Source organism: Helianthus annuus, chromosome 2 (genome assembly GCF_002127325.2).
Source record: "Helianthus annuus cultivar XRQ/B chromosome 2, HanXRQr2.0-SUNRISE, whole genome shotgun sequence".
In the NCBI taxonomy this organism is placed as follows: domain Eukaryota; kingdom Viridiplantae; phylum Streptophyta; class Magnoliopsida; order Asterales; family Asteraceae; genus Helianthus; species Helianthus annuus.
This window is the reverse complement of record NC_035434.2, coordinates 126,536,805-126,608,893: the sequence shown is the minus strand read 5'-3', so window position 1 is coordinate 126,608,893 and position 72,089 is coordinate 126,536,805. Positions and strand designations below refer to the sequence as shown.

The 72,089-nt window shown below is 37.2% G+C and overlaps 2 long non-coding RNA genes and 1 other non-coding gene across 3 annotated transcripts; 1 reads left to right on the top strand and 2 right to left on the bottom strand.

The window, feature by feature from the left end:
- Positions 1-27,203: 27,203 nt before the first annotated feature.
- Positions 27,204-30,413, bottom strand: LOC118486678. The gene is made up of 3 exons (XR_004879466.1): positions 28,528-30,413; positions 28,038-28,455; positions 27,204-27,956 (listed from the first exon to the last, which is right to left on the bottom strand). It is a non-coding gene; the product is annotated as an uncharacterized LOC118486678 (long non-coding RNA).
- A 3,866-nt stretch (positions 30,414-34,279) lies between these two features.
- On the top strand, positions 34,280-37,298 carry LOC110920026. The gene is made up of 4 exons (XR_004879465.1): positions 34,280-34,973; positions 35,112-35,964; positions 36,271-36,807; positions 36,896-37,298. It is a non-coding gene; the product is annotated as an uncharacterized LOC110920026 (long non-coding RNA).
- Positions 37,299-48,943: 11,645 nt separating this feature from the next.
- LOC118489866 lies at positions 48,944-49,050 on the bottom strand. Its single transcript, XR_004887879.1, has one exon. It is a non-coding gene; the product is annotated as a small nucleolar RNA R71 (small nucleolar RNA).
- Positions 49,051-72,089: the final 23,039 nt, after the last annotated feature.

Here is a 72,089-nt window from a genome sequence, read left to right as displayed (position 1 = left end):
TTGTCTTACTTTAGGCTTTGGGGGGTTATTGACCGTGTCCCGGATATCCTTGGCATTATCTTACGAGATGGCCACGACCAGAGCACGGGGTGTAGGCGTACACTCGGCGTGTATAACTCTTTAATGTGGTGTGTCATTTAATTCTTAGCCCGGACAGCAGATCCCGGGCCACCAAAGATACGAGTGCATGTAAATCGTTCACAAGTTTATATTATATAATTATCCCAAGTTAAAAAAAAAATATTTATGCCTTGTGCATTTAAATCAATTTTCAATCATTTTCAAAATGAGTCAGTCGATTTGTATTTACCAGTGTAAACTGACGTATTTTTCCCAAAAGGTTAAGTGCAGGTACTATACGAAAATAGGCTGGCTGTTTCCTAAGAGCGTCCACTATAGTCTCGCAAGCTCGGACGACAAATATCTGTTGAACAATATTTTATCTTATTTGTATTTGATCCGCCTGTGGATCCGTTTCAACTACTGTGATATTTATTATTGCAATTTATTTAAAAGTTGAAATGTATCTATTCTGCTTCCGCTGTGCATTATTATATTGTGTTGATTGTCTATGACGATGCCAACTACGTCACTGTACCCCACACCGGGCCCACCGGTGACACGTGGAGATCGGGGTGTGACAACTTGGCATAGACAATCAGAACTCCCCCTTTCAACAAACTATTTTCTCATTATGATTTCAAAACACTGTTTGTTTAATCAAAATGATTTTTCCGGAAAATAAGTTTGTTTTTACCACTTGTAGGTCTGATAGAAAACCACTTGTAGGGATTGGTTCATCATCTTGTCCATTCAATCACTTGTATAAGGATTACATCAAGTCCAAACTAATGACCTTGAGTTAATCACTTTATCAGAATCAACTTCTTACCACTTGTAAGTATTTTCAAAACATTTAACCACATGTAGGAATAAACATCTACACAAATACATGTTACCAATCAAGATGCCGATTCCTACTTCACGCTTACTTACCTGGAAGCTCCGGCAATTCACAACCTGTAAAATTTAACACTTTTAAGATTCTTTTACTCAAACAGATTTTAAGAAAGATGTCGATTCCTGATCCACGATTACAAACTTGGGATCTCCGGCAAGTCCACAATCTGTAAAATTTAACAAACTTTAAGATTCATTTACACAATCAACTTTTTAAGAAAGATGCCGATTCCTGATCCACGATTACAAACTTGGGATCTCCGGCAAGTCAGGTGTTTACTCAAAGAAAATGTCCACCCAAGCCTGACCAGCCTTGGGTGAAATCAATTTAGATTCAGTTGGGGTGTAAGTTGCTTTCTTTGTAGCGTAAAAATCTTTTACCCCTTTAACCTTCCTATCGACCATTTTTTCAAAAAATTTCTTTACATTTCCATTAAAAGCCTTCTCAACATCAAATTCATCCTTTTTAGGAAAAAATTGATTCGAGATCTCAACTTTCCCAATCTTTTGTTTAAAATTCTCAGTCCTCAATGATGGAAAGTTCACCTCATCCATTGGAGGAACTGAGTTTTCACTCTTTTTAACATCAACTTGTGGCTCCTCTGATTTTGTGGAATCAGATTCATCGCCAGATTTTACTTCAGATTTCTTAACAACCCATTTTTGGTTGTCAAGTTTCACACTTCGCCTGTAAAATCTTTTCGAACATTCACCAACTTCATATGTAGAGTTTTTAAACACTTTAAACTTCTCAGTTGGTGGTTCGGTTTTATCAACAACAACTTCTTTCAATTTTCCAGAAACTCCTTGTTTTGTGTTGGTTGTTTTAGGACAGTTCCATGCAATGTGACCAACTTCATTGCATCTAAAACAGGTTCTGGTTTCTTTTTTCTGAACTTCATTCTTCTTTTTCTCAGCAAGAAATTCTTGATTTGATTGTCTCCAGAATGAGCTCTTCTTTTCCTCTTCAGTAGACGGACCTGAAACAAATTTTGTATTTGTTTTAGAAAATTTTTTATTTTTATAATTTTCAGGTGGAATAAAACCTAAACCTTTCTTTTTGAAATTACGGTTATGGTTTGGTTTCTTTTGAAAACCACAACCAGAACTGTAACTCTTTTTCTTGTTTAACCGTTGTAGAACTCTAGAAGTGTACCTTTTAGGTTTTTCAATAAGATTTAAATCTTTTATTTCAGAAATATTAATTTCTGTCATTTTGAAAACCTTTTTGATTATTTCAAAACGAACACTTCTTATTGGAAACTCTTTGTCAAAATATAATTTGTTAGAATCATTCAAAGTATACACAACTTCAAATGTTTCATCATTCAAATTAGATTTTGACAGCAAAAACTCTGTACTATAAACCCGTTTTCCCGATGTTTTCGAACTCCTGACAGATGAACTCGAACTCCCGATGGACTAACACGAACTTTCGGACTCGGATTTTAACTCTGACTCCTCATCCTTATCCAACACCTGATCGACCATTCTTTTTATTGATTCGGACTCATGATCTGTGTCGGACGCTATGAACGTGACATCAATGTTATCTGGCAATACATCGGTTAACTCGGACTCTAACTTTAGATTAACTGCCTTTTCGACTTGTTCCTCATTCGGTTTTCTAGGCGAATACCCTTCCCAAATCGGAGGCGGACACCTATTATAACAGACACTCTGTTTCTTACCAGTATCCGTTTTCTTCTTTGACTTCTTGTCTTTATCTTCATCTTTAAACGCCTCGAAACCTGCAACAGTAGGGTAAATTCTATCAATTAAGTAATCAGAACTTGTATAACTTCTCAGTAAACGTCTGATTCTTTCATTTTCAACTTTTTCACCATCCAACTCTTGCTTCCATTTCGCACATTCTTCCAAACATGTGAGACATGGTTTTGTGACTTCAACAATCTTCTCGACCTCCACAATCTTCTCTACTTCAACTACCTTTTCAAATTCCACTATCTTCTCAACAACTTTGACCTCTTTCAGTTCTTTTGCAGCTATTCTCTCTTTGAGTTTCTTCAATTTTTCTGCAAAATAAAATTCAAATCTGTCAGAAGATAAATGCGTTTTTCCAAGATTTATCTGTTCAAGCTCTTCATCATCACCACTGCTTTCCGAAGAAATAGATTTTCCATCTTGACTCTCTTCATTATCTGACATCACAGCCATCCACTCCTTCATTAACTCTGGTTTTTGAACAATCTGAGCAATGAAAGCTTTAACATTAGGATCAGCTGGAATATACTTGTCCCAGCTAAAACCATCAGCCAATTTCTCATCATCTTGATCAACGATGCCATAGTAAGCTTTCTTGTTTGCATCCTCGATCATTTTTCTATGTGCAGTTTGAGATTCCTTGTGTTGATGCGGTTGATAAGTGATTTGTTGATATATAGATTTTTTATAGTAATCATCTTTTCCAAAAGGATCCTTTGCTCCTCTCGGCTCCTGATTCTTGCACTCTCTTTTGAAATGACCTTTTTCCCTGCATTTAAAACAAGTAACTTTAGATTTATCAAAACCTAAAGATGAAAGATGAGCATCTAAAAAGTCATTTCGTCTTGTTATCATTTTAAACTTCTCAGCTCTTCTCAAGACACTAGCTAGACACCATTAGATGTCCATGAGCTCCAATTCTTCTGCATCTATTTGGTCATAATCTTCCTTTGTTAGCATCGGATTTCCGATCTTTCCAGCAATCAATCCTTCATAAGATTCCAATGCAGTAACTAGTAAACCCATATGACTCTTCACAATTTCTTCAGAAAAATTTTGTCCATTTTGAAGATGTAAAGCTACATTGCACTGAATCATATGCCCATTTCCAACACTTACACTTTGAACACTTGGAGGATTAACGTTTGAAAACCCACTAGTGTTGACTGAACTTTGACTGCCTGATCCAGATGAATTTCCTGCAGTAAACGCGGTTTGGATCTTTGGACTTGCTTCAGTCTTCTCAACATTTCCTTTGTAATATAGCTGGATGTCTTGTTGAGCATTTGAACTATTCATTCTTGCATTTTTTTGCGGTTCTAGATCTTGACCTTCAAGCTTCTCAATGAATTGTGCAATTGATAATCTACTAAACACTCCTGTATTCTTTAGAATCATGAGATATGTACCCCATTCTTTCTGAGGTAAAGCATCAGCTAACTTCTCGACCCACTCTGCTGGAGTTTTAGTGATTTTCAACAAAGACATGGTACGCACAAGATGGCAATATCTTTCTATGATACTCTTCGTAGTCTCCCATGGCATACTCGTGAACAATTCAAATTCTTTTTTCAACAAAGAAGCTTTGCTCTGTAACATCTCGGTACTTCCTTCAAACTTTTTCTTAAGTGCTTCCCAGGTTGAAAACGCAGTTCCATTATGCTGAAGCAAAACAAATATATCTTCTTTGACAGCTTGTTACAACAGACTTATCATCATTTTCTCTCCTTTATAGCTTTCTCTCTCTTGGTCTGTGAATTCTGAAATGATTTTATCAACTCTCATAGCGTTTTGTGGTCTAACATATTCAGTTTCAATGCTTTCCCAAGCTTTCAAATGGTTCGCCTGAACCCAGTTTTCAAATCTTTCTTTCCAGCTATGGTATTCTTCAATATTCATAAGTTTTGGGGGGGTTTTGGCAACGTTTCGGTTTCATATTCCATGTTCATCTTTTGAACCACAGCAGCTGGAGTAGTCGGAGTAGCAAACGCATTGTAGAATTCAGAATCCATGTTTCGGTATCGAAGAAGTTTTCAAACAAGCTTTCAAACTAACTGGTTCACCTCATAAAACACCGTCTTGTATATCCTATAGACACACAAACAAACAAAACACAATCAGTTTAACGACTTATCAATTAACAGAATAAGACTTGTACTCGAACTGGTGATTATTCTGTGCGAACTGAAGATTAACAAATTGTGCGGACTGCTATGACCCGGATCAAAATCAAACGACCTTTTCTAATGACCTGGCTAAACCACACGACCTTGAACGAGTTTGAAATCAAACGGACTGAACCACCTCTTCTTTGATTTTATTGGACCTCACAACAAATGATCTGATTGGGCCGCTCAAACTGATTGGGCCTCTAAAATGCACTTATCCTACAATAATGATTGGGCCGCAAATGAAACTCATGTGGGCTGATAAACTTTTAACTCTTTAATGGGTCGGTGCCATGTTTAGAGAACAAAGTAAAATGATTAGGCCATTTGACTGAGTGAATGTGATTGGACCGATGTTTTATGTATACCCACCAAACCGACAAAACTCACTTGTAGGATCTGATTGTAAATCCACTAAATGCTTTAATGGGCTGACATAGTTACACAACTATTGGACCTCTTTTTAAATGTGGGCGGCACATGCAATTACTAAACACACAAATCTTTTTGAGCCGACAACAACTTTTCAATGTGATTGGGCCTGTAAACCCACTGAACCGACAAGTATTAATTTTGTATGAAACTAATTGGGCCTATTCAATTCACATGTGATCGCTGGCAGCCGACAACATAATTGTTTAGATAATTCTGATTGGGCCGATAAACATTAATCACATTTGACCGACATTATTCCTCAACAATCGGACCTATTAATCCACTAACCGTCAAACAATAAATGGTCAATTAAACTTATTGGGCCATTAATATCGGTTGTAATTCATTGTGATAGGGCTAATGTTATTTTCAGGCGGAATCTCAACATATATTCAAGCGGAATCAAGATGTAATTGTTGGAGCGAAATCAAGATAATACTTGGAGCGGGATCACGATACGAGCGGAATCAACAAATTTTTTGAGCAGAACCTCAATTCGAGCAGAATTAAATGGAAACTTCGAGCGGAACCTCACTTACAAACGGAATTAACCGAGATTTTGAGCGGAATCAAGCATTACAACATGATTTCAAGCGAAATCAGACATAGAATGTTGCTGACGTCATCATTCAATCGAACACTTTCAAGCGGAATCACGAAAAATGCATGTTTTAGATTGAATTTAAAGCTGAAATTTTTAAGGCTTTGTTAATACATGTTTACGCACAACATATCCAAAAATCAGCCGATTTGGACCGTAAAAACCCGTTCGATTTTGTAAAAATCAGAAAAAAAGGTGAAAGAATGAGTAGAAATCAGAATTTTTCAGCTGAATTCGACAGAACTCCTCCTCCTGAGCTCTGATACCACTTATAGGATCATTTGTTGACCCGAACGAGTCGTTCAGAGGAGTTTTAATCAGTTTCAGGTGCGGAAAACAAGAAACTGATGTAGAAACAGCAGACAATTCACTTAAATCACTGATTTGATTGATATTACAGTTTGTACCTTCAAGAATCAAACCGGCAGCACCTCGATATGATTTTCTGATTCCCCACCAAATGACAATGTCACAAGCCTATTTATAGTATTTCTGATTCCCCACGAAATGACTAGTTTCTGATTCCCCACAAAAGTGTAATTTTCTAATTCCCCACGAAATGACATGTCCATTTCGTGGGAAATCACCATTTCCTGGGAAATCAACTCTACAACTCTATTTTCCTGTACAATGTGCCCTGAACTAACAAATCTAGTACTAGACTCGATACAAAACGAAGTCGACAGATGTATGCACCAACACATACCGAACGCATATATGCATAACGGGTAACCGGATGAGACATGTACAAGTTCTATAAGTTATTATGCTTCAAATGTGTTATGCCCAAATAGATTTTTATACCAAATTAAGTCCCGTAAGGGCATTTTGGTCATTTTAAAATTTATAAAAGAGGTTTAATAATAAGCTAAGGTTCTGGTCTATAATATTCAGTAAAAATATTTATTTTATAAAGTTATAACAGTAGGATATCATACATATGGGTGGTTTACCATTTATGGCCAAACTATGCACAGTAGGGACTTTTTGGTTATTTCACATATGCTTTTAAGGTCAAATTTGGAAGTCTGAGTTCATGACTTATACCTACTGTAAAGAAAATTAAAATTTATTTACAAATCTAGTAGGTAACAAGTCTTGGGTGCTAAATATGGTTTTAAACCATACTATGCACCTAATTAGCGTAAAAATCGGTAATTGACGATATTTGAGATGTTTATGAAATCCTGAGATTTTGACCAGTCTTGAATGTTTTAAATATTTTATTTTTCATATAAAATCAGTAGGAAAAGGTTTGGCATCTTAATCATATGTTAATCTCATTTTATTAACAAAAAGGGTATTATCGTCATTTATCGAATTATACAAGAACTCAATGATATGGTCAGTTTATAATCTGACCCAATATTCCAAAATTCCCTAAAAATATTATCATAACAGTAGGTAATGAGTTTAGTGCCAAAATTTAGGTTTAAATATGTTTTATACGCTAAAGCGTAATTTAATTAATAAAAAGTTAAGTTTTACGATATCGTGCCTAACTTTAGTTTGAGACCAGAAAATGATTAATTTGACATGCTTATATATCAGTAAAAAAGCTATTGGTACACTCATATATCTACAAATCTCGTTTTTACATTATAAGGGCATAATAGTCAAAGTTAAGCATAATAACGGAACATGTGCAAAAACTCAGATTTCTAATATGATCGTGTAATATAACCTTATAGGGTTATGCTCTATTAAATTACGATCATAAAGGAATCTAAAACCAGTAGCAAACTAATCTAATTCGGTTCATAATCGAAAGTCAATGCAGAAGTCAAACTCCGTGACTTTCGGTTGCGAACCGACCCTAAAACTAGAATTGACGAGCCGAACATCTTTACACACGTTCTAATAATTATTACCAAGTTGTTTAAGTGACAAAACGTATTTTAGAATATTTCTAGACTCATATCGCAATTATTTCAAAAACTGACCCGTTGACTTTTAAAACAATATTACGTTGACTCGTCAATTGACCAAGCAAGCGTGATTCTTAGGAGGTGCCCTTTTGAGGGTTTAACACCTACCTAATTACGATCACGTAACCATGTTCGTTGCGAACAATGGCTTTAACTAAAAGTCAAAGCGTTTATCATAAACGCTTGACTTTTCGGCTTTTAAAACCAAATAAAATAAACTAGTCATGAAAGGACTTACATATGGTCCTATGGACTGAATAGAACTCAAGGGAGGTTGCAAAATGTTCAGGATCCTCCAGAATTGAGAGAAAGGGCAAGAATGGAATGAGATACAAGTTTAAAAGTGAGAAATCCTCACCTATTTATAGTTTTCAAGGACTCCTATCATCACAGGTGTAGTACAGGTTTTAAAATCAGTTGGCAAGTCCATAGTTTTATAAAAATGGTTTGTGGTTATTAGTATTAATAAAACAACCACCAAGAACATGTTGTTGCTACTGCTGTTTGTCGTTGGCGGCCCGCGAAGGCAGCAGGCCCAGCGGTCGCGGCCCGCGAGCTAACCCAGCCCAGCTCAAAATGTTTGGCAGTTGACTGTTTTGGTCCCTGTTTCTTATATATGTATTGTTTAAGGATTGGAGATCATGAGAAGTAAACAAACAATAACAATACTGTTTTGTTATTGTTGTTTGCAGCTTGGTGGCCCGCGAGAGCAGGCTCAGACTTGGGTCACAACCCATAAAAAGGGTCAGTCCAGCCAATACGAAATCAGCTTTAGCTGATTGGCAGCTTTAGTCCCTGAATTGTTTTACTTGCTTTAGTTAGGAACGATAATCGAGTATTAAGCGAACCAACGATTTAAAGGCAATTTGTTGCTGCTGATATGCAACCTGGCAGCCCACGAAGACAGGCTTGGTTAGGTACCAGTTTCATCTTTTGTCAAAAACAGCACCTTATTTCTTTTGGGCTTCTTTTATATTATTATATTGACACTTTTGGCGCGTAATTCCTAAACTCTCATAATATCTTAATAGAAGGTACAAAACCTCTAACGGTCAACCTTCGGCATACTTAGGGGTGCGGTCGAGCGTTGCGGAGTTCTCGGTTTGTTCAAAAGGCATCTCAAAGGCGCAGTTTTGCTTGTTGTCGCTTTTAACCCCTTAATTGCGAACTTACGCTCATTAACACGAAATGGCATAAAAACCTTATATGGCCAGTATTAGACACTTCCCGAAAGTATGACCGAATATTACAACGCTCCAGTTTGCTTAAATGATCGTTCTAAGGTGTAGTTTTAGACGTTAACGCTTTTGGTCCCTCTAACGCGCAAATTTGCGCGTATTATCAATGTTATTGCGTCAAAGCCCTATGTTATCCATATTAGGCATTCTCAAGAGTATGATTGCACTTCATAATACTTCCGGGTCGTTAAAAGGTCATTCAGAGGTATAATTAAACATATTGACGATTTTAACCCCTTTAACTTGCAAAGTTGCGCGTACCATCACTTACAGGCATAAAAGCCTTAGATGGCCAATATTGGGTATTCGCGAGAGTATAATCACACATCATGAAGCTCTCGGTTTGTTAAAAGGTCACTAAGAGGTAAAATTTTGTAATATATATAAAAAAATTAAAATTTTGTATGGGCTCGTTTAGGCTCGCGAGCCTAAACAAGCTTTGTATTTCAGGCTCGAGCTCGTGCTCGATAACAAAACGAGCTCTATTTCAGGCTCAAGCTCGGGATCGGGCTCGTTAAGGCTCGGCTCATTCGAGCTTTTAACCGAGCTGATCACGAGTAGCTCTCGAGGCTCTGAGCTTGTTTACACTCCTACTCAGAGGTAAGAATTAACATGTTGACGCTTTTGACCATTCGATGCGCATACTTTCAAATAATTATGCAAACGGCCCCTCTCGACCAACGAGTGGCTTAATTCTAATATGAATACCGTGTATTGTTATTGTGAGGCTTAGTTTAAGCATGTTAACACTTTTAGTCCTTCTACATTCAAAGTTTTTGATTTTTTTTTTTTTTTTGCAAAATTTGTTCTTTAAAGTCAATTTTTGACTTCATTAGGGTTTAGTACACGTGTCAACTCATCATTGGTCGTGATTTACGAGGTGTTACAAATATCATGTGCATACTTTTATGTTGAGAAAGGAAGAGATCATTACCCTCATGTGTGACAAAAATACCCAAGAAGTAACTTAATGGGCCAAGATCCTTCATAGAAAATTTCCGTTGCAAGCCAAGACATAAATGTTTATGTTGGGTATCAGATGAAGTTGTGAGTATGATATCATCGAGGTATACAAAAAGGCACCCCATGTTTGTGCCATGTTTGAAAATGAGCAAAGAGTGGTCACATTCACTGTTAGAAAAATAAAATAAAATAAATAGCCACGTTTGTAAAGTGTTGATACCATGCATGTATGGCTTGTGTTAAACAATAAAGCGATCTCTTTAGCAAGCATACATGATCCGGATATCAAGAGTCATGGAAGCCCACTGGTTGGTGCATGTAAGTGGTTTATGTTATGCTATCGTGTAGAAACACATTTTTAACCTCTAGTTGAATTGAATTGGCGATGCATGAGATAGAGCAATGTTGATTATGGTTCGTATGGTAGTTGGTTTGACCACCACACTTAATGTTTCACCATAGTCCACCATGACTTGCCGAGACCTATTCTCGTAAACAAAATGCGTCTTATAACGCTTAAAGACCCATCAAAATCAAGTTCATGTCTAAAAATCCACATGCATTGTATTATGCTAAAAAATGTGATAGTCGTGGTACCAACTTCCACTTATTATTATTATGGTCATCGTCATCGTCATCGTCATCGTCATCGTCATCCATAAAGACATTATATCCGTCGGTCATGGCGTGTTTTCAAACCGGGTTAGATAGAGCATCAGTAAAACCACGTGAATGGGGTTCGATGGGAGAGTGACGTAGGTTGATGAAGCATAGTTTTGTGATCGTAACTAACACATTAACTATTTGTAAAAAAAACAAAATAAAACAATAAAAGATGTGTGCTACTTATTTCACCGTTATCCAATCAACCAAAAGTGAATTATTAAAAATTTATGTGCAAAGAAAAATTGATGGTGTACAAATCACCTCTTATTCCATCATCCTCGTCAAAAGAATGTAATTGCTCCATAAAGATGCCGATTAAAATTTTTAATCGGCATCTTTATGGAGCAATTACATTCTTTTGACGAGGATGATGGAATAAGAGGTGATTTGTACCATGTTGTAGAAATGTCATTTCTACAACATGGTGCATGCTTATATGACTAAAGGGCTGTTTGGCAATTTCTAAATGAGTAAGTGCTGAACTGGTAAAATGTCTGAACCTTTAAGAGTCATGAGTATAATCTTAATTGTTCAGAGGCAAATGTCTGACTAATTCATCTAAGAGGTCTTAACCATTCAGACTCAGTATAATGCTTAACTATTCAGAGACAAATTAATTTCTAAATCATTCAGACATCTGCTTGCGAAACAAATAATTTGAACCATTAAGTGCTAATAAGAGAAGAGAGGAGAGGTCTGAACCATTAAGAGATTCATTAACGCTGTGTTCCCGAGTTAAGTTAAGGGGAGAAAAGAAATGATTCTCTCATTTTCTTAATTTTCTCTTCTCTCCGTTTCTTTCCAAATTGGAAAGATTAAATTTAGGCAAAAACCTCTCATTTTCTCTTCTCTTCTCTCCTTTAATTAAACTCTGGAACACAACTAAAAATTATTTCCTTCCAAATCTTTTCTTTTCTCTCATTTAATGAAACTCGGAAACATAGTGTAAGAGCTAAACAAACAGCCTCTAAAAGTTTCAAAAACCGTCAAAAAGGTTTTATAGTACCATTACTCTTCCTATGTGCTTCACTCGAAGCTAAAACCGAAGTTTTTACGGAATTATTACGTCCTCTTCCTTATTATGAAGGTAGATGATCTGATAAGATAATATCATCATCCATGATCAAAGTTTTCTCCAAAACCTCCGAAGATTCAGGTTTTGAAAAAAAGTGAACAACAGATTACAGATAGATTCCATGAAAATAAGATTCAAGCTTTGGTTTTCTTCTTTATGGTGAAAGCAAGTGGGATGACACCCCTGTTAAATACCTCCACATACATGCCAATACCACATGCCACCCCCCAGCAACAAGCAACTCATGTAAAAAGGTTTACTTTTAATTAACTAAATCAACCACCAAATGGTATTAATAATTCAAGACTTGTATTTCCCACTTCCCTTTCCATGGCATACATCAGAAAGCACTCGCCTTTTAAAGTCGCGTCTATGCAGTTTATAATTGTTTAAGTCATTGTTTATGGCGTAATCGGAGTGCAGTCAATAGATTCATCGTCATCATGTTGTGTTCTTGACTCAGAGGTGTGTAATACCAACCAACCTAGGAGATTATGTAAGGGATTCCATGTCATGTTCTTACAAAAACGATTTAAAAAGAAAAAGGAGATGACTAACAAGAACAGACCACAAACGAAAAAAACAAAATAGCATGGTCTTTTTGTGAGATCCAATAAAAAATTATTTAAAAGGTGGCTTGTAAATGTTTAAATTGAACTGTACTATTGATATTGTAAGCAACCTAAATTACAAAATAGCTCAACTCTTTTTGGTGTGGTGATTTAAATATACAAACTTTCTAAATCTGTAGTGCATGTTGTGTAGGTAAACGTATATTTTTTTTGAACGGTGAGAATCTTTAACTTGTTGTGAGAGATATCTCACACCCTTCTAAACAGAGGGCCCTAGCCCTACTCTGGTCAGACTATGTTGTCTTAACCGAGTCCACGCTGGCGTCAGAGTTTGGCTAACGGCGTTCCCCGGGAAACCATACCACCCACTGCCAGTGGCAGGGGCTTGCGCCACCACAAGAGAGAGAATCTCTTTGGCGTAACGCACGGTGGACTAAAACCCGGAGTGGCTCGGGTTCAAACTTTTGACCTAGGGTCTGGGAGAACTAGCATTCATTGCGTTGATCCATCAAATATGACACTAGTGGGGATTGAACTTAGGTCTTCAAGAAGAACTCAAGTCTTTCCAACCACTAAACAACAATTTTTTTATGGATAGGTAAACGTGTATAATATATAAGCCATTCGACCCACAAGTGACATCTTTCATTCACCTAACACATTATGTAAAAGGACCCACAAAATGGAAATGATGAACAATCGAAATGATTAAAAACAACCTCAATCAAAGATCCTTTTTGCTGTTATAGACATGATCCTTAAATGCTACAAAATGTCCACAGGTCAAGATAAAATATTTTGTGTAATATAAAAACGCACTTTGAGAATTTTTACTCGCTCTAGCCTTCCTTTTTTACTATTTTTCTAACTTTACATGTTTGACTCGTTAGCAATTAAGCATATAACATTGACCCATTACATGAGTCGAAGTTGTCACCTATACAACTTTTATGTTTTATTTAGTTTATTGGGTCAAAACAATTAAAACAATGTGTATGGTAGGAATGTGGCTGCACAAGTGTGTATGACGCATAGAATGAAACGACGGCAATAGTTAAATGGTTTCTTAACTGATTCATGAACCGTCGCGCTGTTTCATCTACCTTATGGTGGATGGTATGGTAGCGGGGAACTCATCGGGGTGGGGTTTTACCGCATGGGGAACCATTGCCAGGGATATAATCGGCGAGTGGGGATTGTATAATCGGTGTATACTCACCGAGTGTTTGAAGAGGAGAGAGGTGGGAGAGAGAGGGGGTTGTTGATGGGTCCCTATTAACCAACCAATCATATTTTTTTTTTAAATTGAGTGGGTGTTTGACAATTGCTAGTGTTTGAGTGAAAAAATGAGGGGTGGAGTGGGGACTTGACATGACATGAGATTATTGGGTAGTGAAAATGGAGAGTGATTGACCGCTCCCTCCACCCTTACACAGTGTCAAAGTGTGGAAAAATATTATGTAACTAGGTTATAGACTCGCGTATTACACGAGTTTGTACAATATAAACGATATATTTATATAACCTTAAAAAATTATATAACTAACTGCCTATGTTAATTAGTAACGAAACTTTATATAAACAAATTGTTATTACCATATATATGATAGTTCACACAACTAATTTGAATTTATCACAAAAACTGGTCCATCTTAATTAGTAACACTGAAAATACCACAATACTCGTGTATTACAAAGGTTGAATACTGAAAAACATGTACTACTCAAATTTATATATTATTAATATGGTGGAGGGTTTAAATGAGAAGAAATTCTTTTTAAGAAGAAAAAAGAAGAAGTTTCAACTAATAAGAATGTTTCATTTTACCTTATTCAATATTTGTATTTAATTAGGAGTGAATTGCAAGAATTGTCATTTATCTTTATGGCTCTTTACAGGCAGTGTCCTTTATGTTTAAAATTGACGAGTTTTGTCTTTTATGTTTAAAAATCAAGCACGTTTTACCCTTTGCGCCTAACCTAGTTTGTTTTCTCAGTTAAATGTGACCACGTGCAGGTCACATGAGGGTAGTTGTGTCATTTAATGTACACATTAACACATGCAGACGTTTTCCCCCAAATAAAAACCCTAGTTGTTGTCTATTCCACCACTTTGATCCTCCAGTTTTCTCTGATTCATCTTCCTCACCCTTTAGGTTTCGAAAATTTAGGGTTTAGCCACAAAGATGTGTGATGAAAAAGGTTGGTACATCCGATCAAGAGCGCTGGAAGGCTTCGAAGTTCTTGAATTTTATGGTAAGGTTTATGTGATTGTAAACCCTAATTTCTTGTTCATATCTGTTGATTAACACTGATAATGTTGAAATCGTGCAGATGCTCTATGTATTCATCATGGTGGTCGATTAACACAATCTCCAGGTTATATGTATGTTGGAGGTAAGATCAATAACGTGGACTTGATTGACATCGACAAGTTCTCTGTACATGAGGTTGATCTCATGCTTGATAAATTGGGGTATAATGCTTTAGAACCAATGTGTTGCATGTTTTTACGTCCTGAAAAAATTTTAGACAATGGTCTTGAACACTTGAGTTGTGATCAAGATTGCTTTAACTTGGGTACACATGTGGAAGAGCACAAGATGATCGATGTCTACATATTATATGGGTTGAAAAACATTAAAGAGCTTTTTTCACTAGTTAAATCTAATCGACCTGTTACCGTAGAGGAGATTGATGAACCTGGACCATTTTCAATTGTTCCTTTTAAGATAAACTTTGATGTTTGGCATGAGGTTGGTCATGACACCATAGGTTTAGATGTTGGCCAAGGTAGTGGGCTTAGGCAGGAGGTTAATCATGACACTGCCGGTTTAGATGTTGGCCAAGGTAGTGGGCTTAGGCAGACACTGCAGGTTTAGATGTTGGCCAAGGTAGTGGGCTTAGGCAGGATGATTTGGAATTAGATGATCAGGAAAATGGCATACATATCACAAATGCTGAAAATGATGAGGATATTGTAGAAAATGATGATAATGAGGTGGATCAGGCTAATGAGGTAGATGATTCAAGTGAGGATGACCGTGAATATATTGCTAATGAGGAAAAAAAATATGACACTGTGAAGTTAACATGTCTGATTATAGGATGCATGTGGATTTAGATGTTGAGGACAATATGAATGATCACCCTATTGTTCATCCAGATTTGCAAGGGGGTATGTTAGATAATGAGTTGTTTGTTAGTGGGTCAGAGTCTGTCTGATGAATATGATACCAGCACAAGGACACAACATTTACACACACTTAGGAGGGAAATGAAAACATGGGTAACTTCCACCTAGGGTAGTTATTTGGAAGTAAACAGGAAGCCAAGAAGTTGATAAAGAAGCATGCTGTTCAACTAGAAGAGTGATAAAAATAGTCAAAGATGATCATTCAAGGCTACGTGCAGTTTGCCAAAGTTGCAGGCCTGATTTTGAAGTGGATGACAATGGTGTACATGTTGATAACCAACCCAAAGCTAAAGGAGCAAAACCTAAGGGTAAAGGGGCAGTTTTAGAAAAGAGGTAAGGGTAAAGGGGCAGTTATCGAAAAAGGTAAGGGTAAAGGGGCAGTTTTGGAAAAATGTAAATCTACCGGGGCTGATAAGTCAAAGGGCAAAGAAAAGAAATCTAGTGAAAAAGCAGGGAACAAAAATGTGGGTGGGAGGGGCAAAAGGACAAACCTCCATCAATATCAATGTCCTTGGGTAATTTTAGTATCTAAAGTTCAAGATGCCGAAACCTGATTGGGAAAGAGATTTAAACACCAACTGTACTTGCATTCAAAGTAGGAAACTTTATGCATGTACATCTACTTTTCTTTCTCAAGAGATGTTAGAAAAGATCGGTGAGAACCCAGATGTCCCTGTGAGAGCAGTTCAGGAGTAGTTTGAAAGGAAGTATTCAATTGGGATCTCAAGAATGAAGGCATACAGGGCTAAAGTCTTAGCTAAGAAACAAGCTGAAGGGGACTACAAAGAACAGTATTCCTTGCTCAGGGATTATGCCAATGAATCGCTAGATAAGAATCCAGGAAGCACTGTTAATTTTTTTTGGAAACTGGTAATCCAAGGAGTCCAACAAGACAGTTTAAAAGACTGTATGTGTGTTTAGCAGCAGTAAAACAGGGTTTCAAGGCAATGGGCAGAGATTTCTTAGGGGCTGGATGGGGCTTTTATGAAAGGCCCATTCCCAGGGCAAATCCTAACTACAGTTGGGGTAGACTGTAACAATGGGCTCTATCCTGTTTGTTATGCAATTGTTGAGTCAGAAAGCCTTAGTTCATGGACTTGGTTTTTGGAAGTCCTGGCTGATGAGATTGATCTTCATAGTAACTCAAACTTTATCTTCATCAGTAATAGACAAAAGGTATGCTAATATTTGTCATATGTTCCTTTAATCACATCATTACACATTAAATATGCTACTATTTTGTCATATGACCAGCTATCACAAAGTTGTTTCCATGTGCTGAGCACAGACACTATCTCAAGTACATTCCTGAAATATGAAGCTGCAGTTTAAACGAAAGCTATACAAGGATAAATTATGGAAGTGTCCATCAGCCATAACTATTCCAGAATTTACAACTGCAATGGACAAACTAAAGGCATTCAACAAGAAAGCCCTCTTATGGTTGTCAAAGATCCCACCTTTACACTGGTCCATATCACATTTCTATAGTATGTGCACTTAACAGTTTATAACTTATCATATTTCATTGGTTTAATGTCTAACTAGTGAGTGGGGTATTTTATTACAGATAGGGCAGTTTTTGATATGTTGCTGAAAAATATGTGTGAGGTGTACAATGCAAAGATAGTGGAAGGAACAGACGGACCCATCATATCTGCCTTGGAGTATATAAGAGAATACTCAATGAGAAGGATTGTCACTGTGCTGAATGTAATTGACAAAAGTGAAGGATTGTTGACACCTTGGGCAACTAAGCAGTTTGAGAAAATCAAGAAGTAAGCAACATTTTACCATATAGTAGAATGGAGGGGAATTTTATGAGGTTAGTGGTAAACCTAATCATGCACGTCTGGTGAATTTGGATAAGAGGACTTGTAGTTGCAGGAGGTGGGAAATAACAAGTATACAATCTACAATTTGTTTTAGTTACTGGAAATTTGTTTTAAGTGTTTGTTATGATTAACAAATTTGTATAATGGTCTACAGGTATGCCCTGCAGACATGCAGTGGCTGCATTGTGGGAAATGGGAGCTACTGGTGGAAGGGTGGGGGCTTTGGAGAGTTGGGTGCATCCGGTGTACACAATGGAAATGTGGATGTTGGTTTACGCACACAAGATTAACCCAATCAATGGAAGAACTATGTAGGCTAAAGTTCAATTTCCCATAACCATCACACCACCCAAGCGCGACACCCGAGTTGGCAGACCCAAGAAGTCAAGGAAGAGGTCAGCCGTTGAAATGGAGGACTTGGCACTTACTGGAAGGCTGACAAAGAAAAACACAAAAGGGAAATGTACCAAGTATGGGGCCAAGGGGCATAGTATCAGGACATGCAAGGGTGAGAATAGTGGAAGGGATGCATAAGCTTAGTAAGATGATGGTTAGGTTCAGGTTTTATGTATGTAAGCTAGTTTAAAAACTATGTTGTCTTTTGCTACTTAGGTTATGATATTTTGTAATTTGCACTTTGTATTAGCAGCATATGTACTGCTTTTTGGCCAAATGTTAGCAATGGGAAGTTTATTTTATGTCTAAATGGGTCAGTTTTATGCATATGTCTAAATGGGTCAGGTTTTCTGATTAGGTTTTAAGCAGGTTTTGTGGTCAGTTTTTTTTACTTATTGTAATGGGTCAAATAGCCAGGTTTTATTCAGGTCTTAATGTAGTTAAGTGGCCAGGCTTTGTGCGGGTCTTAATGTGGTCAAATGGCCAGGTTTTGTGCAGGTCTCAAGTCGGAACCATGGTCTCGAGTACTGAATTTTATGAGATCTCGACTCCATAATGAGGTCTCGAGTCGCAACGATGGTCTCAAGTTGTGAAGATTTAAAACCCTTAGTAGAAACCTCAGTGGTCTCGACTCAAAACCTTATAGTCTCGAGTCGAAACCTTATGGTCTCGAGTTATAAAGATTTGAGAACCCTTATGATTTCGAGTCGAGACCTTGTGGTCTCGAGTCGAGATCTTGGTCTTGGGTCGTTAAAAGTGATCTCGAAACTCCTGTTAACAGCTGTTATTGTGAAAATAACTAAAAATTCGAATTCTTAGAGATTTTGAGATGTACTTTCCTATTTTAGTGCTGATCTAATTTTATCAAATATTTCGAAAATTTTTATCTGTTGATGTAATAACAGTTTTCGAAAATTGTAAGAGTTAAAACAGATCAAAACATGGAAAAAACACTCAATAATCCAAATCATATTCCTAAACATAAAGGAATTTCGAATTTTCTAAGAACACATGATGAACCCAAAAAAATAAAAACATGATTCTGGAACCCGAAACCTGAAAATTAATGTTTTTATACAGATTTCAGAGATAAAAAATTAACCCATTTGATTTCGGGTCACATGATTAACCTAGTCTTTCAAAATAGTGATTTCGCCAACATTAAAGGGACTCGAAACCGGCTTTTATGGTTTATTAAGTTTTCAAAACTCTGTTTTCCAGATTTCAATCCTAGAATAATGGATAGGAAGACAGAACTGATTAATCAACATATGCTCTGATACCACATGTTGATCAGTTCTTTTTAGACATAATGGAAAACATGAAAACATACATTTGATTGCATCAGTATAGGCCAGCAGAGAATCCAGATGGAGACGTAGCAATAATGTTTGACATGATTGTCACCTTGATCTGGTTCCTCCTCAGGGTGCAATCTTATGATGGTGATGAAGAAACCGAATAGGGTGTTCGGTTGGGAGAAAGAGAGAGGCGATTTGATGTTATGAGAGTAATTAGGTTATGTGTCTAACCCTAGAACCTCTACATAAGTCTCCTTATATATGCACCCAACAGTAAACCCTAATTAGTTAATAAGGGTAATAAGGCCCATCAACAATTACCAATTAATTGTTTAATAGATTGTTATATATTTTGATCCATATAATGTAAATGATTATAATGGCTACTAGATTAAATATAACATAAAATATATTTAATCTTATAGTTTGATTTCTTAGTGTAATTTTTCTATTAAATCATTCGAATCGGAATTACTTACTTCCTTATTGATTATATCTTCGTTGTTTCAATTTGAGTACACAACATTGGTGCTTTCATTGATCCTTAGCATCGATGGCTTTGGAAGATCTCGAACCACAACTACCTCGTTTCACTGGCTCTGATCCTAACTCCTGGCTCTCTCAATCCGAGCTATACTTTCAATTTTACTCAATCTTTGGTGATGAACGATTCTCATACGTTATTGAAGTATTTGAGGATGGACCATTCTACTGGTTAAATTCCTGGTTTCAGAGGGATGACCTCACATGGAGCGATTTCACTACTGCAATGCTTCATCGATTTCGTTCTTCGTCCTCAACACCTACTGTTGATACCGTTGTCAATTTGTCCCCACCATTCTCCGCCCTCAAGGTGTTTGGTGAAATGCCTGATGGTATTTCAAATGCAATTGACTATGCATATGCTAAAACCGTTGATGACATGGTCTTAGATATTCAAACTGCATCACTGGTTGATGTTAATGAGCCTTTTGGAGTATTAAATGCTAAAATGGGTGTGAATGCTTCAATACCTACTACCTCCATTGCATGGACACCAGGTTTTCTTGTGAATCCTGTTCAGAGAAACTTTGGTTTTGATCCCGATCATCAATGTCACTTTGCTCCTACGTTGTTTGTTTTAGAGGCTGATCCGGAACCACCCGATCCTCACACAACCTGTACCACAACCACAGAGACAACCGAGGTTGTGCACTTTGCTTCTGAGTTTCAGAGGGTTAATGCTCCAGCTTCGGCATCCAGCAAGATTGTGGCTCCTTCGTTTATTAGTGTTGCTCCGAATCATGTTCAGGTATCACGTAGATATCCACAAATCGATACTATTTTTTATCAACGGTTTTATTCAATTGATCGTCCTGCTAAAACATTGGATAGTGCCTCTAATCAGGGGCTGAGTATATATGCTCTTTCTAATCAATTGTTTTTCAACCTAACTTCTGTTTTTCCTGCTCAAGCATGGCAGAAGATTCAACTTTTTAATCTGGCGTTATGTGCTACACAACTTGTCACTATCGTTCAAGCAAAGGACACGAAAAATCGTGTACAAAGTGTTATAGGGGTTAATAAATCTAGAGCTGATAACATAGTGCTTGACCTTCAAATAGGGGATAACCGCCTTTGTTGGAATGGCGGAACAATGATGATTCTTAGTGATTATACGATGTGGCTGTGGATTGGGTCTCCGCCTCCGAAGTTTGCTCTTAAAATCAACACAAACAGTAATATTACTTCTAGTAATGAGGACACTCTAACTGCTGCAACTGGAGCAGTTGTACCATTTCACCACACGGTTGTATTTGAGGGCGGAGTTAGTGATGTAATTCTATGTTATGCGTACTGTGGAATTGTTGCAGCTGTTCGATGGTTTGCCATGCTGGCAACACCAATCTTTTAAAAGGATTTCAACGTCCTTCTGATTTTAAGCTACATATAGTTGGACACTCTTTAGGTGGTAGAACTGTTGCACTCTTAACTTATGTGTTGTAGGGGCAGAAAGTATTATCTAGCACTACTTGTGTTCCATGTCCTCTCGATGCTGGTATGACTTGGGAGTTGGCGGATTCGGGAAATGAATTTGTTACACCTGTTACCTGTTCTGATTCGACTTTGCAATTCGTTCTTCTTTCAATTCAACTTTCTTTTCATCGTATGGTTATGCTACTTTCCCTACTTCATGAGTATTCTCTTGAGTTTAGTATACTAATTTTGGTTCATCTCGGCATATGCCCTTCGCGGTGGTATTTTTTAGATGATGATTCAAAACCACCTGACCCTTGTACCACTCTTATTTCAGCTCTTATTCACTCTGAGGCCAACTTGCACATATTAGCTTTGGGTGTTATTAATGGTCCAATCTCTGTTGTGACTTCTTTGCTCCACAATGTGTACAAATGGTTGTTATATACAAATTCACTAGAGATTCCATACTTTGATTGGAAGCCGGGTTTGCAATATGGTTTAGTTGGAAACTTATGGGCCGGCCCTAAACCGCACCTTCTATTAGTGACTGCCCTTATGACCACGTTTTACTCGCTTCCAGGTGTCCTTGCTCCAATAAAGCAGACTTTCAACACCCTTACTTGGGTATTTCGGGCTGCACATCTTGTTGATGTTGCTCGCTGTACGGTGATAACTGTCAAATGGGTAGATAGATTACATGGTATGCCATATACCTTCACATATAGTGTTCAGCATTGCACTTGACATGCTACACGTTTTTGCTCCTCTTGAAACACTTCTGGAAAGGTACCAAATTAAGTTTTCACTTGAGCATTTGTACTTCATGTCCACACAACCTCCAGCTTATGATAAAGCACCTTCCAGCATCCATGAATTTGTAGTTAAACCAAAAAGACCTTTTTGTAATGCACATCTGATTGTGATTGCACCTGCTATAGCAGAGCTGGCTGTTCTCCAAAGCAATCTGGTTCCATCAAAGCAACTAGACTCCACCCGAATGCATTTTTTTGATATATGGCTTGCATTTGTGAACTTATGTTATGTGGAACAGGAAGCATTTAGAAGGGATTTGACGGGGCATAGCTTGTTATGCCACATTACTATATGCTCAATCGCTGATTTCACCAGTAATGGATTTGTTGATCTAAATTTTGAAAAGTTTGTGACTCTTTTACCTCTAAAAGAAACAATTTCAGATTTCCCTTCGAGAGGTCTTCAAACAATTCATTTTAGTCCGGTGTTTGACTTTGCAAGGGTCCTTATCATCTTCAAACACATCCAAGAACTGTTAATTGGAGAAAACGAGATGCAATATAGGTCGATTGGATGGTCCATGGGTGCGACTCTTGGTTATGCTAAATCGACTAAAGACAACCGTGTGATCGCTTGTATTGATGATGGTAGTTTCCTGGTAACAATACAAGATATTTTAACTATGGCATGTGTGGTGAGTTTATCGGTTCTAAATCACCTATTCAGTCATTCTCAACTTATAGTGCCACTGCATGTGCATGATATGCATGACGGGTTGACTCCTCTTTGTAGTTACTTGATGGACTTAACAAGCAGTGAAACGCCGCACCCATACATGACATATGGAAACCACACGCTTCCACTATTTCAGATTTCATTAGACTCACAAGCTCAGGAAGTTATTGTTTCTGATTGGGAACAGGCTATTTTTCGTCAACTGATTTCTTATAGTTTGATTTCTTAGTGTAATTGTTCTATTAAATCATTCGAATCGGAATTACTTACTTCCTTATTGATTATATATTCGTTGTGTCAATTTGAGTACACAACATCAAGTGTTGATTTATTATTTCTAATTGTGATTAGTGTACTGTTCTTTTAGCAGGTTTAATGGTGGCGTGTTTGTGCTGGTTCGACAAAGCCAGAAAGCGGAGGCGACGGCTAGGGTTTCGATTAGTGATCTCGGTTCGATGTTTTTCACGATAGAGATCCACTCGAGATGGTAAAGATGGAATTCCAGCATTGCTTGGGGATACAGGTGTGCTTGATTTGGTGGGGTTGAAGTTGAACGTTTACTTGAGTCCGTTATGTATTTTTCATTTTTACTAATTGCGACTAATTTTTGTCTTATGGTATTGCAGGGATCCGCGTTTGAGCATCGTTGGCAACTTGACTCCAATTTTTAGAATGACCCGGTGAAATTTTAACATTGTCTTCAATATAAATAAAAATATAAGAAATCTAATATATTACACGTTCATGGGAATGCAGAAGGATCACATTAGAAGGAGACTGGATACACATCAATTTGACTCTAATGGAAGTACTGGTATGGCTCTTTTACTTCTTATTTGTGTCATTAATGAAAGGAACAAATTGATGATTGATTGGGGTAACAGGCGGTTGCTTAGCTTGGCAAGTCGGCTTTTCAGTCTGTTTGACATTTATATATTTCGGTTTTGGGGTTAAAAATTTTATTTATGGTTCGGCCGGTTTGGAATCTGGAATCAACCGAGTAAACTGAACTGGCGGTTAAACATTTTTATTTATCACTTTTGGAATATGCAATTATGTTATGGGTATATGAACTATATTTATGAACCCTGTGAATAATTTTCAAGGTTTTAGTCAAAACTCATGATTTTGAAGAAAAAAACTGAATATTGTAAAAACGGCTAGCCTAGGTCGGTTCGCCAACCCACCCACCTTGTCAAATTTTGGTAATGGGGATTTTATGTGAACTCTTGTAGTGTCGTTGCATTAAGTCGGTCTATTTTAGAAATTAACAGCACAACATAATCGATTTAATTTAAAAACTTAAACTGTTATATTTGCTTATTTAATATATTGTTTTCTTACAGTGGGGACTATGAAGATACAATGAACTGGAATTCTTAAAACGTTTTATGTAAACGAGTTGGTTTGGTTAATTTCAGGCTATTTCGGGTCGGTTTATGTTCTAATCTGTTTAATTTTTTTTTTTTTGACAATTTAGATAATTTGCATACAATGGGTTAATGCAGATTATGCAAGTCAAATGGGTTGAAACTCTTCTAAAATCCATGAAATCAAATGTAGCACATTAGTTATTTATAAATTTGTCTAAATTTGCAAAAAATGCATTTTGTGGGGTGACCCAACCTGGCGCAACCCTTTTTGAGCGGGACTAAACGTTACCCATTTTGACCCGTTACCCAACTTGTTTGATGTATTCTTTTGCATCCATCAAATGATTTTTATATTTTTGGAAATTCTTACAGTGATAAGACTAAGAGATGGGACTATTCGGGTGTATGATCACAAGGATGCGGGCTAAAACAGAAAGTGTTATGGGCAACTCACACCACCAGCTTACAACATAACGAACATTCTGAAGATCGTTTCACTATTCCTTAGCCATGGGGTTGTAGATTCCCTTTCTAATGTCAAGGATGTGAATCATTTGTTAAGAACACTTAAACATTTGTGGAAAGCATTATTGTGTGGAACATGTTATTGTAGGGATTTTTAATAGCAAATTAACATACTCCTAATATTTTTCTAACGACAAATTAACAGATGAGTTAAATTTTCCTAACAGCAAATTAACATACTCCTACTATTTTTCTACGACAACTTAACATACTCCTAATATCATACTCATAAGTCTTAATATATTTTTCTAAAAGTTTAATGCAATTGTGTTAAACTTTTTCCATCCAACAAAATTTTGTTGAAGACATATATAGTTGTATATATAGAGTACTTTTTTTAGTAGCATGGGCTATACGAGTGCCAATAAAGTGATGAACCTAACGGATTCCAAACGAACAATAACAATATGGGTACCGGTGGTATATATGGTGATATCATTTTGCATATGTAAGGGCTTTTATTTTTTGAATAATCTGTCTTGGTTCCAATAACAGGTGCCAATACTTAACAAACCAAACCGATATTGATCTAATTCCCACCACGTAGAGCGAGGGATCTCACTATAATATTTTAGTTGTAAGTACATTTCTAATCTTTTATTTACAGCTACCATTGCATTTACGTTTTTATTTATTATTTTTTTGAAAAATGGCACGCCCGCCGCAAAGCGTAGGTAAACCCACTCGAGAATTGATAAACTAATAGAAAATGAGTACTGCATTATTTATTGTCGCCGCCGCTGCATAGCGCGGGTATCGTGCTAGTATATATATAATTAATTAATACATAAAAATAATTAAGATAAAAAATGTAAATTATTAAAACCCTTACCATACACATACCTTCCCATTTCCTACGAGGCACTCCATTGGGCGGATATTTGCATTGTATCTCAAAATTGTATCCGTCATCGGGAATATATTCCCTCTCCTTTAAAGCTTTCTCCTTTAAAGCTTTCTTTTTAGAACTTTTCCTCATATCGCTCATTATGCCTTTAAATCGATCCATGAGCACACAAATAAACGAATGACGTATTTTGGATCCCATCTATACATAATCTACAAAAACAAAAATAAAAATGCAATAAATAATACATATAATCATAACATATACAAATAAATAATTGATAAATTACCCGGAAGCGGTCAAACATGCGCGTCTTTACGTTTTGGGGGATTGTTTTAAACGTGACCCAATCTCCATCAAGACATTGTTCAAGTATTTCCTTTACACGTCTATGTACCTTTGGGTCTACAAACCTAAAATATTGAAAAGATATTTGAGAATCAGTCTAGTATACATGCTAAAACATGCAAAACAGATCATAGTTTACTCGCATGAATCTAAGTAAATATAGTATACTATATGAGGCTTCCTAGTAGACCTTAAAATTAATGCACAATTTGTCCAAAGCTGGCTGTTTTGATGCAAAATCTATCCAAAGCTGAAAGCTTTGACATTCAGTTTTGCGAACAGTTTTTCGGGGCTCAAATGGTATTGAAAAGTTACGAAACTTTTTGGGTGAATAATCCGCTCAAAGTACTACATTTTAGGCTAAAACCCGCTCAAAAAGGTTTCGAAATGACCAAGATATGACCTCTTAAAGTCGGTTTTAAATTCTGCAACATTGTTTCAAAACCTTGTGTCCTCTTTTGCCTTGATCTTTCAATAGAATTCGTGGATTTTAGTGAGAACGACACACACCAAACATAAGGCATTTAGTTATATGTTTTGAATGGTTTGATTGTTTTTACTTACTTGTTAATTTTGTGATTTAATTGACAATAGGTTCTGACAAGAACCGTTTACACCAGAACCGTTTAACCCGGTTCCGAACCGAACCGGTTTTTAAATGATCCAGTTCTTATATTTAGCGTGTAACGGTTCCCGGTTCGGTCCGGTTCAGAACTGTTGCACAACCCTACTACCAATACTAGTTTATAACATCAATAAACAATATAAATTAAAATATTAAAACTAGGAACATACTTTTTCCCATTTCTTTGTACGAATTGCCTCCCGTCACCGTCACCACCACCCTCGAAGTCGTCACCACCACCCTCAGAGTCGTCACCGTCACCCTCAAAGTTGTCATCGTCGCTGACACCATCACCATCGTCACCATTGTAACCATCATCACCAATGTCATCACCATCGTCACCAGCATCATCATCTAAAAAGTTAAAAATAATAATTAATAAAATGATAACTAATAAAAAAATTAGTAATTTATATTGATTACCATTGTCGCAATCATCAAGGATATAACGTGACAAATCTTGTAACGTTGTACCGTCCCTATCATCAAGAATATCTGGTGATAAACTATTTAACGTCCCAGCTAAATCAGCCATTGGATCACCCTCACCCATACGATGATAACTGCCCCTTACACCTCTGCGGTATGAAATTGAAGGACCTTTTGGAGGTCGTACCATCAAATACGACCCTTTAGTCCATATAGTAGGTTTCTCAACAATTGCCTTCCCATTGGGATGTTTTGGATCCAACTTTTGGGATCTTTGTCTTCCAAAAGCAGCATCACCATCACCTCTACTAAGATCAGGCACCGGAATAACATTGCCACAATCAATGCGTTTCCTTGAAACTTGCTTTGTCTTTCCTCCACGCAGACCACTACCAACACCACTACCACTACCACCACCACGACTTGTATTATCTTTACCAACATTCATATTGTATCTAGCCTGCATTTAATAGAACATATTTGGTTAGATAATATATATAAGATTGACAAACTCTATGATAGGAAAAAATATACAATGCACATACCATATGATAAATCTCAAATAATAACAAGTATACAACAACAAACAATTTATGTTCCTAACAATCATGTTCATCTTCATCTAAAGAGTAGTCAGAATAAACGTTTGCATCATCGTTATCACAACCATCACCATCACCACCATCATCATCATGAAATGTAACCAGGTCTAAGGGATCACTCCTAGTTACCGCATTCGGTAACTCAAGCCGTTCATCAATTTGAAGAAAATCATGTGATGTCGTGTTACCATCATTGGTGATATCAGTTTCAGGTGTAGTGAGATCATAAATGTGACGGGATTTTGTCTTTACAACCGGCCATAGATCTTTTGTATCACGTGTTACGGCAGGGTATGAAGTGTAAAACACTTGTTCTGCCTGTGATGCCAAGATGAACTTGTCGTCACCTGGAAGATGAAACTTGTGTTTAACATCAACAAGCTTATTTTTGTTAACTATTACACCCAGGTTGTTATCAAACCATGTACATTTAAACACTACCACAATTTGAGGTTCCTTGCTATTATACTTAAGTTCTAATATCTCGTCCACTAATCCGTGCTAGTCAGACTCTTCCGCGTCATACGTTTCCCCTCTCACGCATACACCACAGTTTGAGGTCACAAGTCCCTTACCATACTTCTAGATGTGAAACTTATAACCATTTACAAAGTACCCATTGTGTGATTGAGCGTACATTGATGGTTGTCTTGCTAAATTTCCAAATGTCGAGTGCTTCCATCAATTAAATTGTTCATTACCTACAATGAAAAACATACACGGAACATGTTGGTTAACAACGCACTAACATCAATCATAAAGAGTTAATTGGCTTTACTTACGTGATTTTCAAACCATTTAGCAAAAAGGTAATCTCTAACAAGGAATTCTGGTTCGTCCGGATATAGTTGTGGTGCCACTTCATCAAATTTGTTGATATAAGGGTAAAATTCTACACAATTTAGAAGAACATATGTGTGCACCTTTTAAAGTTCTTCATTACTCATATGCCTTCGTGTTCCACCCTTTTGATGTAATCGTCTCGATAGATCGACAAATACGCTTAGTTTAGAGCCTCCACTCAAAGAGCTGAGATGTTGCGGTGCGAAATTTCGTGGCTCTCGATTATGGCGTGTCTCAATCGTTGAGTCAAAGTATAGAGAACAATAGGTGGCAATTTCATTCACTAGATGTTCCTTCACAATTGAACCCTCAACCTTTGGTTTGTTTCTAATTCTTCTTTTCATTAAGCCAAGCTTCCTATATTTAGAAATTATTGAGAAATGTGTTAAGAAATTATTGAGAAATGTGTTAAGAAATATGAACAAATACCTATATCAGTTCCGATAATCTTGATACCACTCCCGATAATGTTGATACTAGTAAGGATGTTATCAATCAGTAAAGCTTTGATTCGTTATGGCATCGGTACTCTTAGTAATTTATGTTATAAGAGAAAGATCACAATGGTTTCATTACAAAAAAATATTGTCTTATGTAACCCAAAAAATTAACTTATATTTTATAGCGCTTGAAAGCTATGAACAGGGATGTCGACATAGGTTCCAATAATACTAATACTACTGATACAAGTCCCCATAATACTTGAACTGATACTGATTTTGTTCAGTTTGTAGTTTGTAATGGCGCCAATATGGTATGGTACTTGATATAGCTTATGAGATAAAGAATGTACTCTATTTGAACTAAACTGTGTTTTCAAAAAAAAAAAAAAACTTATACCTGAATTTTCATATAAAAATATATACACAATGGTGTATTAGTTTTATAAAAGTTAACTAGCAAAAGTTAACTAACAAAAGTTAACATAGTGAAATCAAGATAGTGTAAATTACAAAAATCATCCTTTATGTTGACACCAGATTGCAAAGTGAGTCATTTGTCTTTTAAAAGTACAAAAAACGTACTCGATGTTTGCAAACCCTTGCACGTTATATCCTTTAGCCCTAACTCAGTTGGCTTTCATGGTTAAGTCTGACCAAGTGAGTCCCACATGAGGGTATTTTGGTCATTTTACCCAAAACACTTAAATAAATAATAAAAAACACCTCTATCCCCATCTCTCCCAAAACTCACTCTCCTTCCTCTACTCTCTCTCTCTCTCTAGAATTCCGCCATGGCACAACCACTGTCATCACATCACCAACGCCCAAAGCTCCTTCGCCATCGCACCACCACTTGCATCGCACCACCGCCATCACATCACCACCGCCCATAGCTCCTCCACCACAGCACCACCACTGCCATTGCACCACCACCGCCACAGTACCACCACCATCACATCACCAACTCGTCGTCATTACATAGCTCCGTCGTCGTCAAAACCCTAAAAGTCGTCGTCATCGTCGAAACCCTAAAATCCGTCGTTCCACACTGCCGGATCTGATTTGTCGAAACTCCATTTTCCCATTGCTACCCATTATGGTTGTCGTTCACTGCTGTTATATAACCACTGACAAGTTTTGTGAAGAAGATGAGGAGTGGGGTTGTTCCAGATATAATTTCTTCATTTCTGATTTTGTTTTATGTTGAAATTGTTAGTGTTTTTTGAGTGTACGGATTGATCTGCATGTTTTTGTTGATCTGAATGGTTTCGATTCAATTTGATGATCTTGTTTGTGCTAATATGTTGTGTTTTTAGAGGATTTTATAAATTGAGTGGGGGTTGTGGTGGTCATGGTGAGTAGGTGGTGGCTGATGGTGGAGGTTAAAAGAGATGGTATGTGTATGTGTTATAGAGAGAGATATGTATTAAGTTTTTTATATGTTAATGTTTATGTTTATTTATTTGTGTAAATAATGTAAAATGACTAAAATACCTTCATGCGGGGTTCAGTTGGTCAAATTTAACCATAAACCTAACTGAGTTCGGGCTAAAGCACATAACGTTCAAGGGATTGCAAACATCGAGTACACTTTTGTACTTTTTGAAGACAAAGGACACACTTTGCAATCTGCTATCAACATAAACGACGATTTTTGTAATATTAAAAGTGTATATTATATATAGTATAAAAATCAAATTAAAGTTTTAAATTATAGAAAGGAAATTGGTAGCACATAGGGTATTAATGTTTGTATAATATAACTTTCACCATCATCAACAACCACCCACCACCACCATCAACAACCACTACCACCGTCATCCGCCACCATCACCATCAACAATCACCACTGTCAGCCACCACCACCACCCCACCATCAACAACCACCACCACCAGCTGCCATGGTGGTGATTGTTGATGGTGGTGGTGGTGGCTGATGGTGGTGGATGTCAGTGGTGGGTGATGGTGGTGGAAGTGGTGGACTAATGGTGGTGGTGGTGGTGAAAGTTAGGATTATTAAAATCAAAATAATGTTTTGTGGAAAAATTGTCGCAAGTTGCGACAACTTTGCCGCGATTTTAGATTTTTAGTCTGTAAAATTGTTTCTTATATTATATATTATATGAACAATTAACAAGAGTTATCAAATAAAAAGATAATGTTTTGTGGGGGAAAATGTGGCAAGTTGCGACAACTTTGCCACATATTTTGATATTTTAGTTTTTAAAAATGTCTATTTTTATCGTACTAACAATTAACATTCAAAGAGCCTTTGGCCTAGTTGTATCAAAGTGTTGGATAAGAGTTTGCCTTCTCATATGAAAGAGGGTTCGAATCCCATTGATAAAAATTAAGCCGTTCAAAAAAAATAGTTAACAAAAATTGATAAATAATATAGAAAAAGTGTAACGTACAATACGGCTTATCGTTCGCTCGTACGCGATTGTGAAATCGCATGTTAGAAAAAAGCACGTTGGAAATCGCATGTTGGTTTTTTTGTACCAATTTCGCATGTTGGTAAATATGATGAAATCACATTTGGGTATATAAAGCAATTTCGCATGTTGGTTTTTTCAGCACAAATCGCATGTTCATGAGTGAATTCACATCAGATCGTACGGCTGGGATGATCGCGCACATTTTGTATGATAAGAGCCATTGTACGTTAACCTGCCTCAAATAATATAATTAAATTTCGCGGGAAAATCATTGGAAGTTGCTACAAATTTGCCACTGTTTTGAATTTTATTTTTTTAGTTTTATAAATTGCACTAACTAATAATAAAAGTTAATAAATGAAAAAGAAACAAAGTTTTGTGGGAACCTTGTTGGAAACATAGTTAACTTTGCAACGAAATTGCCACAAATACAGGTTTGGTGACTATCTTGTCGAAAAATTGTGGGAAAATTTCTGGTTTTTAATATTTCTCTAAAATTTGTGGGAAATTTGTCAAAAAGTTGCCACAACTTTGCCACAGTTTTGAATTTTAAACTAATAATAAAAGCTAATAAATAAAAAACAAAGTTTTGTGGGAACATTGTTGGAAACATAGTAAACTTTGCGACGAAATTGCCACAAATATAGGTTTGGTGACTATCTTGTAGAAAAATTTTGGGGAAATTTATGGCTTTTAATATTTGTCTATAATTTGTGGGAAACTTGTCGCCAAAATTAAGGTGTGGGAAATTTGTCAAAAAGTTTTGTAGCAAAAAAAACATTTTTCTAGTAGTGAGATATAGCCCATTGGCACTCTTACCCCCTACCACGAAATTTTTGTTGTCTAACCCCCCAACAAATGCGAAACGCTGCAATCTTACCCCCTGGCACCCAACTCTGTCAAGTCAACGTTTGTTTGACTGTACCAGCAGGGGTATTTCGGTAATTTCACCTCAAAGCCATCTTCAAACCAAGATCTTCATAATTTTCATAAATCTTCTAGAATACATCTTCAAACCAGATCTTCATAATCTTCAATAATTTTCATAAATCTTCAAGAACACATCATTATCTTCAAACCTAGAATTTCAAGAACATGACCACCTTTAACCATTATCATCATCCCCTAACCACCTTCAGTATTGCCATATACCTTAAGATCTTCCTATTCAACAACACTATAACATCACCAAATCATTGATCAAAAGAACAAAATCAGTCCTGGGTATAACAAGAAACATAATTGAAGACTTTGCTAGAGCTTGAAGATGAAGACTTTGCCACACCAGATCCTCGGAGATGCAACCCCCAAGCCCACCCTCTGCTCAGATCTGGATCTACGGTGGTCCGATATGGGCTTAACACTTCCCACATCCGCATCTCCACAACAACCAAACATCATCAAGCACTCCATCCTTACCCCTCTACTGCAGCCGTTGCTTGACGGAGACGGACGACTCGAGCAAGAACGACGACAACGGTGTTACCTTGACGGAAACAGACGATTTCTAACATGTCGGGCGCGAGTTCGATTCTCTGTTGTTTGACGATTAAGTGGATGATTGAGTTAGTGATTTTGAGTATTACTCCTTCAGATGATTGGATTGGTGTCTGTGAGTGTGGATCGATGAAGAGATCTTCGTGTAGATCTGTGTGATTGAGAGAGGGGTATAGAAATGAAGCTGAAGGTGTAGGGTAAGATGAAATATGATGGATTTGAGTCAGGGTTTGATTGGATGATTTCTGGAGAGAGGTTTTGAGTTCTAGGGTTTTATGATTCCATTTTCGATCTAATTGGGGATTTAGAGTTTGGATTTGTGTGTGTGTGTGGGGGGGGGGGGGGGGGGGGGCAAAAACGACTTTTCACAGGTTATTAACAGTCAAACAAACGTTGACATGATAGAGTTGGGTGCAAGGGGGTAAAATTGCAGCGTTTCGCATTTGTTGGGGGGTTAGACAAAAAAAATTTGTGGTAGGGGATAAGAGTGACAATGAGCTATTTCTCTAGGGGGTAAAATTGCAGTTTACTCTTATCATTTTTTGTTGAAGACTCTTTGACTTACGGATAAACATACATAAATCATTAGCCCGGGACATGCCTCTCATGTGATCTTGATTTAACTATAAGTTGGATGCAGTTAGTGTGATGGATTAAAATGACAATAAATCAGAAACTTTGGTATGTAAATTGCAAAACATTTAATTTTGTAAAATACAGTAATAAGCATAAAACCACAAGGAACAAACCACAATTTGCTTTTTTTAATAGATTAAACCTAGAAAATTAACAAGGGATTGGATCTGGGCCGACAAAACTAGCACCAGCTATATTCAATTCTAGGATTTCGAACTCTTATTGTTAGTCTAGTTTAGTTCATTCTAATTCGAAACTCAAGATGACTTTTGTAAGAGTCGCACTCGTATGTGCTAGCTAGTTGAAGTAGCCAATAAACCAGTACAAAGCACGGCTTGTTAGTTTTGAGACACGACTACGAGTAATATTCAATTTTTTTTTTGAACGGCCACCAAAACTACAACAATCGAAAACTGAAAAAATACACCACACTGAGAAACATACAACCAGAAACAACCACAACAAAATTAGCCAAAGATCTGAAATCTTCTCCAATTCTCCCAAGTCATGGCAGTTTCGCTCGACCTATTTTTAACTGATGTGGGGTAAAATACACATATTTGTCCCATGTAAATTGTATAGTTTTTGTTTAGTTTTTATTTATTATTTTTAGTTTTTAGTATTATATTATACTATTTTGTGTTGGGCCAGGTGCAAATGGAGCAAAAACAAGTAATATGTAAATAACCAGCCAGTTGGGCAGAGTGAGACGCCAGTGACACAAGGAAATTTACAGCTATTTTCTGTGAGTGAGCCGAAGCCACTATCTCTATTTTATAAGTTAGAGAGCTGCCACCAAAGAAGATTTATATTTTGATCGAGAGAAATATAATTTGAGTCTGTCTAATTTATTGGTGTTGGACCACATGAAGTTTGGGTTGCTAAGATACCCATCTGACGAAATAGCTGTCATGTCAGTGGATAAATAAATAAATAGAGAAAGGAGGGATGCGGAGATATGATTATTATAGAGGCTGATTATATATTTTTGAGAGATTGCAATTATGATTGTTGGAGTTCAACGCAAAGAACAAAAGAAAATAAAAGACGGGCCGTGGGAAGGCATACAATGCCAGCGAATTCATATGCCTGTTGACACTTATTTTAACATTGTTTTGTTCATTAATGAATTCTAATATTACTTGGACGCGAAGGATCAGGACATAATATATATACATCAGATGCAGTCAAAGGAAAAAAGATATATACATTGTGATCAGACGCAAGGAATTTGAGATAGGACACAGACGCAATATCAGACGAACAAAGATAATCCGGAGCGAATTGTTTTGCAAGAAATCAAGCTTTGGAATCATTGAGGTCAAGTGGGAAGTTTAGAGATCAAGAAATTTACGGGTTCTACCTTACGATTTCTTTTATTTTCTAGTTTCTTGTTTTTACTTCGATGAATTCTTGCACTAGTACAAAAGAGAGCAAAAGATGCGAATGACTATTGCTAAAAGGTGCGGGTCACCCTTCAAACCGCATCTTTTGGGTGGTTCTTTGGCGTTTTTAGTGGTTTTATGGCTTCACACGCATCATTTGATGCGCAGATGGTTGATCGCACTTATTGTCCCTAATTTTCCCCAACGAAATTCATTTCCCTCCATCTCCAAAAAATTAAACCCCAATTTCCCTCACAAAAATTCACTTCCCTCCTGTATCCAAAAAATTAAACCCCAAAACTTCCTCTCATCTTCCAAACACCTCTCCTCTCCACCGTCTGTCTGCCGCCTGCTGAACCTCGAAGCCATCCAGCCGAAGAAGACCGGACGCAATCCACGACAACCTCAACCTCACATGGTTTCGCCCTAATCGACGAACCCTAAACTCTAATCGAACATCACGGTTATTTGAAGAGGTGATGAAAACCCCTAACCTTCTTAATGTGTATGTTATCGGATTGTGTATCTGTACGATATGTGTGTAGTCAAGATTATCGGGGATTTGAAATCTTTGAAAGACTAATAGTGTTTGAAATTGGTTTGTTATTATCCAGATATTATTATGTTGCAGAGACCCTGTAGAAGGTACGAGGGCACAGCCATGGGTGTCATCTTTCTCGATCTTTATCCCGGGGAATCAGCCCCTTTTCTCTCCGTAAATTTCCCCCTTTTTTGACCTAGATTCGTCTTTTTTTTTTAGATATTACATGTTTACTTTTGTTTTATTTGTTTTGTTTTGTATGAATTTTTATGTTTTTGTCGATTGTTGAAATTGGAGTATATCTCGTTTAGATTGTGAACTATGCTAGAATTAGTTGAAAGTTTTGGCTAGATTGAACTGTAATTATGCTGAAGATATTTTTAAATGTTTGATTTAGTTTGTATTAAATGGTATGTTGTATGATTTTACTGGATTTATAGAGGGTTTGAGGTTAGATTATGAAGTAACTGAGGTTGGATTTTGAAGATCTTTTTTTTTTTTTTTGAAGTTTTATTTGCTTGGATGATTTTGCCAGTTCTAAAGATGATGATTGTGTAAAAGGATTTTGGTTTAAATGGTGATGAATGATTTTTTTTTTTTTTTTTTTTTTTTTTTTTGTGAATTAACCTTGGCTCTTATGTCATCAATTTACTTTAGCTCTTGGTTCATAATACAAAATTCTGAACATTTTAGTACTTGAAAGTTTGGTTTGTTAATTGAACAATGTGGGCTCCTCCACCACCTCCAATGGCTGACAACATACGAGGAATTCACACAGATGAAATCCAAATTTGAGAATATTAGAGGCTTTAAAATTGTTGTGATGCTATTGATGCCACTCGTATATTATGAAGTTGCCGTCAGCAACGGATCGAACAACTGATGTTTGGCTTGACGTTAAGGACAACCACATTATGATTTTGCTGGTATGTAGAATGTATGTTTTATTTAAGGTGACATTTTCATTCCATTTACTTAGGAATGAGTCAATTGCGGTATACTTGATATATATATAATGGATAAAATGTATGTTAGTTAAAAAGGAAATGGGTCAAATAGGAGAAATGGTTTCATTGTGGCCTTAAGTATATTTTCAATCCTTTAACTCCTTAGATCATTTTTATTTAAAAAATTATTAGTAGTGACTTGATATATTTTCTATATTAAGAGTTTAAAATTAAGTAGTTTATTTTCATAAACACTTAATTTTTCTGTTGTATGGGAATTTACAGGTGATTGTTGACCCTGCCATGAGATTCAGTGATGTAGTTATGGGATATACCGGGTAAATCGATGAAGCACCCATTCTTAAAAAAACTAATTTTTATGATTTATCAGAGAAACGAGAGAGGCTAAACGAAGTTGGTGGCACATCGGGCTTTGGCCTACTTGAAAGATGTCTAGAAGATGATTCATGGAGTGATGTGGGGACCTGACAGGTACAGCTTACCTAGAGTTTCCACAGATTCCTAATTCTCAGTTTGTGCCTATCTTTGTTTACTTGATGCAAATTGATCCTTAAAGTTTCTGACTTCTATTCTTAGGTCATTAGTTACAATTTTATTAGTTAAATCCTTTGATGGCACTTTGTTTGTAAATCAATTAAATCACCACTTTGATATGGAATAGAAGTCACAAAGCATTGAAAGTCATTTGATTCATAGTCGAACTTTCTTTTTGACAAATTTTGTTTTAGCCCTCCACTTGTATGATCATCAGTTGATTGCAGATTATAAAGGTTGCTAATGCAAGTGTTACAAAAACGGATGGTACTTCCCTTCGCAACCTTTATAATTTTCTACTTATTTGCTTCCATACCATCTATAACGTTCCTTTTTTATATGGTTGTGTACGTAGCTTTTTTAGAGAAAGCTTGCCACGCACGTATATTGGATCACTTTGCCGATCATGCTGATGATTCTGGATCTAATCAAGTTGCTAAAGATTGTTAATTACCTCTATTTCATAACTCTCTACAACGATTGAAATCTACTATTTGTCCGACTTCAGATTCACATGAGATTCTCTATTTATGGGTGAATATTGTTGTTGATTTGATTTAGAAGAAGCGGATGCAAGTTTATTGTAAAAGTTTTTGTTCGAGCACTAATGAAAGCGTCTAATGTGCCAATATGTACCCTGTTGCAACGCGCCGGATACTTTTACTAGTTTATGTTACTTTGAAACTTTTGTAAATTTATGTTACTTTGAAACCTTGGTAATTTATATTCTTGGGTTATTTTATATTGGTTTAATTTAATTTGTTTTTGTATATTTTAATTTTGTTTTTAGATAATATGTATATAATAAGAATTTATTTGGAATTATTAATAAAATTTCCTGAAAATTAAACCAAAAATAAAATATATTTTTTAGCTTAAACACCAAAAGATGCGGTTCTAGAACCGCATCTCTTGAATATATTGAAAAAAAGTAGTTTTTGGTTAAATTATCAAAAGATGCGGGTCTAGAACCACATCTCTTGAAACCGCATCTTTTGGCCTATAGCCATAAGATGCTATGCCATAAGATGCGGGTCTAAAACCGCATCTTATAGCCAATTTACCCGCATCTTTTGCTCACTTTTGTACTAGTGTTGTTTGAGACTTTGTTTGATTATTTTCAAGACTATGTTTCTTGGCTAAACATTTCGTTGCTACCTAGGCTATGATGAATGTTTAACAAAGTTTGGATTTTTATTCGTTATTACTGTTGGTTATTGGTTTTCTTGAAAAGTAAAGAACTTTGGAACCTTTAATTTGGTGTGTATGCGTGCTTGATATTGTTTGAATATTGATTATTGCATCATATAATCATTGGTGACGGTCTATATCACATAATAGGGTTGTGCTAGGGTTCTAGATTTAGGTGAGTGTCTATATCACGTTATAAATCTTTCATCCTTTAAGGCGAAAATCTAGTAAGTAACCTTAGAAGTAATATTCAGTAATCTTATAAAAACAAGTGCTCTACTAATCTTGTCGCTGTAGGGCTCGAGGTTATTAATAGGTCTCGGTTTGGTATATAGCTAGGATTAGGTTTTGTAAGAAATCGGCCTTAGTTCCCTAATCAATCTCGTGTCTATTAAACTAAGTTAGAATCCATAGTTGCCTTAGACTTTCGTGCTGTAAGGTGGATTGTCATATTAGGGCACTTTTCAAGAAGTTAGAGGACTGTAAGGAAATCTAACAACCGGTAGTCGTAACGGCCTAGGTAGTGCCATAAGTTTTCACCTCGAGAAGGGTTGAGGGGCTTAGTTGGTGTCTTAATAGGTTTAGTATCAAAAGATCCCGGTTCCATACCACATTAACTACGAATAGAAATCCACTCCAAGTTAAACATGAGTCTAGCCTAGGTAGCCTTCATCATCACTGAGTTAAGTTTTCGTCCAAAGTCGCGTCTAGTTAGTCTAGTTATTTAGTTTAATTTTAATTTCATTTATTAGGATTTTTAGAAACCCCCGTCAAATATAAAACAGTTAGAGTCCGTGTCAGTCTAAGTCTAGATAGAGTCTAGTTAATGTAATTAGAGAGTCTCGTGGGTTCGATACTCGGACTTACTTAGGCTATACTAGATTGATCGGTACACTTGCCAGTTGTGTGGTCTAGGTATTAGAGAGTCTTAGTTTTATAAATTTAAAACTTAGAGAGTAATTTAGGGTTTTATTTAGTTAATTTATTTAGATCACTTTTAGCACATCAAGTTTTTGGCGCCGTTGCCGGGGACTCTTTGGCGATTGCGTTAATTACTTTGTTTGTACTTACTTGACATATTACGTGCTATTTGTTTGTTCGTTGAGTCGTAGGAGTCTAATTATTTAAAAATCGAAAAAAATAAATTTGTTCTATTGTCTTTTCTATTTTGTCGAGTCGTTTGTTAGAGTCTTCTTACTTGTTTGTATTCGGCTTTTGCAGTTGATGCCCCATACGCTTACGCAGGGACCTCCGCTGAATCCGCTTACGATCAAGTCTTCTGTCTCATCTTCTGCACCCGAGTTAAGTTCTTCTAGCTCACCTTCGTTTTCGCATTTCACCCCGGCTTTCGACTTCACACAAAAGCCGTCACCACACAACACCCCACCACCTTCCCGTTCTCGTACACCTAGTCCTCCACCCGCTACTCAAATGGCGAACCGCACCGTTTACGAGCAGGCTACCACTGGTTTCACTGGCGCTAATTCACCCATCACCCTTCCAAACATCGCAATTGATAGGTCCTGGCAGATTCCATCCTACATCATGACGACCATCACCAATTCTTGCCAATTCCACGGTCGTGATGATGAGGATGCTCCCGCTCACATAAATCGCACCACTCGCTTTTGCAGCACCTTTTCCATTGAGGGTGTTAATCTAGAGACCCGGTACCTTCAGGTTTTCCCATTTTCTCTTGCTGGACGCGCAGCCGTCTGGTTTGATTCTCAGTCCGTAGGCACTTTCACCAGTTGGGCAGGTCTTCGCGATGCCTTCTTAGCCAAGTACTTTCCCCCAGCCAAGGCATCCCGCCTTCGTGATCAGATTCACTCCTTCCACATGGAGCCTGATGAGCCTTACCACTTGGCCTGGGAGCGTTTTCAGACCTTGCTCTCTCGTTGTTCGCAGCATGGTCTGTCTGATTGGGCTCTAGTTGAAAAATTCTATTATGGTCTTACTTCTGAAATTAAAGCTCGTTTCGATACTTCAGCTGGAGGGCAGCTTATGGGTAAAAAGACAGTGAATGAGTGTAATGATTTGTTTGAGAGTTTCGCCCATTCTAATGTGGATTATAGCACTACCAGCAGGACTTCCATTCCTGTGCGTACCTCCTCGGACGGTCGAGGGGTAAACCAAGTTAGATTGGATCCATCGGTAGCTGCTGTTTTAGAGGGTCTGAAACAAGAGCTGAGTGAGATTAAGAAGAAAGTTGATAGGTGTGAGGTGTGTAGAGGAGGCCATGATACGATAGATTGTCCCACACTTACACTCGAGTAGGTTGAGTATATAGCCGGTCAGTCTAGGGGTCTGTTTGATAATAATAACTCAAATTACAATTCCAACTGGCGCGGTAGTGGTAACAATAGTGGTTTTCATTCTTCTGGTAATCCCCCTGGTTTTCCATTTGGTCAGTATCAAAATAGGGGGCCTTGTCTTTATGCTAGTAGTGGTTCAGGACAGGGAGGTCAGTTTAGTGGTTCGAGTTCGAGAGGTCAGTTTACGAGTGGGGGGTCGAATCAAGAGAGTCAAAGTGGTAAGGTTTTAGAGGGTAGTTTGAGTAGGATGGAAGAGATGTTCGCTCAAATGATGGCGCGAGATCAGACGACACAGAAATCCTTATCTGATTTAGGAAATTTCGTTAAAAATCAAGAGCAAATTAATAAAAGTCATGATCTTCAGTTTAAAAATCAACAATCCGCACTTTTAGACCTTCAAAGGACAGTAGGTGATATAGCTAAGCAGTTACAAGAATACCCTCCTGGTCAGTTTTCGGGTAATACTCACACTAACCCGGCTCACCATTCCGTAAAAGCAATCACCACCCGTAGTGGAAAAAGTTTAGGAGAGTTAGTGAGAGAGAGGGTAGAGGTAGAGGATGAGGAAGAGGTAGATGAGGAGATAGAGATGGAGTCTCCCGGTCAAGTGCAACATAGGTTAGGTGTAATACCTGAAAATTGAAAAGCCTAAAGTAATAAATATCTATTAATTATGTCAGTTCTAAACAGATTAAAATAATAATAATAATAATAATAATAATAATAATAATAATAATAATAATTCACTAAACGTTTATTGTTTCTGACCGTATGTTTTAGTTAGTAGATATTACTTAACAATTGTGTATATCGTTTTATAAAATATAATTGAGTAAATACTAAAGACTAATAATCACATTTATATATTTATTTATTTTACTATAATAAACCATATACGATTGATCTACTCTGGTATTCCCATACATGACATTTTGTAACACTTTCACAGAAAGTGCTATTTTAAGTTTAAAATTGAGAACAAATAAATCAATGATTTAACTTTATACATAGGATTACTAAATAAACTATAAATATATTATATAATAATTATATAGTATTTACTAAATAAGTAATTCTAATTAGAGATGTGGTACGAAATGGTTGGATTATTTTATAGAAACAATTTTTTTTTTGACTAAATTAAGGGTTGATATATTCATTTAATTAATTTGATTGCCATTCCAAAGAATTACTTAATAAATTAAGAATAGTAAGTTGGACTTTTAATTTCAACTAGTGCACATATGTTTTGTCATCCCTATTGTGGCGTTCATGGAATTCAAAAATATAATTCCTTTGGATTGAACCGATCGAAACACATGGGAATATAGGATTAGCATTCGATCTTTTATCCTTATAAATCTTTGGCCTCTCTATTCAAGATTGTATGACCTCTGTTCCATTTGTACCTCACTGTCGCACAACCGCTATTCTAGCGACTCACTTACCGGACTTGTCGTTACATCACCATATGTCGCCGCTACCATGTTTCACCACCGTCACCACTACCGTCGCGCGAACTCACAATTATTGGCGCCACCCTCAGTTCCTTTCTTTAGCCGACCACGTAAATCATCTCCCCGGAACTAACTTGTTGGTCCGCTCGCTCGTCGGTGAAGGTAACAGTTTGAACCTTTTACTTTTGTTTAATTAAAGTTGGGCGACTAAGGATTTCAGTTGCTAAATTGGTTCTGTTAAACGAGATTTGATTAAACTTCAGACCATAACTTATAACCTTGCACACACATAATTAGAACTAAGGTTCGGTTATTCTCTGGTCAAAGAAGTTTTTTTTTTTTCATTTTTTTTTTGGTTTAAACCTACTGTACATTTTGTGGTGATTAATGCTTAATGGATTTTGGAAATTTTACTATTGGGTTGATGAGGTTCAACATCAGTTTGCGAGAGTTTGGTTAATCAAACAATTAGATGGAGTTTAATATATTAGCAATAAAGGAATATATTTTATGATAAATAAATTGCTAGTAATATAGGTTATAAAGGAATATATTTAATCTGTTGTATGTTATATTCCGGTAATATAACATCTTTTTTGGATGAATATAAGATCTATAAGTCTTAAACTTCTTTTTGGATGAATACATGTAAAACCCGTTATGATCTTTAGTCAAGAGTCATAAGGTCTTCGTCGTCGGACAATCGATAAGTCAACGAATCATATAGCCGAATTAATGTTCGTAAATTTTATAATTAAAATATAGGTTTGCATACTTTTGAGGACGACATGTTTTTATTTGCTTTTCTTGGCTAAACTAAGGTACGGATTTCGTTTCCTTTTCATGGTAGTATAAATTTGTATCCGTTACTTTGTAGTACGGGTTTTGTTACAGTTAGTCGGTCTTCGTTGTGTATTTTGATACATTTTAGGTCATTTGGAAATTGTCCGTTAGCTCTCTTTATGTTGGTATTGTTTGTTTTGATTATTATTATGTTATAGCATGCCATACCTCAGACTTGTACTCATGGTCGCATGCTCCTGTTGGTAATTAATTAAGTTGTCTGTAAACTATTTACATGACCTAAGCTTTTGTAATCTGTCACCCAAGCATGTCTGGCTTGCCGTTTGGGCGTCAACGGCATGGCACTTATCGTGACAGTGCGTAATAAAAGTTCACGACGTCTCTAGCTTGTGCTTGTGTAGCACCTTGGCCACTAGAGGCGTATAGATCGATCTTAGCTCTGAGTTTGAGTTTGTTTGTCTGGAGATAGAATAATGGGTGCACGCCACACTCACCATCTCATAGGTGCATGGACTAGCTAGCTGTGTACCAGTCTGTTTGTTTGTAGCTTTGGGTGCTCCTATGATACACGATTGTTCTGTTGATATACATATGTCGTGTAAGTCAGTATATGTCTCTGTATCTGAATATGTTCAGTATTTGTTCTAATATGTCTGATATGTTTTGTACGCATTAGGTCATGTTTCCGATCATGTGTTGAGTTAATCATGCTTCTGATATGTTCAGTATCCGATTATGTTCTGTATTAGTTATGTCTGTTTTGACTTAGTGTCTCTGTATCAGTTTCATCTCAGTATCAGTCTCAATTTGGATTACGATTCCGTGTTATACGTATAGTTTGTATCTGTCAGTACCTGTATTCAGTAGTTGATTCAATCTTTGTTCTATAATTGTCGTTGAGTCTTCTTTGTTTTGTGTCGACTCTCTAGATTGGTTTAATAAGTTTCGTAAGGATTAAATTATTCTAGTTTTGAAATCTGGTTATCCATATTATTTTGGTTGTTGTATGTAAATCTCCAAAGCTATAAAATAATTATTTTGATTAAATAATAATTTATGGAGTATGATCAATTGATATATATTGATCTTCATCTAAACATTTATTTAAAGAAAATGACTTTAACAGTTCTTTTCTTTTAAAGGTTAGGGGATTTTTTAAATGGTATTTACAATGTTTCGGTTTACGTATTTGCTTTGTTTCTGTATCAGCTTCCCATGTCGGTTTACAAAATTGTCATAAGTACTTCGTTCTTAAGTCTAAGTTGAATTATTCTATTTCTTATATATAACTTTTTATCTTTAGAAAATTAGTTATTTTTTTTATCTAATAATGGTTTGCTATTAAATATGACAAATTATTTTATTTTGATAAGATTCAAACATTCATTATAAGAAAATAGTTTTGCCAAGTATCTTGTTTTAAAAACAATAGCTTTATTAGACGCCGTTCAAAATATTCGATAGTTATTAGTTTTTGATTTGTTCGAACGTTCCATTGACAAATGATTGGTTAGAAAGTTTTCTTGTTATATGAATACTAGATTATTTAAACGATGTTTTAAAATAAGTCCGTTTATACAAGATAAAATGCTTTGGTCATCATGGTCAATGACGTATCAGTCTCTACATCAGTTTTGTGTTTGGTCGGTATCAGTTATGTATATGACTGACTTTGGTTTCCGTATCAGTTTCCGTTACAGTTTCAGATCGGTTCGTGTATCAGTTTTTGTATCAGTTTTGTGTCTTCATCTATTTTTAGTACTCATGTCGGTAACCATTTCAGTTGAGTCTCAGTTATGTTATGTTTTGCTTCCACTGATATGACTTTACTTATATAGTTGATTTCTCCGTTACTGAGCAATTTTTGGCTCAGCCGTATTTTTCTTTTTGTGTTTTCCTATTTGTTTTACAGGTCATATGGGATGATCTGGGATTTTAGTGAGGAGCGTTAGGAAGTTGCTGGCCAAGATTATTTATTTCAGTAATGTAATAAATGTAATTAGGATCTTTTATTTAATGTTATGGATTGGTTTTTAGTTTTGATATCTGTAAGAGTGACACGTCAGCCCTAGCGGGGTTGGGGTGTTACATTAGGCCTAGCGAGTACCGCACACACCGAGGATTTTCAAGTAGAGGAGAGCGTAGAGAAACAACCTGTTAGGGTTAGGCCATCACCCTTAGTGGATCATTCTCGTGCCCCATTTCCCGCTCGCCTTAAGCATCAGAAATATGCTAAGGAATACGGGAAATTTCTTGAAATGTTTAAACAATTAAAAGTTAATCTTCCTTTCATAGAAGCCTTACAGTCCATGCCCAAATACGCCAAGTTTCTTAAGGATTTTCTCAAGCGTAAGGATACGATAGATGAGTTTTCTAACACTCCATTGAATGGAGATTGTTCTGCGGTGATCTTGAACAAACTTCCTGAGAAACTCACTGACCCGGGCATATTCACGATCCCATGTTTGTTCGGTGGTGACGTTCAAAACCACGCATTTGCAGACCTTGGTGCTAGTATTAATTTGATGCCATATTCATTTTATGAAAAACTAGGCCTTGGTGATTTGAAGCCCCCTCGTATGACTCTCTCATTAGCAGATAAGACAATTAAGTATCCTCGGGGGATTGTAGAAAACTTGTTAGTGAAAGTTGACAAGTTTGTCTTCCCCGCGGACTTTGTAGTGCTGGATATGGAGGCCGATGAAAACGTACCATTGATTTTAGGACGCCCGTTCTTGAACACAGCTAAAGCTCTCATAGATGTCTTCTTAGGCACCATCACACTTAGAGCGGGTGAGGAATCGGTAGTTTTCAAGGTTATGAATTTGAGAGGGACAAGTGATAGAGTAGAGGCGATAGTGTTAGTTGGGGAATGTGAGAAGGATGAGAGAGATAAGGAAGAGGGGGTGAGTGATCCGAGTCTAGAGAAAGTGATAGAACCCAAGTGTGGAAATCCACTTGATAGGAAAGTAGAGGAATTAGAGGAGAGATTGGTGAGGTTAGAATCTAAGATAGAGATACTAAGCAAGGCTCATTGTGGGGATAGGTTTCGATATGAAGAGTCTAGATTCAAACAGCCGGGTGATGAGTTGAGAGGTTGTGAGAGAGATGATGGTGTTTGGAGCGATTCGGGCAATGATAGGTATAATGGTGCTACGACCCATGAGTTTGTCTATGGAGGTGAGCTGCGCTTACATGATCCTCCATAAATATGTGAAGAGTTGTTACCCACTTGTAGAGTTTGTATTTTGAGTCTTTTATTTTGTATCATGAGTCTAATTTAGTAGTGTTGAGTCAGTCTTTTATTTAGAGTCGGTATTGCTTTGGTGTTTGCTTGTTTTTGTTTATGCAGGTTTGAATATGTACCACCCGTACTCAATCTCCATTCGGGTGATTTTGGAGCTGCTTTTCAAATTTCAAGGCATTTATCAGGCATGTCAGTCAGTGTCAAAGGCGATCGCGAATGAAATGCTACACGATCGAGCTGGATTGGACGAAAGATTTGAGCATACACAATGTTATTAACAAGCTAAGTCCTTTCCGATTTGCCCTTTGTTTTTTATTTCTTATTTATTTTTAGTTTTTTGAGTCGGTTTCCATCCTACATTGAGGGCAATGTAGAGTTTAAGTGTGGGGATGAGAAACTATCGTTCAGCGTCTATTTAGTAGAGTCTTGAGTTAAAAAAATACAAAAAAATTAAAAATACAAAAAAAAATGATAAATTTTAAAAAATCCAAAAAAATAAAAAAAAAATAGAAAATGTCTTTTGAAATAAGAAGTTTGCACAATAAAAACGGAAAATGATAGAAAAGTCGGATTTTTGTTCGGGGTCAAACAATAATAATATGAGATTAATATAATTGAGCTTGTGTCTAGTTTGGGATGCGCGGGTAGGCTCGATTCGGTTCTAGGTTCCTTTGATCTTAATTCTTAAATATACCTAATTGTCGGTCTACTAGTGGGTTCTTATCTAGGGAAAGTGGGGAAATTGAAACCGCCGATAATGGTATAAGGGATGCCGTTATAAGTTAAGATCGTTAGAGTTTTTTGTCATATCTCGTTGAAAGAGAGAAAAAATGAAAAAAAAAATAATAAAAAATAAAAAGAGCAAGAAACTGAATGAAAGTAACGCATTTCTATTTAATCTAGGTTTGGGATAGCGACTCTACAACCGGAATACCTCTAGGATGTGTGAAATCGAACTTGCCAATAAAAAAGTACCGAAGCCTAAGTAATCCGAGTTGGGGATAGTGACTTTGCAGCCGGAATGCCTCTGGGTTAGAGGAAACAACGTCTACGCTCGAAAAAAAAGAATGAAAAGAAAAAAAATGATGAGAAAAAAAGAATAAGTGATGTGTGTAAAATGCAACATATAAATTACATCAAATGAGGCATAAAACTAACCCTTTTTGAGTACTAATGTTGGAAAAAGAGTGTTTTTGTCTTCCTTTTGTATTTTCAGGATGAAATGAGCTCAAATTCACAAAAGAAGCAAAAAGACAGCTAATTCTAACATAAATACAAGAAAAGGAACAAAAGTAGATTGTCCGAACCCTCAACGGCATCCTCCCAAGCAAAGAAGAGAAATCAGAAGACTGAACACGCCCCGTGCTTAGCCAGCACAGGGCCGTGCCCAAGAAGCAGCAGAAAAGACAAACCTATAGAAGCTTCTATTGCCCACCACGGGGCCGTGTCCAGTGAGCACGGGGGCGTGGCGAAAGTACAGCAGACGCATTAATTGTAATTGCGAATTACAATTAATGAAGAGAGAGAGTGTCAGACAGGCACGGGGGCGTGTCCAGCGGACACGGGGCCATGCCCAGCCTTCTGTTCAGCCTATAAATAGGAGTGCTTGGTTTCATTTCAACTCATCCCTTGGCACACCACCTCTCTCACACTTCATCCACCACCCACCACCACCATAACACCATCATCCACCACCATCATCCATTGTCCATCGTAGAGTGTGTGAGTCGTCTCGGGATCCAAGATTGATCGTAAGAGGTCTTGCCCTTGTTCAGCGTTTAGAGGTCCTGCAAGGGACCTGGGTCAAATTTAGTAGGATCTCCTTCAATGCCCATAGGTATTGGATGGCGGGGATCCAAACTCTTTGACCCCCTCATAAGTTAACTACTATTAATACTATAACCCGGCTATTTAGGACTGTATCCCTGCTGACTCAGACTACTTAGTCGAGGGTAACGTCACCGCCAAAAGCGGGGCCTCCACAATAACTTAATTCATTATCTTCCAATAATCAAACCCTTTAGGATTGTATCCTTGCTGACTCAAACTAGTGGGTTGAGGGTAACGTCGCCTTCAAAAGAGGGGCCTACTACAATAACTAAGATGATCTCTTAAACAAGTGCAAAAGTGCGAAAATAATCAAAGGTTATACTAACACACTAGTCGGATCCAAGTGATTCATCTTGTCTATCTGTTTTTATTTTATTTTTATTTTTCAGCATTTAGTTAGTTTTTATTTTCTTAGTTTAAAAACCTTTTCTAACATTTTTATTTGATTAGACGTTGAGGATAAACCGGTACTAAAAGCTCTTGTGTCCTTGGACGACCTCGGTATCTTACCAACACTATACTACGTCCACGATGGGTGCACCTGCCCATATGTGTGTTTAGTGTTAGTGAATATCGTGTTTTATAAATTTAAAACTTGGCTAAAGGTGTAAAAAGGGCTTAAATATACATTAAAAAATATATACACACTGACACGCATCAAGTTTTTGGCGCCGCTGCGGGGGACACAAGGATTTTAAGAAAGTTAGGAATCAACGGCCTAATCATACTTTTATTTTTCTTTTTCTTTTTAATTTTTTAGGATTTTTTTCGTTTTTCAGCTTCTGCAGAGCTCAGCACAGGCCGTGCCTGGTCGGACACGGGCCGTGCCCAACATCGTTACTGGCAGTTTTTAGTTTTCCAAGTTACAGAAGGCTGACCACGGGGCCGTGTCGGTGCAACACGCGGTCGTGTCCAACTTTCCAGTAACTGAGATCTGGAAAACAATTACTGTAACTCCGACCACGGGCCGTGTTCGCTGACCACGGGGCCGTGGTGAACCTTCTGATCAGCATTCTTTTCTGTTTTTATTGCAGGACTTGGAACAAGACGCCAATCCTATATAGTGTACGAGCTCCAGTTCTAATAAGGATATAAAAGAACCTCTAGAAGAACCCGAACGCTTTCTCAGAAAAAGATTAAAAGCTAAAAACCAAGAGAAAGTTTCGGGTGATCCACCTCCAATGGCGGAACAACGTACCCTCATGGATTATCTACGACCCACCGTAGGTAACCTAGGCGCCACTATCAATGCCCCGAATGTTGAAGCTAATAACTTCGAACTACGGCCGCATTTGATACAAATGCTCCAAAACTCCGCAACCTTCCATGGGCTTGCGGACGAAGATCCCCATCTACATATTACTAATTTCTTAGAAATATGTGATACCTTTCGGATCAATGGAGCATCAAATGACGCCATCTGCCTCCGAATGTTTCCTTTCTCACTAAAAGACCGAGCAAAAGCTTGGCTCAACGCCCTCCCAGTTGGATCGGTAAACACCTGGGATGAACTCGCCCAAAAATTTCTATATAAGTATTTCCCTCCCGCTAAAACGGCTAAATTAATGACTGAAATTAATACATATTCACAAGAAGACGGGGAATCCTTATATGAAACTTGGGAAAGGTTCAAGGAGCTATTACGAAAGTGTCCACATCATGGCCTTGCGATATGGCAACAAGTATCCACTTTCTATAATGGACTGTTGCCACACACAAGGCAGACACTTGATTCTAGCTCCGGGGGACTTTTAGGTAATCGCCGCCCAAATCGAGGCCCTTTCTTCAAAAATAAAAAAATTAGAAATGACAAAAACAGTCTCGGTTATGGGTTGTGAAGGATGTGGTGGGTCACATGAAAATTGGAGTTGTATGAAAGAAACGGACGATCAACAAGAATCGGTAAGCTACATTGATAATAGACCTAGGCCGTCGGGTCCTCCAACGGGCACTTACAACCAAGGATGGCGAAACCACCCAAACCTTGGTTGGAGAGAACCCGACAATAGTAGTAACCAACAAACCCAACGAACAAACTTTCAACAACCAAGAAATGAGTCACAAAATTTCACTCAACAACAAAGTGGATGAGAAAGGCTTGAAGATACTGTATCTCGCCTCATCTCCGACACTGAAAAGAAAAACTCGGAAAGATTTCTAAAATTAGAATCAAATTTTAGAAATCAACAAGCTAGTATTCAAAACATAGAAAAACAATTAAATCAAATAGCTCAAAATTTTGCTGAGAGACCACAAGGTGCATTACCTAGCAATACCGAAACAAGCCCAAAAGCGCAAGTTCATCTCATCACGTTACGAAACCGCACCGTGGGGCCTGCAGAAGCGCCACCGCCGACAGAAGAAACGGTACCCCCCGCCTCTACAGGAGAAGAACTCCCCTCCGTCACCAGAGCCTACCAAGGCTCCTCGAGTCCCGTACCCCGGTAGGTTAATTCGTCAAAAGACCAATGAGCAATTCGCAAAGTTCGAAAGTCTATTAAAACAATTGCATGTCAATATTCCTTTTATTGATGTCCTAACCCAAATGCCCAAATACTCCAAGTTTATGAGGGACTTCCTCACTCATAAAAAGAAAATTGAAACTTTGCAATTAGTTAACTTAGGCGAAGAATGCTCTGCCCTCGTACTCAATAAACTTCCCCAAAAGAAAATCGATCTCGGGAGCTTCACGATTCCCTGCTCAATCGGGGAGTCCCCCGTTCGTAATGCACTAGCCGACCTTGGGGCTAGCATTAACCTCATGCCCTCATCAATGTTTAAAAGACTCGGCCTAGGAACAACGAGTCCTACAAAAATGAGCATACAACTTGCTGATCGATCCGTCAAATTCCCGCAAGGTGTCATCGAAAATGTCTTGGTAAAGGTAAGCAAATTCGTCTATCCAGCCGACTTTGTCATACTCGATATGGAGGAAGACACCGAGGTCCCCCTCATACTAGGGAGACCATTTCTCGCCACCGCACAAGCAGTGGTAGATATGAATGATGGAACACTCACCTTAAGGTACGGGGATGATGAAGTAAAATTCGGAGTTGGGAAGAGAATAGAAGACGACGACCCCGTCAACTACATGAAGGTTATTGATTCAAGTTTGGATGCTGCTCTCCGACGGTGTAACATGGGACGCCAAGCATCCCACTCTGAAATTATATAACCTCACATTGGGTCTAGCCAAGGACCCTTATAAACGTGGCGCACCACGGAGGCATTCCGCGGAACTATTCTTAGTTTAGATTAATCTTTTAGTTTTAATTTGCAGGAATAAAACACACTCATGGTGGTAAAGGATGACAAAGGGAACGAGAAAAATGACCCCATGCACAAGAACGAGGCAACCCGTCACAAATTTCTCCATTACAGAAGGCTCAACACGGGTCGTGCCCAACCAACACGGCCCCGTGCTGAACCCCCTGCAGAAAAATGCCCAGTTCAGGTAACTGGACACGGGCCATGTTCACCAGACACGCCCCCGTGTCCAGGATTCTGTCTCATTTCTTTAATTTCTGTTACTGGCACCTGAACACGGGGCCGTGTCCGGTCCCCACGGGGCCGTGTCCAGACTGCCAGTAACATAAATCTTTGCTTTTTAACACCAAATTACACATCCAATCAACCTAAAAATTTATTTTTGGGACACATTGAGGACAATGTGTAATTTAAGTATGGGGGGGGAGCTAAAACGTTGAAATTTTGCAAGTCCTAACAACAAGCCTTACACAAAACTCTATTGGAACCGCTAAACACCCCAAATTTTTTTCAAAAATTTTCATTTTTTTACTTGTCTAAAGTTTAAGTTAGGAATCCTAAGATTAATAAGGTTATATTTTTATAATTTTACAACCGAGAGCGTCGTGGTAACAAGAACCAACATAAGAAAATTATGAAATGGCATAACAAGCTTAGTTAAAATTTGATTATATATGCTCGATCACATAAAAACCCATTCCCACAAAAGTGAGTTTTGAGCCTTTATTGAGCATACAAATTTACATCTTTAGACTAAATGCTCATTTTTCGTTTCTTGTGTGAATAGCCGCTTGGTTCTTACAACTCTAGAACTTGACACGACGATTCATTCCCGGTCCTTACCAACTTAAACCCAAGTAAGTAAATGATGGAAGCATTAGGACTAACCATTTTTCTTTCTACACCATTATTTTTCAATTTTTTTTTACCACCTACCCAAAATCCCCCTAGTTAACCCCTTTGAGCCTAAACCTTTCATTTCTTTACCCTAAAACCCTTTTTACCCACCAAAAACCCTTTTTATTTTCACCCTTTATTTTAGTAACAAGCTCGGTTTTTCGTAAGCTTGTTTTTTTTCGTGTGACAAAAAAAAAATGATGATGAATGATGAAGTTAAAAACAAACAAAGCTATGAAAACAAAAGCTTGTTTGGAGAAATACTTCAAAATAAAAAAGTCACTAAAAACAAAGTGTTTTATGAAAACCGACGCTTTTTACGATTTTCACCCTTTTACTAACCACTAAGCCAACCACCCACCTTTAGCCCAAGCCTAACCCTTCACACAAAAAGTCCTCTTAATATTTACAAAGGTATATAGTTAAAAAGGAGGAGGATTGATTGCTTGGCAAGCTTATGGTAGGAATAAGTTCCATGCCGCTCTCGAGTGATTCACTAAAAAAAAAAATACACATTCGGCCGAGTGTTGAGTGATTTCTCCCGTGAGGTATGTGAACTTGTATATAAATGAAATTTTAAAAAGGTATGCTATGACCAAATAAGTAATTTCTCTTATGAAACGTTCTAAATAAATCATAACGAATAAGATTGTAAATAAATAAAAATAAAACCCAACAAGATCTTGGATTCCCGACACTCTATGACAAGCCAAAAACCTTCTCTTCTACCCATTCCATTTGGGAGTGTAAGCCACATATTTAAAGAGTTTTGCTTGAGGACAAGCAAAAGTTCAAGTGTGGGGGTATTTGATGTGTGTAAAATGCAACATATAAATTATATCAAATGAGGCATAAAACTAACCCTTTTTGAGTACTAATGTTGGAAAAACAGTGTTTTTGTCTTCCTTTTGTATTTTCAGGATGAAATGAGCTCAAATTCACAAAAGAAGCAAAAAGACAGCTAATTCTAACATAAATACCAGAAAAGGAACAAAAGTAGATTGTCCGAACCCTCAACGGCATCCTCCCAAGTAAAGAAGAGAAATCAGAAGACTGAACACGCCCCGTGCTCAGCCAGCACAGGGCCGTGCCCAAGAAGCAGCAGAAAAGACAAACCTACAGAAGTTTCTATTGCCCACCACGGGGCCATGTCCAGTGAGCACGGGGGCGTGGCGAAAGTACAGCAGGCGCATTAATTGTAATTGCGAATTACAATTAATGAAGAGAGAGAGTGTCAGACGGGCACGGGGGCGTGTCCAGCGGACACGGGGCCGTGCCCAGCCTTCTGTTCAGCCTATAAATAGGAGTGCCTGGTTTCATTTCAACTCATCCCTTGGCACACCACCTCTCTCACACTTCATCCACCACCCACCACCACCATAACACCATCATCCACCACCATCATCCATTGTCCATCGTAGAGTGTGTGAGTCGTCTCGGGATCCAAGATTGATCGTAAGAGTTCTTGACAATCAAGGCCATGTTTGCCTAAGTCTCTTACATCACTTGGTGAAGACAAGTGTTTAGTATAATACTTTTTATTTTTAATCTTTTGCACTTTTTATTTGGTTTTGTATTAATGACTTTAATAACTAGTTACTTATGTTGAAGGTGATCTTTCCTTATCGTTTGTCCGTGGTGTCTTGGCATTATTCTACTGTCTATATAAAATAAAAGATTTTCACCATTCATATCTCCACGGTCTATATGGAGGTATGTTGGCTACCTGGTCGGGGGTTAAGGGAACGGTTTGGTAAGGGTCTTGCCCTTGTTCAGCGTTTAGAGGTCCTGCAAGGGACCTGGGTCAAATTTAGTAGGATCTCCTTCAATGCCCATAGGTATTGGATGGCGGGGATCCAAACTCTTTGACCCCCTCATAAGTTAACTACTATTAATACTATAACCCGGCTATTTAGGACTGTATCCCTGCTGACTCAGACTACTTAGTCGAGGGTAACGTCACCGCCAAAAGCGGGGCCTACCACAATTTGCATTAATAATTTAATTCATTATCTTCCAATAATCAAACCCTTTAGGATTGTATCCTTGCTGACTCAAACTACTGGGTTGAGGGTAACGTCGCCTTCAAAAGAGGGGCCTACTGCAATAACTAAGATAATCTCTTAAACAAGTGCAAAAGTGCGGAAATAATCAAAGGTTATACTAACACACTAGTCGGATCCAAGTGATTCATCTTGTCTATCTGTTTTTATTTTATTTTTATTTTTCAGCATTTAGTTAATTTTTATTTTCTTAGTTTAAAACCTTTTCTAACATTTTTATTTGATTAGACGTTGAGGATAAACCGGTACTAAAAGCTCTTGTGTCCTTGGACGACCTCGGTATCTTACCAACACTATACTACGTCCACGATGGGTGCACTTGCCCATATGTGTGTTTAGTGTTAGTGAATATCGTGTTTTATGAATTTAAAACTTGGCTAAAGGTGTAAAAAGGGCTTAAATATACATTAAAAAATATATACACACTGACACGCATCAATAAGAATAGATTTATTTTAAACTCTCTTGATCTTAGTATAAAACGGTTAGGAAATAACCCAGTGGTTGTTCTTTTTGTCCTATAAGCTTGAGGCGAGATTAGGTGGACTTGCGATTTTTAGCGTGAGACCCTAGGTAGATTGACCATAATTAAACTAAACTTGCATGATAAGGGCTTGGAACCGGGTTTGGGTTAAAGAGGACAAGTATACTTGCAATCGCGGCTAACACAAGTTTCAGTTTTTAATAAGAAATTTAAGCTTTTGACCCGAATGATTATTCCGACTATGATTCCGTTATGCATAATTCTTTTTCGGGGACGAAAAAATGTTAAGTGTTGGGATATTTGATGTGGGGTAAAATACACATATTTGTCCCGTGTAAATTGTGTAGTTTTTGTTTAGTTTTTATTTATTATTTTTAGTTTTTAGTATTATATTATACTATTTTGTGTTGGGCCAGATCCTGGTGCAAATGGAGTAAAAACGAGTAATATGAAAATAATCAGCCAGTTGGGCAGAGTGAGACGCCAGTGACAGAAGGAAATTTACAGCTATTTTCTGTGAGCGGGCCGAAGCCACTATCTCTATTTTATAAGTTAGAGAGCTGCCACCAAAGAAGATATATATTTGGATCGAGAGAAAGGGCTAGGCCAACATCAATTTATAATTTTATAATTTGAGTCCGTCTAATTTATTGATGTTGGGCCATATGAAGTTTGAGCTGTTAAGATACTCATCCTACGAAATAGATGTCATATCTTCTTAAAAGAGGAGTGGATAAATAAACAAATAGAGAAAGGAGGGATGCGGAGATATGATTATTATAGAGGCTGATTATATATTTTTGAGAGAGATTGCAATTATGATTGTTGTTGGAGTTCAACGCAAAGAACAAAAGAAAATAAAAGGTGGGCCGTGGGAAAGCATACAATGCCAGCGAATTCATATGTTTTTTTGAGATGATGGGCTTGTTGACACTTATTTTAACATTGTTTTGTTCATAAATGAATTCTAATATTACTTGGACGCGAAGGATCAGGACATGATATATATACATGAGACGCAGCCAAAGGAAAAAAGATATATACATTGTGATCAGACGCAAGGAATTTGAGACAGGACAGAGACGCAATATCAGACGAACGAAGATAATCCGGAGCGAATTGTTTTGCAAGAAATCAAGCTTTGGAATCATTGGGGTCAAGTGGGAAGCTTAGAGATCAAGAAATTTACGGGTTCTACCTTACGATTTCTTTTATTTTCTAGTTTCTTGTTTTTACTTCGATGAATTCTTGTTTGAGACTTTGTTTGATTATTTTTAAGACTAGGTTTCTTGGCTAAACCTTTCGTTGCTACCTAGGCTATGATGAATGTTTAACAAAGTTTGAATTTTTATTCGTTATTAATGTTGGTTATTGGTTTTCTTGAAAAGTAAAGAACTTTGGAACCTTTAATTTGGTGTGTATGCGTGCTTGATATTGTTTGAATATTGATTATTGTTTCGTATAATCCTTGGTGACGGTCTATATCACATAGTATGGTTGTGCTAGGGTTCTAGATTTAGGTGAGTGTCTATATCACGTTATAAATCTTTAATCCTTTAAGGCGAAAATCTAGTAAGTAACCTTAGAAGTAATATTCGTAATCTTATAAAAACAAGTGTTCTACTAATCTTGTCGATGTAAGGCTCGAGGTTATTAATAGGTCTCGGTTTGGTATATAGCTAGGATTAGGTTTTGTAAGAAATCGGCCTTAGTTCCCTAATCAATCTCGTGTCTATTAAACCAAGTTAGAATCCATAGTTGCCTTAGACTTTCGTGCTGTAAGGTAGATTGTCATAGTAGGGCACTTTTCAAGAAGTTAGAGGACTTTAAGGAAATCTAACAACCGGTAGTCGTAACGACCTAGGTAGTGCCATAAGTTTCACCTCGAGAAGGGTTGAGGGGCTTAGTTGGTGTCTTAATAGATTTAGTATCAAAAGATCCCGATTCCATACCACATTAACTACGAATAGAAATCCACTCCAAGTTAAACATGAGTCTAGCCTAGGTAGCTTTCATCATCACTGAGTTAAGTTTTCGTCCAAAGTCGCGTCTAGTTAGTCTAGTTATTTAGTTTAATTTTAATATCATTTATTAGGATTTTTAGAAAACCCCCCCTCAAATGTAAAACAGTTAGAGTCCGTGTCAGTCTAAGTCTAGATAGAGTCTAGTTAATGTAATTAGAGAGTCTCGTGGGTTCGATACTCGGACTTACTTAGGCTATACTACATTGATCGGTACACTTATTGGTTGTGTGGTCTAGGTTTTAGAGAGTCTTAGTTTTATAATTTAAAACTTAGAGAGTCTAATTTAGGGTTTTATTTAGTTAATTTATTTAGACCACTTTTAGCACATCATTAACCCATAAAAATCCCAACATCTTCACTTCTTCTTTGACCCGAGCGACTGCCTGGTTAGCGCCTTTGAAAATCACGTCATTGCGCATACGCCACACACATCAAAAAACCGTAAGGACAATGGCATGCATAGCTTTATTTTTTTTTCCTTGAACCTGCGCTGAAATTATGGAGCTTAATGATGTCCCTGATGTCAAAAGCTATGATAGGAGGGACCTTACACCAATTCGCCACCACCTGCCAAACAATTTGAATAATCTGGCACGAGAACAACAAGTGTTCACTTGTCTCATTCTATTCGCCACAAAGGACACAAGTCAAGTTAGGCACATTGATGTTTTTCGCGGCCAAAGCAGCCCTCGTTGGTAATCGGTTGATTTCCGCTCGCCAAGCGACAATCCCCACCTTTTTAGGGACCCAATTATTCCACGAAAACGTTTGATTCGAGGGGTTCCGGTTAAACCCACTAGTGATACATTTAATACTTCGGACTGAAAGTAAGCCACACGAGTCTACCTTCCACGCGCTTTTATCGAGCCCGATGTTAATCTTACCACAGCCAAGATGGGGACAAGGTGTTGCAAGTCCAAAGTCTCCTCGCTATTCAGATTGGACCTGGCCTAGACGAAGCTAGGCTCTGTTAGGGATATATCACACAATTAACAAGAACAAATACACACAAGAGCTCACTCACACACACACTCTAAATCACAAGAACAAGAACACGGGATTTATAGTAGTTCGATCAAGCTTGATCTACGTCCACTCTCCACAACTAGTTTGCTCTTTGTATTAGGTGCTCAAAAGTTACAGTACATGAATGAGAAGTATTTATAGGGGATACAATATTAGGGTTGTTGACATTAAGCTACAGTAACAAATAAACGTCAGCTCTGGACAAAAAACTTCCCAACCATATTAGTTTCCACAACCCAAACGAGTTATTTGGGCATCTGGGTTATCAGTTGTAGCTAAGGCATAACCCAGACGAGTTGTCTGGTCATCTGGGCTATCAGTTGCTTCTGAGGCATAACCCAAACAAGTTAACTTGGTCATCTGGGTTATCAGTAGCTTTGACACACTCTAGTCAAATCCTCCACAACCCAACAATCTCCCACTTGAAGGCTTTGACGACTTCAAATTGCACTCCATGCAACTTCATATTCATAAGTAACTCTGTAACCTCTTCATCTTTACTAGTTGTGGGCCGCCTTCTCATCAATTAACTTGAAGGCTAGTTGAAGCTATGCAAAGCTTCAACTTCTCTAAGGTGACAACCTTAGCCAACATATCCGCTGGATTTTCAGTTCCTTTGATCTTCTTTAACTTCAGAGTGCCATAACTGACTTGATCTCTGATAAAGTGATATCTCAACTGTATATGTTTTGTCTTTGAATGGAAGACAAGGTTCTTTGCAAGGTGTATTGCACTTTGATCGTCACAGAACAGTGCACAATCAACTTGTTCCTTGCCAAGCTCTTTGAGAAAATTCTTCAACCAAATAAGCTCTTTGCTTGCTTCAGCAACTGCCATATACTCCACTTCTGTGGTTGATAGGGCGACACTTTTCTGATGTTTGAACAGCCAACTTACAGCAGTGCCTCCCACTGTGAAGACATACCCTGTGGTGCTTTTGAATGACTCTTTACACCCACCAAGGTCAGCATCTGCAAAACCCTTCAGAATAACATCTTTCCCCTTAAACTGCAATGCCACTTTGGAAGTTCCCTTTAAATATCTTAGCAACCATTTAACTGCTTCCCAATGTTCTCTTCCCGGATTGGACATAAACCGACTAACAACTTCCACTGCATGAGCAATGTCTGGTCTCGTGCATACCATTGCATACATGAGGCTACCAACTGTAGATGCATACAGAACTTTAGCCATTTCTTCTTTGTCTTCACCTGATTTGGGTGACTGAACTTTAGAAAGCTTAAAGTGACTTCCCAAAGGTGTGCTTCTGATCTTGGCATCTTTAAGGCTGAATTTCTCTTCCACTTTCTGAATGTACTTCTCTTGAGGGAGTGTCAAAGAACCATCTTCTTTGTTTCTGAAAATACTCATCTCAAATTCTTCAGAAATTTGTTTCTTCAACTTCTTGATCTCTAACATGTTTGAACCGGCAATTAACATATCATCCACATAGAGTAGTAGAATGATATAAGAACCCTTGAACTTCTTGATGTAACAACAATGGTCATTGTCACATCTCTTGTAACCAACTCTTCCCATGAAGTTATCAAACTTCAAGTACCATTATTTGGGCGCTTGTTTCAGACCATACAAACTATTCTTCAATTTACACACCAAGTTTTCTTTGCCTTTAACCCGAAAACCTTCTGGTTGCGTCATGTAGAAATCTTCTTCTAGGTCACCATGTAGAAAAGCTGTATTGACATCTAGTTGCTCTAGATGCAAGCCCTCTTCTGCTACAATACTGAGAAGAAGTCTGATGGTAGTCGTCTTCACCACTGGACAAAATATTTCATTGAAATCAATTCCCTCTTTCTATTGAAATCCTTTGACTACTAATCTTGCTTTCTACCGTTTGTTACCATCATATTCATTCTTGACCCTGAAAACCCATTTGTTCTAAAGAGCCTTCTTCCCAGATGGAAGCTTTGTCAAGTGCCAGGTCTTGTTCTTCTCAAGCGACTTCATTTCATCTTTAATTGTAAGCTCCCACTGCAATGAATCTTTCAACCCCATAGCTTCAGAGTAAACACTGGGGTTCACCATTTTCTGTCAAAAGTATGTAGTTGACTGATGGTGAGTACCTGTTTGGCGGTCTAGTGGCTCTAGACGACCTTCTTGGTTGAACTTGAGGTGTTTCTAGGGAGTTTGGAGTTGAAGGAGTAGCTTCTTCTTCCTCTGAATCATTACTAGAATCATCCCCTAAGCTCCCACTGTCGCTTGACTCATCCCCATTTTCTGGAATGTCGACTGAAGCTTCTTTTCTTGTCTCACCACTTTCGAATTCAACATATTCTTTTTGAACTTCTGGCCCTTTGGTGTTTCTGTCTTTGTACAATTCGTTTTCATTGAAGATGACGTTTTTTGCTTTTGATTACTTTTCTGCCTTCATTATCCCAAAGCCTATAACCCATTTTTTCTGACCCATAACCAATGAATGTGCACTTCTTGGACTTTGAATCTAACTTATCCCTATCACCATCTTCTAAAAAATCGTAAGCACTACAAACAAAGACTCTTAAGTGTTCGAGACTTACCTCATTTCCTTGCCATATTTCTTCTGGCAGTTTGAAACCCAAGGGAACTGATGGAGATCGGTTGATCTAGTAGGCTGTAGTGTTAAATGCATCTGCCCAGAATGTTTTGGGCATCCCTGCATTTAACCTCATGCTTCTTGCCCTCTCATTCAATGTTCTGTTCATTCTCTCAGCTACACCATTCTGTTGAGGAGTTCCAGGAACTGTCTTGATCATCTTTATCCCTTTCTTGGCACAGTAGTCAGTGAACTGCTTGCTTATGTATTCACCACCATTGTCCCGACTTTAAGCACTTTACCTTCAAATTAGTTTCATTTTCCACAGCAGATTTCCATATCTTAAAAACATCAAATACATCAGATTTATGTTTAAGAAAATAGACCCATACCTTGCTTGTTGAATCATCAATGAAGGTAACATAGTATCTCGAGCCCCCCTAGAGATGAAACTGATGTTGGTCCATATACATCCGAGGGAACAAGCTCCAGCTTCTGAGCTTTCGGTGTCCTCCCCGTCTTCATAAAAGTGACTCTCTTTTGTTTACCAAGGACACAAGATTCACAGAATTCAGTTTCCACTTTCTTCAAGTCTGGAAACTTCCCTTTCTGAGTCAACATCTTCAATCCCTTCTCGCTCATGTGTCCGAGTCGACTGTGCCATAAAGTAGATGGACTCGGATTAGTGGTCATGGCATGAACACCTTTGGCAATCACTAAGTTGCCATTGATTACTTTCCATTGTACACCCCCAAAGTGAACATTAAGCCCTTCATCGTCCAATTTACCAACTAAATTCAACTTTCTCCTCAATTTAGGAATAACCCTGACATCTTTCAATGTCTATATAGTTCTGATGTGTGAAGATGTATATATTAATTTCGAACAAGTTTTAAAAAGGAATCGCTAACTAAACCACACATAATCGGCAAGTGCACCGGTCGCAGTGTAGTGTAGATGGCAAGACCGGATATCAATCCGTGGACACTATATGCAAACTCTAGGTAATGAACCGTTGTCGAATATAAAGTCAATTTTTAAGTTTGTTTTGATGATTAACTAATATCCTAATTAATTAAGAAAGTGGCAAACAAGACAAGCAACGTAAAACAAACACGAACTCGGGAGCTAGGTGTAAATCAAATATGATGAGAAAAGACTACCTAGGTATCGAATCCCTAGAATCATGCAACGCTATCTTGACTATGGTAATGGCTAAATATCCTAATCTCTCGATTACCCCCCGCTAGAGATGTATCAAACGAAAGATAAAGACGAAATGCGAAGTGCTAGAACGAACATACTCGACCTATCGATACTAAATCCTACGAGAATCAAGCAATGAAAGTAACTCTACCCCCAAAACTCTCAAAACTCGCAAAACGCAAAGCAAACCAAACCTTGAAGATTGAAATCCAAGGAAACCTTAACCACGATGTAATAAACGAGCCCCAGCTATCGGTCACCCAATCTACCCACCAATGATTAGCTAATAACCTAGCTCACCTTAATCATCTTTCGAGTCACAAGATGAGGATGCAAGTTTTAGTATATTGATTTTAATTATTAATCGAATTGGTCAATTTCTCAACTCAATATTCAATTCGAAAACCCTAAGATCAATGATTCAAATTAAACTCTAAGTCTAGGGGATATTTCTATGTGCCTAAACCGCTGAATTCATCAACCAATAATCAATCAAAACACACCAACATGCAATATCAAGATCAATCACAAGGCAAAGTTATGTAAATCGCCTAAAATAACCAAAACCAAGTTAAAACAGCGTAACAATCACTAGTTCATCACAACCTAGGTAGTTTACTGATTTAGCTACTCATAATATCCATAAACAAAACTGAATCAAATCTGAAAACAATGGAATTCATGATTCAAAACGAAACAAATACGAAAAAACGAATGTTTAACGAACCCACAGCGCTCCTAACTTGAACCGGATGATTCTAAGACCCTTGATCTTTACTCAGCTCCAAGATAATATTGCTTGTTCCGTTTGATGCCTTCTGCCGCCAATCTTAATTGTTGTTGTCTTCTATTGGTTCTCGAAAACCAATGACCAGCAGCTTAATTGCGAACCTTCACCTCAATTTATATCTTTCTCTTTTAGGGTTTTAATTATTTTTTTAATATCTATCACAAGCCCAAAGGAAAACAACTTCCCCATTCCAAATATTGTCCTCTGATGTGCTTCGAAAATAATAAGGATCCTCCACAAATGGGCCTTCCTCACGAATTGTTGAAGTGTATGTATATATTAAAGAATGATCCTCAGCCCATTCGTCCAAGTATAATATATGTTGATGTTGTCAGCCCATTTTCAACAACCACTTCAATGCATGCGTTTCCTCCTACAATTCAATTTCACTAGATGTTAAAAGGTTGATGAATCATAATATTTAAATTAAAACAGGCCTGTCTAATCAAGTTTTTCTTACCTTTAAGCAATCAATTATGCACTATCAATACCCTTTATAATTTCACTCATCTCTCGGCTAATATATATATATATATATATATATATATATATATATATATATATATATATATTATATATATATATATATATATATAGGGTAGGGTTCTAGAGTGAACAATGGTTAACTTGTGAACAAAATGAACAGAGATCTGGGCCCTTCATTTGTTAGATGATCAAATTAAGGATAATGGCAAACTTGTAAATATAAAAGAAAATATAATAAAGAAATGGGGTGCATAGGGGCGTTAATGTAATTGTGTACTGAAACTAATTTTGGGAACCTGGAGAATTTGAAGAGGTTTTGTTGAAAAGTTGAAAGATCTTCTCCTCAAACATCGCAATTCTTTGTTGTAGATATAATCTCACTATATCTCTCTAGAAAAATAACAAACATTTCATCTAAACATCCTTCTCTCATAATCAACGGCGAATTAGGGTTCTTCTTCCCTTAATACACACGACTCTGCATTCCGGTTAGGTTTAGCATCAAAATCGACGGCGAAGGTAAGTTTGTTTCCAGTTATTAATTTCCGGTTGTGTATGATTCGAACTTGTTTAGTGAATATGTAGCGGAAAAGTTAGGGTTACTTTAATCTGATGTGAAAAGTTAGGGTTTCTTTAATCCGATGTATAAAAATCATTTTGGAGTTGTTTTTGTGTTGCTTAATCGGAAGGATGTTGTCATTTTTGTGGTTTGATTGTAGTGTATTTGACTACTTCAGGATTACATAAGGACAAATTGGCCGATGTACATTTGTGTATAGCAGTTATGTGTGGGTATAATTTCTTCGATGTACACCTGTGTATAGCTTTTATGTGTGAGCATAAATTCCCCGAGTGTACTCTGTTTTTTTGGCATTATTTGTTACATCCTGATGTTATGCTTTTGGATTGTGTTTGATGATTGACGTTGTCTGGAAATACACATGTGTATATCCTCTCGTTTTAGTATAGAGTTCAGTTGTGTACTGATAGTTTATGTGTGTTTGTATTTTGGATACTGATGAAACGTGTATCTTCCGTTTATATTACTCTTTTAGTATACAATAGGTACATAATCTTAAAATGATTATACAGTTGTGTATTATGCTTCGAAAGATGATTTGTGTAAAACTTATACGTGCCTATTAAAGTTCATTTGATTACATGAATATAAGATTAACACCTTCATTTAAGTTTTGTACTTGAGCAATCCCATCTTGTGTATATTTTGTAGGTACAAAAAAGGGATACAATGAGGAAAAGTAAGTTTTAGGAAATTTAAGTATAACAACGTTTTATGGTAGGAATTCAAATTAGTAAATATAATAATAGTAACAACTTTTTATGTATTCGCGTAGGGGGAAAAGTGAGAGGATAGCCCGTATAAAGGCTCGTAGCCTTAGAAATACAAAAGAAGACACGATTGAGTGTTCTGACGACGATGTAACGGAAACATAGGTGAATTTTAATTTTTAATGTAGCTGAAACTATAGTTTGTCTTGTTTAACATAATTCCTTCAAGATAGTTTTATAAACGGTGTTTTTAACGTAATTATGTTTCAACAGTAAATAAGATGTCAACCGTAAAAGGGACCGTAAGGAACCGTTACGTGATGGAAAGGATGGGTCGAAGCTGCGTGTAGATATTGTCCCAGTACAAAAGCTTGATAATAGGGATCAGAGAAAGAAAGGTAATTTTGCGTACAGAAGAGGCTTTTTTGATTTATCATGGACACCCATTATTAATTTTTTTTACTCGTAGTTGTGTACTATAAACTAATTACATTTATTGTAGGTTATATCGGTCGGACATAGCTTTTTAGTTTGTTAAAACTGGTGTTATGAGTATTACGAAGTACACATGTGTATAATTTGAGATTAATCCGTTGTACACAAGTGTATTTTTCATCTTACACATGTGTATTCTTATATTATACATTTGTGCATCAGTGTATGTACACATTGTACAATTATCTATCGTAGCTGATATAGCTTATACTTTATCGAGCAGGGACTTTGTGTTCGAAACCGAATCTGGTGTTGGACTGTATCATTTCCAAATGAAGGATTTACAACCAAGTCAGTGGATTGATGCATCCTTAATTTCTTTGCGTCAATGCAACAGTTGATAAATGGAATATTGGCTTCCCACTTGAGTCGGGCCCAAAGAAAGCAGCATTGACACGTTTAAGGAAGAAATACGCTGTGAAGCTGGTTACTTCAGGCGTTAACAAGCATCGTGACCGCATATTGGATGAAGCCAAACAATACGGGAAAGCGTGCAAGTTGGGTTAATTAGTAAGTTTTATGGTTGTAGACAATAATATACGTTTTATGGTCGATTGTTTTGCTAATTTTTTTGCCTGTCATGGAATGTGTGTTTCCTTGGTTATGGTTGTAAACAATAGCATACCTTTTATGGTCGATTGTTTTGTTAATTTTGATTCTGTTATGGAATGTTTGTTTTCTTGGTTAAACACACGTTGAGGAACTAGTATTGAGTAGGAAATATAATATGGATAACTGGAACGTACCCTATTTATGTGTAAAACTGTAAAAAAAATGTGATTCACATATTAGCAGAAAGTGGTGATTGCCCTTGTTTTCTTAGTACACTTGTGTACAGTTAAAAGTTGAATTCGAAAATTGACTTACGGAATTATTGTTCTTGTAAGGTTGGATAGAATCAAGGAATAAAATTAAAAGATAATTCAGATTTCCCTAAATATAGGAACATGTAACTGAATATTGATTTGTAAAGAATAATAAATTAACAAAAAATAAATGTTATATTACAATCCTATCCTTTTCATCTAAAACATAAATGGATGGTTAGGATTAGTTCACTAGGTTCACAAACAATGATGTTGTTCACTCATGATCCCTATCCTATATATATATATATATATATATATATATATATATATATATATATATATATATATATATATATATATGTAATTTTGAGTGAACTCTCAAAACCAAACTATGAAGCAACACTATCATAAGCTTGTACGTCAATCAGATTTCCACCTAAATGTTAGAATTCAACACGGATCAAGAGGGCTTTATTGGGTAGGTAAGGGCTAAAGGTAGGTTTTTTTTGTTTTTTTTTTTTTTTTTGAGAATAAGTGGCTAAACACGTAAACACACGAAAAACCGGATATGCACGAAACAAAATACTAACATATTGGTCATTTTGACCTACAACTTTATTCTTTTTTTTTTCTTTTTCGTTTTTTTCTATATATTTTTCTCTTTTTTTTTTCTTTTTCTTTCTTCACAAATATAATAATCACGAAACACGATCCGGTCATCAAATCACAAACGGGTAACAAACGAATGGCTAGGCTCAAAGTGGTATCTAAGGATAGTGGTGAAACGGGTCAAAACACAAGGCTAAACAAAAGGTGATCCTAATGCCTCTATCATATCCATGTCAAATCCTAACCGAAGGTCTCAAACTGTATCAAAACGCACAAGTTCTAAAGTAATGCAAAAAGTCAGTAAACACACATGAAACGAAAGTAGTGAACATATAAATATGACACATGTAAAGGCTCAAATCTCACTATCATGTGGTGAATAAAGGCTACCGATATCGACAATGCACAACCAATTAACTCTCCGGCTCAATCACACTATCCTAGGCATCCCAAAACCTTTTACTCCCAAAAAAACCGATTCAGTCAACCTACTATCCCGCAACTTAAAGAAACATGTGCTCTCCGACTCGTAAATTCAACAATTAAACCGTTTTTGACCGACGTTTTGAAAAGGTTTTTGGTTTTCTACGCATTAAAGGACCAGGACTCGCAAAACCAACTCTTTTTTTTGTATTTTCAGTTTTTTCAATTTTTTTTTATTTTTTATTATTTATTTATTTATTTTTTGACTCTTAGTAACTAAATACAAACGATAGTTTCCCATCCCCACACTTAAACTGTACATTGCCCTCAATGTAGGATGGAAACCGACTCAAAATACTAAAAATAAATAAGAATAAAAAGACTAAGGGCAAATTGGAAAGGACTTAGCTGGTAAAATAACGCGTAAGCTCCAAAACTCTCGTCCAATCCAGCTCGATCGTATAGCATTTCGGTCGCGATCGGCTTTGACTCTAACTGGTATACTTGGTAAATTCCTTGAAAGTGGTGTATAGCTCCGAAATCACCCGAATGGAGATTGAGTACGGGTGGTACATATCCAAACCTGCATAAACAAAAACAAGCAAAAAAACCAAGCAGTACCGACTCAAAAACTACTAACTAAGACTCAATAAAATACAAAAACTACAACTCTATACAAACTCTACAAAACCTCCCCACACTTGAACTTAATCAGGAGGTTTCTCTTTTATCTGAACCCTATCTAAACCATTTAATTCCATCCGGTCCTCAAAAATAGTTAAAAATTTAATGGTGGAATAATAAAATATTTTAAAATTTTGAAACGGGCCAGACCATCAAAACTTAAACTTACCTGGAATTAACCGGATGTGCGGCATGTAATGAGAAGACTGGTCTTGTTTTAAAGGCTCCTTCCTCTCCTTCTTATACCAACTTTCGACCAGCAACCAATCCCTGTTCTTTATTTTTCTTTTCCTTGCCTTCTCCCGTGGTTTTGATTTTTTAGTTTTGTTTGTTATAAGTAACACGGGCCAGCTGTGGTGTTCTTCTTTTTCCACCACCACTTCTTCTTGTTTACTTTCTTGGTCTAGAACAAGTTCGGTCACCTAGGGTGGGTTACCTTCATGTAAAGCTTCTAAAAGTGCAAGATCACCTTCCGGATCAAACTCACCTTCTTCCATGTAATCCGGTAAACCTTCTAACTCCCCACGAAACTCGTCCTCCAAGACAAGACATTCTCTAATTCCTTATCTTCTACCTCTTCAGCAAACATAAACCCTAAGGAATCTCCCAAATCCAACTCCTCGTCAATCACTTCTCTCTTCACCAACGACCTCTGACACGCCACCCATTCTTCTTCGTCTATCTCGTCATCAGAGTCACTAACTAAATCATATATAGTACCCTTCGGAACCGGAGGTGGGACTTCGTCGTCCATTTTGGTCTCTGTGACTGGAATGATCTCCTCAACTGACTCTTCTTCGTCTTCCTCTGAGTTTTCTCCCTTCCATCTCTTATATGCAGCCAGTTGTGCATCTATCTCTTCATTACTACACGAGAAATCAATTATGAACTTACCCGTATTCTCTTCTCGTTCTTCCTGCTGAACCGGAGGTGGGACTGAGACATCCATTGTAGTCTCCGGTTCTACCTGTGCTTTTAGGGCGTTCAGTATTTTCCATGTTTTTGCTCATTCAATTGCCATCTCTTCTTGCTGTCGAAGCATTTCCTCAAAAAATAAGCTCCTTTCTGCTTGATGTGACTGCTGATACGGGTCATCATACTGATATGTGGAATACCCCTGCGAAGGATATGGTTGCGGCTGCACAAGAGGGTTAGCATCGTAATCTATGGGACACCCCGAATCGTTTGGACAATACTTGGTGTAATGGGGCCCTCCACAGATAAAACACATGATAAAAATATATAGAATGAAAAAAAAAACTAATAAAAAAATTATTTACAAAAATGACTAAACACACTACAACTAGACTCAAACCCCAAGACTCAAACTACAAATAAGACCAATTAAACATATAAGATCAGTCAAAGCTAATAACGTAATCGCCTAAGTGTCCCCGACAACGGCGCTAAAAACTTGATGTGTGAAGATGTATATATTAATTTCGAACAAGTTTTAAAAAGAAATCGCTAACTAAACCACACACAATCGGCAAGTGCACCGGTCGCAGTGTAGTGTAGATGGCAAGATCGGATATCAATCCGTGGACACTATATGCAAACTCTAGGTAATGAACCGTTGTCGAATATAAAGTCAATTTTTAAGTTTGTTTTGATGATTAACTAATATCCTAATTAATTAAGAAAGTGGCAAACAAGACAAGCAACGTAAAACAAACACGAACTCGGGAGCTAGGTGTAAATCAAATAAGATGAGAAAAGACTACCTAGGTATCGAATCCCTAGAATCATGCAATGCTATCTTGACTATGGTAATGGCTAAATATCCTAATCTCTCGATTAACCCCCCGCTAGAGATGTATCAAACGAAATATAAAGACGAAATGCGAAGTGCTAGAATGAACCGACTCGACCTATCGATACCAAATCCTACGAGAATCAAGCAATGAAAGTCACTCTACCCCCAAAACTCTCAAAACGCAAAGTAAACCAAACCTTGAAGATTGAAATTCTAGGAAACCTTAACCACGATGTAATAAACGAGCCCGATCTATCGGTCACCCTATCTACCCACCAATGATTAGCTAATAACCTAGCTCACCTTAATCGTCTTTCGAGTCACAAGATGAGGATGCAAGTTTTAGTATATTAATTTTAATTATTAATCGAATTGGTCAATTTCTCAACTCAATATTCAAATCGAAAACACTAGGATCAACGATTCAAATTAAACTCTAAGTCTAGAGGATATTTCTATGTGCCTAAACCGCTGAATTCATCAATCAATAATCAATCAAAACACACCAACATGCAATATCAAGATCAATCACAAGGCAAAGTTATGTAAATCGCATAAAATAACCAAAACCAAGTTAAAACAACGTAACAATCAGTAGTTCATCACAACCTAGGTAGTTTACTGATTTAGCCACTCATAATATCCATAAACAAAACTGAATCAAATCTGAAAACAATGGAATTCATGATTCAAAGCGAAACAAATACGAAAAAATGAGTGTTTAACGAACCCACAACGCTCCTAACTTGAACCGGATGATTGCAAGACCCTTGATCTTCACTCAGCTCCAAAATAATATTGCTTGTTCCGTTTGATGCCTTCTGCCGCCAACCTTAACTGTTGTTGTCTTCTGTTGGTTCTCGAAAACCAATGACCAGCAGCCTAATTGCGAACCTTCACCTCAATTTATATCTTTCTCTTTTAGGGTTTTAATTATTTTTTTAATATCTATCACAAGCCCAAAGGAAAACAACTTCCCCATTCCAAATATTGTCCTCTGATGTGCTTCGAAAATGATAAGGATCCTCCACAAATGGGCCTTCCTCACGAATTGTTGAAGTGTATGTATATATTAAAGAATGATCCTCAGCCCATTCGTCCAAATATAATATATGTTGATGTTGTCAACCCATTTTCAACAACCACTTCAATGCATGCGTTTCCTCCTACAATTCAATTTCACTAGAAGTTAAATTTAAAAATCAAAATTAACTAACTCATAAAACTCATTTAATTTCATTCAATGGGTTTTTCCATGTGGATACGTCACTTTTATTTCTTCCCATCAAGCCTTCTTTCTAGCAAATTAGTAAATTTTACTAATAATTAATTCTATCAATATTAAAGACAATTCATCAGTTTTCTATTTTTTAATCACTAACAACTTTTTTTTTCATATTAACAAACTTGATTTTTCAATTTACAAAGCATTTACTTCGTTTGTAAATATAACCCAACCATTTAATCTTATATTTTTTCACAACCAACCCAATCACAAATAATTCAATCTAAGAATCGAATTCTAACAGTTTCGCCATAAAACCCATTCAAAATTCAAGGATAATTGTGTATAAAATATATATAAATTTAAGTATATCAAGTTCCCAATGAGGTCTTCAAGTCTACATCTCCAATACCCATAATATCAAGCATTTGATCGTCGGCTAAACGAACTTTACCAAATTACCTGTCGTATTCTTGACCATATCTGGGCATAAGATAGCATGGAAAGAAGCACCAGAATCCATAATCCAGGATTCCACTGAATTCTCAAGACAACATATGAGAGCATCTCCTGATTCTTCAGAAGATGATACACTGTTTACTTCTTTCTTTGCAGCTGGTTTTGTACATTGGCTTCTAAAGTGACCTTTTTCTTTGCAGTTCCAACATTCATTGTCTTTTCTATTCTTTGACTGCCCCCTTTTTCTGGACTTTGATCTACCTCGATTAGTTCCTCTATCGTTTCTTCTTCCTCTACTTTCTGTGTGCAATAAAGAACTTGAACTGTAAGTTTCATTTTTGCTTCTCCGTCTGATATCTTCATTTATAATCAAGTCACGAATACTTTCAAAAGTGAGCTTGGTAGTGCCGAATGCACTACTAACAGCTGTGACTGAGCCTGATTAACTGTCGGGTAAAGATGATAGAAGGATGAGCGCTTGTACTTCATTATCAAACTTTATTTCAACTGAGGTTAAACGAGAGATAATCGAGTTAAACTCGTTTAGGTGAGAGGTAACCGACATGCCTTCCTTCATCTTGGTGTTAACCAATTGTCAGATGAGGAATACTTTGTTTGAAGCAGATGGTTTTTCATACATGTTGGACAAAGCTTTCAATACACCATAAGTAGTTGTTTTATTGATAATGTTATACGCAACACTCTTTGCCAAAGAAAGCCTAACCACACCCAAAGCTTGTCTATCCAGCAACTTCCATTCTTCGTCATACATGTCATCTGGTTGTTGTCCCAACATAGGCAAATGCAAACCCTTTTGATACAACAAATCTTCTATTTGCATTATCCAAAATCCATAATCACTACCATCAAACTTGTCAATCTTGATTTTACTATCTCTGCCATTTTTAACAAATAATTATCAACTGCTACAAACTAAACGAGTTCGTACTGCTAAGGGATAATTATACTAGCGGAAGCAACAAACGAAAACAAATACTTATCTGTTTCAATCTTTAAAATGGCGGTTGAACAAATAATGATAGGTGATGAGATCCCTATAAAAGTTGAGGGGCTATTCTAGCAAATAGGGGAAACTTAATTCCCTTAAAGAAAGACAAAAAAAACAGAACACGTCTGTTCTTCTTATTCTTCCTACGCACAGAACCAAAAAAAAAAGCTTCTTTCTCCTTCTGAAATCCAGCGACCCCAAGCAAAATCGAAACCCTAGACCTTCGATTTTGAAACCCTAGATGCGATTTCCAGCAAGGATGGTCTCTAATTTGGAACCCTAGGCGGCGACGGATGTGCTAGTAGCGGGAAGATGAACAGCAGCGACGGCGGCTACTGGGTTTCTGAAACCCTAGTCGCGATTTGCAGGTATCTTCCTCTTCATCTCCTTTGCTACTTGTTTGTGTGAATAAATCGAGAGCCTGAGCTCTGATACCAGTTGTTAGGGATATATCACACAATTAACAAGAACAAATACACACAAGAGCTCACACACACACACTCTAAATCACAAGAACAAGAACACAGGATTTTTAGTGGTTCGATCAAGCTTGATCTACATCCACTCCCACTCTCCACAACTAGTTTGCTCTTTGTATTAATGAGAAGTATTTATAGGGGATACAATATTAGGGTTGTTGACTTTAAGCTACAGTAACAAATAAACCTCAGCTCTGTACAAAAAACTTCACAACCCATATTAGTTGCCACAACCCAGACGAGTTATTTGGGTATCTGGGTTATCAGTTGTAGCTAAGGCATAACCTAGACGAGTTGTCTGGTTATCTGGGTTATCAGTTGCTTCTGAGGCATAACCCAGACAAGTTAACTTGGTGATCTGGGTTATCAGTAGCTTTGACACACTCTAGTCAAATCCTCCACAACCCAACAGGCTCCGCACCATAAAACTGAACCCGGTCTGCGACCAAACTGCTATGGCAAGTGCTCTATTCATGGAGAGAGGTAGCGCTACTATGCCATCTTTATGGTTTGACTTACCCTTTTAGCGTAAACATATAAAAATGAGATGTCACTCTAGAAAACCCCTAAACCCTCTATTTCCTTTCCTGATTTAATACCCTGGTTAGTAGCTCAAGTTAATAAGTACTTAAGGAAAAATGAGAACGTGATGTGTGGCTCGTATAGTTATATCGGAAAAAACCTTTAACAT